The 72,089-nt window shown below is 33.1% G+C and overlaps 2 protein-coding genes across 2 annotated transcripts; both read left to right on the top strand.

Moving 5' to 3' along the window:
* The first annotated feature begins 15,381 nt into the window (after positions 1–15,381).
* LOC18100405 (DNA mismatch repair protein MSH7) lies at positions 15,382–29,322 on the top strand. Its single transcript, XM_006381646.3, has 17 exons — positions 15,382–15,791; positions 16,338–16,875; positions 17,789–17,884; positions 17,990–18,045; positions 18,490–18,556; positions 18,790–18,885; positions 19,397–19,528; positions 19,619–19,652; positions 19,746–19,793; positions 20,754–20,953; positions 21,066–21,192; positions 21,309–21,586; positions 21,733–21,927; positions 22,476–22,886; positions 23,003–23,099; positions 23,864–23,991; positions 28,723–29,322. Exons 1-17 carry the CDS (start codon positions 15,466–15,468, stop codon positions 29,209–29,211), a joined length of 3,318 nt encoding a protein of 1,105 aa, XP_006381708.2. The 5' UTR covers positions 15,382–15,465; the 3' UTR covers positions 29,212–29,322.
* A 6,855-nt stretch (positions 29,323–36,177) lies between these two features.
* On the top strand, positions 36,178–37,208 carry LOC112327944 (uncharacterized). The gene has a single exon (XM_024603559.2). The coding sequence runs from the start codon at positions 36,257–36,259 to the stop codon at positions 37,136–37,138; it is 882 nt and encodes a 293-aa protein (XP_024459327.1). The 5' UTR covers positions 36,178–36,256; the 3' UTR covers positions 37,139–37,208.
* Positions 37,209–72,089: the final 34,881 nt, after the last annotated feature.

Here is a 72,089-nt window from a genome sequence, read left to right as displayed (position 1 = left end):
AACTGCCACTAAAAGACATGAATAGTGGGTGAACGACACTTCGTCTAGGTTAAATCCCTAGAAATTAGGGTTTTTAATTTGGGATCTGACATATTTTATTTTAGTCCATGTTCTTCCAATTGTTTTTAATTGCATCTGTAATTGTCTTCCAAACTCTTAATTTCATGCAATTTCACCATTGCTAAACTCAATCATCAACCCCAGATTTTAGCTCCATTTTCATATTCATTCTTGGCTTTTGATTTATGCATTTGGACCCTTAATTGACCATTAAACTTTTATTTTTTTTTCAATTTGGCCCTTGATTTGATCAATTTCATCCCTTGAAGTCTCGTATATTTTAGGATTTGGTTCTTGGTTTTGAATTTCTTCAATCAAACCCCTAATTAGCTATCAAATTTTAATTTTTTTCACAAGTAAGCCACTGATTTGACCAATTAAACTTTTCAAAGTTCAATTTCAATCCCCAAACTTCAAATTCTTTCAATTAACACTCGAATTGGCTTAAAAAAACTAATTTTCCTTGCAATCAAGTCCATAATAAATTATTTAAACCTTCCAAAATCCTTATTGAGTCCATACTCATTCAAATTTGTATTTTTTTACCCTAAATAAAATATTTTCACCGAATAGGTCTTTTATCAATTCAAATTGGGTCGCTAATTTTGTCAATCTTGTACATTGTAGTTCTCCAACTTTTCCATTTGCCATTTTAGTCCTTCACCATCATCTTAGACAATCTTCTGGGCTTTCTTCATGTGTATCCTCTTATATTTTGGATTTTCTTTATCTTTTCTTCTCTCTTTTCTTTATTTTTTTTGTGGGGTAAAAAACGAGTAACAAAAATCCTCATCCCTCCATGAATGTTGTTAGTAGTCATTAGGTAAGCAAAATTAAAATATAAGCTGATGGTAATGTTGAGTGTTATAAAGCTTGTTTGGTTGCTAGAGATTTTACTCAGCATGAGAGAATTGATTAGTTAAAAACATTTTAGTCTTGTGGTTAAAGCCACTACAGTTTGGTTAGTACTTACTGTTGCTGTTTCTCGAGATGAGAAGATCAATCAACTAGATGTTCATAATACCTTCTTGAATAAGATCCTTTAAAAAAAGGTTTATATGGAGTAACGACCTAGCTTTACTCATCATACTCTAGCATCTCATATGTGTCGTCTACATAAATCATTATATGATTTGAAACAAGTTCTTTGGGCTTGGTATAATCAAATGAGTGACTATATGTTATCCATAGGATCTTGTGTCTTTGAGGTTGATACGTCTTTATTTATCCTATTTATGGTTGGTGATACTGTCTATCTGCTTGTGTATATCTTTATTTATCCTATTCATCTTGCTTATAGGCAGTAACTCAACTTTACTTGCCAAACTAATTTTGTTACTAAGCTTAAAGCTCAAGCTTCAGGACCTCAAATCCATCCATTATTTTTTGGGCATTGAAGTTAAACCAATATCTATGGGACTTATTCTAAGCCAACATAAACATGCTCTTGATATTCTTTACAGAGCATATATGTTTTCCTGTAAGCCTATTGATACTTCAGTATCTCCTTTTTCTTCAAAGTTGGCCATGTTATCTGGTGGTTTGTACTCTGGCTCTACACGCTATAAACAAATTGTTGGTGTTTTTTAGTGTCTTACCTTCACAAGGCTTGATTTGTGCTATGTTGTAAATAAAGTGTGTTAGTTTATGTATTCCCCCACTAAATCTCATTGGGTTATCGTCAAGCATATTTTGCGCTATTTAGAGGCCATGGTTTCCTATGTCCTACACATCACTTATAGTTTATCTCTATCTCTTCATGGTTTCACTAATACTGATTGGGCTGTCAATATTGATGATCAGAAATTTACATATGGGTATCTTGTGTTTCTTGGCACTACTCTTATCTCATGAAAATCAAGAAAACAATAAATTGTTGCTCATTCTTCTACTAAAGTTGAATATAAGGCCTTAGTTGATGGTATTGCTGAAATTTTATGGATTCGCTCTCTGCTTTAGAGCTTTGGTTTCCTAGTGTTTCTATAACTAGACTATGGTGTGATAACTTCGGTGCTGCTTAATCTATAAGTCAATCAAGTTTTTCATGCTCACACTAGCATGTGAGGAAGACTATCATTTTGTTCATAATAGAGTTGCCAAGCAGAAGATTCAAGTTCATTTCATTCCTTCTAAGAATCAATTTGCTGTTGTTCTTACTAAATTGCTTTCTTCTGCTATCTTTACTCATTTTTTATCCAAGCTTCGTGTGAAAGCTCCATCTTTAGTTAGAGGGGGTATATTATATAAAATACTCTATTGAATTATAAGATACAAATATAGAAAATTATGTTTACCTTGTATAGGTTATAGCACAAATCATGTGTAGGGTATTACACTCTTAATATTATACACAACTCTAATTATATAAATATATAGAGAGGATGACTAATACAATTGTTAAGCCTCCAAACACTTCTTATATCTGAACTCTTAAGTCTTAACTGATAGGAGGACTTAATTAAACATGTTGTGGTAGTATAGGGACGAAATGGAATCGATAACCCAATTTTTGGTTGATAAGGTTTATTATGGAATAGAATTTACCAAAGCAAAGCAGAGAGTGTAAACCTACTGAATTAAACTTATCGTGTCTTCTATACGATGCCACATTAAAAAAATATCTGGATCCCCATCGTCAACTTGATGACAAGATTCGATTAATTATTCTTTTGCAAGAAAGCCGTTCCTTTTCAAGTTCCCTTTACCAGGTTCCTAACTTTTCTTCTTGAATAAAAAAAGAAGAAAGTTCTGGTGTTACATAATGTCAAATGGAGACAAACGAAGAAAAATACGAGAGATTTAGAGACTGGTTATCAAAAATGAACCCTCAACGGATTCCATTTTCATGTTTCTCTGTTGCTTCTCTTACGACAACGAAACCCAGTTCGAAACTGGAGCGGTTGATGAAAACGAAATTCATTAGAAACAAGCGGTAAACACTTTAAATTCTCTTTCACAGTTTATACGCTTACATCATACCTTTTCAAGGAGTTGCTTCTTTCTTGTTATTCTCCCACTCCACACATAATCAGAACGGTGGTGCCTGCACCTGAAGGATCCCGGGTGCCTTGTGGGTGAACACAAACACTTGTTTATCGATCTAGAAATAGCACTTCCGCCACCAGCAGCCACCTCTGTTCGTGCATGTGAAGTTTCTGTCTCAACTGCTTGCAAAACGAGCCTTCTCTGATACACCACCAAGTTCCTTTGGCTAACCGAAAGCACACCAGGGTGACACATTTTTCCTTGTAACCTTTCTTCTGGTTAAGATTGTAGTAGGTATTTTTATTGTGAAGACAGAGCTTGATCAAAAGAAAAGGAAAGAATCCGTGGTGTGTGAGATTTTATAAGAAGTAAAGAAAGGGAAGCCTGAATAAAAGGTGTAAAGGAGTTGTAGCATTACCAGAAATTCGTTTAATACTAACGCTATCATTATTAATGAAATAATTCTATTAGTAATTTGTGGTAATAATTAATAATGAAATTTTTTCTGTTGATAATTCAGTTGATATATACTGAAAGAATATTTTTATCAGTGTATACCAACAGAATTAAAAACGAAAAATTCAGAATTATCCATTCGTGGGTTATCACTAACCTGAGTAAGGTATTTGCTTTGGCTCATGAAACCACACCACCTTCACTGATCAAAAAACAAACGGCCTATTACAAGATAACGTAGCCGCAAATGCAAAAGGGAAGCGGCCAAAAACTATTCACCAGAAAAGTCAGGAGCTTCTAGCTGAAACGTGGCATAAAGATGCCATGTGGCTATGTATGATGAGCCCGATTCATGCATGCCGCTTGTTGTGTCTCAAGTGGAAGGGTCCAATTCGAGCCAATGGTTTGTACTTTGTTTTTTCTTTAGAAATTTGCAAGGTTTTGATTGGCAAAGAAAATTGTTTGTTTCGATAATATGGTATGGTTAGCTTTGTGGCTGGAGTTTGGGATTAGGCTGAGGTTTTGTATGAAATTGGACAATGCGGATGCTTGCATAGTTGTCAGATTCTTTAACCATTGAAAAACTGTGAGACGGTGCCATTATCCACGATTCCATATTTGAGAACAAAAGGAGTGAAACCCAAAAGGGCCTCATCAAATTCGAGGAAGCAAACAACTTACTCTGGCTCTGCCCTTTCTAGGACCAACTCTTGACCTTTATCAGATAAAATATGGAAGTGGGCATTTTCTGTGTTTTTCTTTTCATTGAAATTCATTTTCAGGATTGGAAAAATTACATGATTGTTATTTTAGTGTATAAGCTCTATATTCAATTAGTTGATTATATTTGATATGAACTTTATTTATATAAAAACACACATATTTTTTTTTATTTATAAGTCTAGAGTAAAAAAAAATATTTGGAACAAAAAAGATTTGCAAAGAAAATCATAAAATGTTTATAATTATGAGGGTTGCTATTGTATCAAAATATTATTTCTAAATATTCTTATTCGATACTCTATTAAGATTGAAAATTAATTAACGTAATTGAAATTGGTATATAATATGTATTTTTTTATGAAAGGAAACAATTATTTTATTTAGCTCAGGTATGAAGGATATGTAGAACTAAAATGTAAGTTCTTGTAAGTAATAAGTACATTGAACTAATTTGCATGAAGATTCTATATGAAGATATCACTCGTGTTTATGAAAATCTCATGTAAAAGTTGTGTAAATAATCTTTAGACTTGAGATCACTAAGTTATCTTATATAAAGAATGCTATTTTTTTTTTTATCTTAATTACACGTTGTCTTAATCAAGGATAACAAATGAACAAATATTATATATAATATGAACTATATACAGATATTTGAGTAATCAATAGATGATTTATCACCCTAAGTGATTTAGAAAAAAAATATCTTACACGTTCTTAAATAGTATTGATTGTGAGATACTTGTGCAAGTTGGAATAAAAATTGAAAAGGTGTTTCAAATCTCATTCAAATAATCAATTACTATAATGTTGAGAACAAATATGATTTAACAGAGCAAACACACTTAATGCTCAAATGTCTAAATCAAAAGATTCTCAATGAAGGGATTGTTAATGTATATATTGTTGAGTTTCTCGAAACACATACATGCAGTGAAAACTGTAAATTTAAATATTTTTTTAGAGTTCCAAGGATCCTATTAGACAGATATAAAGTTGTTTAGGATTTTTATAAAGATTACCTGAAGATCAGATGTTCTTTTCGGCTTTAAATAATTTCTTCAAAGCTAGGTTGTTGCAAATTATAAGTTGTCCAAGTTTTTGACTTCTAACGGTAATCCACACAAACCATAAGCGGGGGAAGAAGAATTACTTATCTGCTTCAGACGTTGTTTGAAGATGAAGACTCGAGGTGGTGCTGGATTGGGCAATGCTCCTTCCTCTGTTTTTGTTTTGTCTGTTTCTCTCTAATCATCCTTCTCTCTGGTTTTGGGTTTGCTTCTGCTCTCTAGATCTTCTCTGACTCTCTCTCTGTTCCTTTGGTTTTTTTTTTCTGTGGTTGGGTCAACAATCTGCTATAAGAGAAGGTTAAGGGTCTCTTTGGCTTCTCTATTTTCTTTTCTTGTGTTTTTTCTTCTATCTTTTTTTTCATCCTCCAGTCTCTTTGCGTCCTCTGCTTTTAGAGGCCACCTTAAGAGAAACTCAATCCTTATCTTCTTAGGATTGTGATCTTGTGTGAAGATAAAAATTGGCCCCGAGTTTGATGGGATTAGGACACCAACAGTCTTGCCATTGTTGGCATGTTGGTGATGGCTTTTCTTGACACCAGAGACGTATTGTAGGGGCACAATGAGTTAAGTCAATTGAGGATTTATAGTGGACCATTTGGTCTGCATTCTGGCTTGCATTTGGTGAGATGATGGGGTCTAGCAGAGGCCATTGGTGTTTTTTTTTTTTTTTTTTTTTGCAGGTGGGTTCCTCTGTTCCAAGAAGGAAAAGGATGAACAATGGATTCCAAAACGACGTCGTTCTCTTGACTCAATTTGCCCCATGAAGTTCTGAAATTTTGCAATTGGGCTTTTATTCATGGAAATCTTCTTCTTCTTTTTTTAATTTTGCCCCTGGATTTTAGCATTATTTACAAAATAGTCCTTAGTTTCTAGTTTAATCAATTCAGACCTTAATTGAGAACTTTTAATTATTTCAAAATAACCCCTGAAAATCAATTAATCCCCATATAATATCAACGCCTATTCACTTCGGTCCTTGGAATTTAATTTCTTGCAATTTTGACCCAAATTGACCAAAAACTTTGATATTTCTTTAATTAAGCCTCTTATTTCATTAATTAAACTAATTTCAAAGTTTAATTAAGTCCTTAAACTCATCAATTCTTTCAAGTTTTAGCTAAATTGACTTCCAACTTTATAATTTCCTCTTTATTAGTCCTCAAACTTTAAATTTGTGTTGTCTTGATCCAATTCTCAAATTTATTTTTAATTTACCCTTTTTTATTAATATATATTTTTTTGAAAATTAAAAAATTGGATTATGACAATTGTTACTCCTAAATGAGATATACCAGAAACTACTAAGCATCGAGTATGTAGCTCTCGACCCCTTGGTGTCTCTGCAACCACCTTACTCTAACTAGTACAAGTCAGACCTTAGCTGTGAGTACCATTCTGGTGTTGCAGGACATATCATGCAGCTGTTATGTCCCCGCGACGGAAAAAATATTCTCTCTAGAAATATGATGTCATTTCATCTGGGCTACTCTTCAAATGTTTCTTTGAAAGTAGGGATTTATAGACTGTTTACTTTCTCTTGAAGTGAGAGACTCATATTTCTAATTTGTTATAAATCTCGTTTTAATTAACAGATGTTATTACTGAAGTTAGCTTTTGATTAGGGATTATTATTTTCAGTTCGATTCAGTTTTTACCTATAAAAACAACCAAACTGAAATTTTATAAAAAATAGATAAATAAACCGAAATCGATTACAACCGACCGGTTTTAGTTTGATTTGGTTTTGTATATCAAAAATCAAAAAAACCTATACACGATTATTGTGTATGATGAATATGTAGTCAAATTCAAGTAAAACGAGTGCCTCCAATCCACTTATGTTGAACAACAATAATCAGAGTTCCATATCCAAGAAGAAAATGATAATAATCATTATGATGATGATCATCAAGAACAATAATCATAGAACAATAATAAGAGAAACAAGAGTATCAACAACATCAACAACAACGATCATAAGAAGAAATCTAATTGGCTTAGATATGTCCAGTTGTGGAATCAATCCCCAGATACACCTAAAAAACAGGTAATATAATGACTACCTGTCCACCACCCTTTTGAGTTTGGAGAATGATAAGAAAAAAAAGAAGAGGGTTTGTGTGTTTGATTCTTGCAGGATTTGCCAAGAAAGGCAATGATAACAGAAGTGAAAAGAAATAAGGCTGGAGGTGCATTCCAGCTATTTCACATAGAGAAAAGTGTTGGGAAGAATACAATTGTACCAGAGAGGCTAGGCAAGGGGGGTCAGAGCAGGGGGCTTTTTTTTACTTGCTATTGAACGTAAAAGAATAAGCCTAGGGTTAGAGACTCTATAGGGAGGGGCGGCTGCTAGGGTTATTAGAATAGAAAGTTTTTTATTTATTTATAATATCTTTTCTTTTAATCTGAACCGATTCGGTTTGGTTGGAGTTTATAAGTTTCAGCATTATGAAACCGAAACCGAACTGAATTGGAAGTTTTTCTAAATATTCTAATCGGTTTAATCAAGTTTTTTTCATGGTTCGGTTTTTTTTATTTTCTCAGTTTAATCAGTTTTTCAATTTTTTTGCTCACCTATACTTCTAACGATAGTTTTTGGTTTCAGTTTATTTGTTTGTTTTCTTCGTATCATTTCTTTAATTCAACATTTGTTTTTTTTTAAAGGACCGAGAAAAAAATGGTATCATTATTTTTTAATGAATAAATAAATAATTTTTAATATTTCTTCAAAAGTGATTTATATAAATAAATAGTTTTTTACTAATTTTTTTATACATTGATGCATTACCCATTTACTTTAAATGGTAAAATATGGATCCAATGTATTTTAAGTGATTTACTCTTTATTAAAACAATATCTGGCATGTATGTTTGTATAAAAAGTTTGTTTGACTAATTTTACTCCAATAAAATAAATATAAACCTTGTCATCTAGTTAAATGACAATAAAAAATATACGCTACTACAAAAACAACTAGATAAAGTTTTTTTTTTTAAATAATGATGGGCTATAAAAATTTTTTTTGGTATTATTATAAAAAGATTGATATATTCTTATTTGAAAATAAAGTAAAAATTGAATGGTATTTTTTTTAAGTGTGTGGGCCTAAATTAAATTAAAAAGCCCATGCGCGCCTGTGTTTTTTTTCCTAAAGCGTCAATGGCATGTTATCCATTTTTTGTTATTTTAATTAAGCCAACAACAAGTCACTTCAAGTGGTAGATGAGCTGTCACTTATTAGTGACTCGAATCTTGACACCATTGTGGTGGCTAAAAAATCAAATGATAAGTTTTTTGGCCTAAAATTTTATTTTTTAAGCAATTTTCACCCAAAAACACAATAACATCATAAAATCATTATAAACCACCCAACAAACCTCAAAATTATCTATAAACAAAATCAAACAACTAAATTCCAAACATAAAAAATAAACTCGATTTTTCATTCCTGTTATGTTTAGAGGAAAAAACCATCACCATCAAACTCCATCAAATAGAACCCTTTAACACAAGCTAAGCCATTTTGGTTGTTGAAAATTGTGACAATTTACAACTTGTTTCCTCTTTCACTATTTTTCCAATGACTTTCTCTATCATCTTTCAAACCTAAAGATTAAGAATGAGCAAAATAAACTTTTGGACCAAAATAAAAATTATTATGAATTTGGAGTGAGTCATGTATTTTCTTAGTGTTTTACTTTTCAATCCTCTATATTTTAATTTGGTATTTTTTTCCATAATTTAAAGTATAACTCTATCTAATTAGGTTATAAATGTATTTAATTGCAAGGGGAAAAAGTTTGAAAATTGAAAAAAAAAACCTCCAACTACTTCACTGTTCATATGAACAATGAACATAACTGGGATTATACCCTAGATATTTTAGTATATTAGTTAATCTAGAGGGAAAAAATACCACCACCATCAAACTCATCTCGTCAAATAGAACTCTAACACCAAGCTTGGCCATTTTAGTTGTTGAAATAGTGACAATCAACAACTTTCTTTTTCTTTCGCTATTTTTCAACAAAACTAAAATTAAGGAAAAGCTGGTAACTCACGATGTGAGATTACCCACGTAAAAACTGAAAGTAACACGTACAAAACAATAAGCATAACAACTATAACAAACTGAAATAAAAGTGACAGAAAAATCACAACTGCAGAGGACTCAGTCCTGTAGGTAACCCACTCCTCAGCACAATTTTGAACTCTCTTCTGCATACCTGCGTGCCCATATATATATATATATATATATATATATATATATATATATATATATATATATATATATATTGTTCACGTTCCAATCTTGTTGCATGACACTTGCAGCTAACATTCCACGTTCCAATCTTCCTGTATGGCATATGCAGCTAATATTTCACGTTCACTTCAACTCATATATTTGGGATTTGGCCTAAGGGTACTTGCCGATTCGACGTGGCTTAACAAGGTCTAAGAGGAAACCTTCTGCTGCTCACGATGGCAGCTTGCTGAGAAGAGGATTTCTACTGCTCACAGTGGCAGCTTGTTGAGAGGAGCTGCTAGCATTTGTTGCTGATGGTGTGACTGAAACTCAAGTTGTTGAAACCAGTGTTGCTGCTATATTAGAGGAGAGGAAGTTGTTGTTGCTTGGCTGGGGCTGCTAGAGTTCACGGTTCTTTTTGCTTCCAGGTGCTACTGCTCATGGCTGACGGCTAGTGAGGAGGAGATGAACCATAGTGGCAGCTTGTCGTAGAGGGGAGTTAATTATTTCGGTGATTTCTCCTTGAGAGGTCACGAGTTTTTGTGTGTGGGAATGTGGGAAACATTTTTTTATGCTATGTTTTCTTCTTCACAAGCTCCTTTTTCTAGCTACTTGGGATAAGGTTTTATAGGGTTTTTAAAGGAGAAGTGAAAAGGTTTGGAGGCTTATATGTTAATGAGATCTCGATACTTAATATTGAAGAATAAATTCTAGCCATTTATTGGATTTATTGGAGTTAAGAACAAAAATTTGTCCTATGCTGACGGCTGGTGAGGAGGAGATGAACCATAGTGGCAGCTTGTCGTGGAGGGGAATTAATTATTTCGGTGATTTCTCCTTGAGAGGTCACGGGTTTTTATATGTGGGAATGTGGGAAACATTTTTTTTTTATATGCTATGTTTACTTCTTCACAAGCTCCTTCTTTTTCTAACTACTTGGGATAAGGTTTTATAGGTTTTTACATGAGAAATGAAAAGGTTTGGAGGCTTACATGTTAATGAGATCTCGATTCTTAATATTGAAGAAAAACTTCTAGCCAGTTATTGGAGTTAAGAACAAAAATTTGTCCTACTTTATAACTAATAAAGAAAAGATCAATGCTATTTTTGTATGCATAATAGTGTTGGGTGATGTTTTTTTCAAAAGAATCTACAAGTGTTTTTGGTGTCATTAGAGCTAAAATTTTAGCTTGGAGTGAAATATAAATATCATTATGGATTGATATAATATTTGTGATATTAAGGCCTAGCTAAAGGTGGATACTTTGTCATCCTTTTCTATTATTTTAATAGGAATAAGATAATAAATAGCGAAATTATGGTATTTTTTAAATTTAGTCCTTAAACTTTTAGAACTTTGTAATAGAACTCCTAAGCAGCCCTCATATTTTAGATCCCTTGCAATTTCACCTTGAACTTCTTTGATTGGACCCTGAGGTTTTTACAAAGTGGTCATTGATTTTGTAATTCTTCAATTTGATCTTTAAACTTTTAATTTCTTGTAATTTTATCCTTGATGTCATCCAATTGGGCATAAAAAATTAAATTTGGTCCTTAAAATTTTCAATCTTCTCGATTAAGCTCAAATTAGGCTTTCAAACTTAATTTTTCAACAATTAAATCCCCAATAAAATTAATTTGATCCATTAAAAGTCTAATTAAATCCTTGCACTTAATTAATTCTTTTAATTTAACCTAATTAATTAACTCTTAAACTTAATTAAACCTTTATTTGGGCCCATGATTAAATCAAATTGGCTTATTAAAAGTCTATTAAGTCATCAGACTTAACTTTTATGCAAATTCATTCGAAAATCATTTAATTTAACCTTAAATCTACATTGTCTTTCAATCTTAGGTACAATAGGTACAATTGGGCTCCCAATTTTGTCCAAAATTCTAGCTTAATTCCTCTATGCATTTGAAACCCTTCTCAACTTGCTCTTACCTAGTTGCTAGTTTTTTTATTTTTTATTTTTTTTATTTTTTGTTGCTTTTCATTTTTTGTTTTTAAAAGAAATTTTTTTTTTAAAAGGAAACTCAAAATTAGGTTATGACAGTTGCCTCCCTCTTTACAATACTTACGATAACAAGTACTTTAGATAGAAAACTTGTAAAGAAAAAAAAAAAGAAAGGTTGTGGATTTACTAGATCAAGAAATGATCAATCTTTTCAAAAGTGTCAGAAGTGAGGGCTTGAAAACGCACTTAGAAAGAAATAGATAGGGTATAAAAGCAGATTATCTGAAAGGTGATGGCTGGAAAACACACTCAGAAGAAAAAAAAATAGGGTTAAAAAGAGTGATATTTAGTAGGTGAGGGCTAGAAAGCACACTTAAAAGGAAAAAAATAAGGTTAAAAAGCGCACTATCTGAAAGATGAGGGCTGGAAAATGCACTCAAAAGAAAAAAAAAATATGGCTAGGAAGCGCATTATCTAGTAGGTGAGGGTTGGAAAGTGCACTTATGAGGAAATCGATAGGGCATAAAGGCACATTATCGGAAAGGTGAGGGCTAGAAAGTATACTTTGAAGAAAAAAGATAAGGCTAGAAAGCGCACTATTTTAAAACTTAGGGATGGAAAACGCATTCAAAAGAAAAGAGATATGGGCTTAAAAGGTACTGAAAAATAAATAATGCCAAAAGCATTATCTAAAAGAGTTAAAAAAATGGAGATTTTCTAATGACATAGTTGAATTTGAGATTCCTAATTACATGGTTAAATTTCAAGGTTTTTCATTATTGCAGGGTTAGCACCTATCATGCTTGATGGCAGGATTAAATTCTCATTTCCTAATGGTAGGATTGAAATTTGGGATTCCTTGTAACAAGGTGAAGTTTCATAATATTTCATGATTATAGGATTGATACATATTCTTCCTGATTGCAGGGTTAAATTTTCATTTCATTATTGCAGGGTTAGCACCTATCATGCTTGATGGCAGGGTTAAATTCTCATTTCCTAATGGTAGGATTGGAATATGGGATTCCTTGTAACAAGGTGAAGTTTCATAGTATTTCATGATTATAGGATTGATACATATTCTTCCTGATTGCAGGGTTAAATTTTCATTTCCTAATGGTAGGGTTCGGATGGAGGATTCCTGATAACAAGGTTAAAATGGAAGGTTCCTAATGACATGGTTAAATTTCCCGGTGTTTCCTGATTGCAAGGTTACCACATGTCTTTCCTAATGGCAAGCTTGGACTTCTTAATGGTAGGGTTCAAATTTTGGTAAAACATATATAGATTTTTTCACGAATGGTTTATGTTTGGATGACCTGTATTTTCTGAAGTAGACCATCTTTTGATTTTTCTTTGGATTATCTATGTTAGACGTCTTGTTATCAGTTAAAGCCGTCTCAGTACCTTACTGGGTTCTCATTTGTTGGAGTTTTGCTTGAATCTTCTTTTGCTAAAACCTTAATGGGTTTTGAAAATCAAATTGAGCCTTGCTAGACTTAGAACTTTGATAGGTCTTTTTTGCCGAAATCTTGTTGGGCTATTTCTTTTTCAAGACCTTACCGATTTTTAATAGTTAGGAGCCTTGTTAGGTTTAGAATCTTGCTAGGTCCTTTTTGTTGGAGTTTTATCTGACTCTTTCTTTGTCAAAACCTTGTTGGTTAAATCGTTGGAGCCTTGCTAGGTTTAGAACCTTGCTAGGTCCTTTTTAGTGGACTCTTGTTGGACTTTTTCTTTGTCAAAACCTTATTGATTTTCAATCATCGGAGCCTTGCTAGGTCCTTTTTGCTAGAGTCTTGCCAAACTTTTTCTTTGTAAAAAACTTGCCAGTTTTTAATCGTTGGGAGCCCTTTTGAGCTCAAAATCTTGCTGAGTCTTTTTTGTTGGAGTCTTGAATCGTTGAGAGCCTTATTAGGTTCTTTTTGCTAGAGTCTTGCCAGAATCTTTCTATATCAAAACCTTGCTGGGTTTTTAATCAATGAGAACCTTCTTTGGCTCAAAACCTTGTTGAGTCTTTTTTGTTGGAGCTTTGCCGAACTCTTTCTCTGTCAAAACCTTGCTGAGTTTTTAATTATTGAGGGCTTTGCTGGGTTCAAAACCTTACTGGGTCCATTTTGTTGGAGTTTTGTTAGACTTTTTCTTTTTCAAAACCTTGCCAGGTTTTTAATCAATAAAGCCTTGCTAGACTCAGAACCTTACTAGGTCTTTTTTGTCGGGAACTCTTTCTTGCTAAACCTTGCTGAGTTTAAGATTGTCTTAAGCCTTGTTGGGCTTTAGAACTTTGTTGGATTTCTTCTTTCTCGAAACCTTGTTAGACTTTGAAAATTAAATTAAGTCTTGCTAGGCTTTGAAAATCAAATTCAGCCCTGTTAGGCTTAGAATTTTACTAGGTTTCTGTTTGCTGAAGTCTTGCTAGACTTCATTGAGGATTATATCTTGTGCAATTTTTATGTAAAAAATTGTATAATGTTTTTAAATATTATACATGTATCTTTACATGGTTTTGATATACAGCCACCTTCTCACAAATCATCTTTTAATTGGTGGAAAAGTTTGTTGCTATCGAACCAGTCTTTTGACTGCTCAACTTAAATCTTTAGCTCACTTAAATTTTGTAATGAATTGTGTTTGGTTGTTTTTTCATAGCATCAACCTGTTCCTGTTTTGTTTATGTGATTAATTGTGCTTGATTGCCTTTTTGTTGTACAGTCTACATCTCTAGAAAATAAATGAAGTTATGCTTGGTTAAGTATTTTTTAAGAAGAGATTATATTACCCCTCAATTTATGATATTCTAATATATTTCTCTTTATTTCACCGATTGTGATGATTTGGCTCATCGTTATTGGCTATCTTTGCTGATCGTAAGTTTTCATGTTCTCGTATTCTATGACATGGTTGAATGTCATTGCTCAAGTCTGTCGATTTGAGATGTATGCTTTTTCCACGTCATTAATCTTAATTGGTGCTACTTGCATCAACATCTCGTTCTTGTTTTGTTAAACTATTTTTCTCGCATGCTATTTTATATTAATCTTTCATACGAAAATAAAAATAAAAATGAGATTGATCTAATTTTTAGAAGTCTGCAATATTTTAAAACTTATTTTTCTTAATTAGTGGTTAGTTAAAATTTATGTATTACTATTATATTATATTATAATGTTAGTATTAAATATAAATAAATAAATAAATTTTGTTAAAGAATTTGTGATTTTATATAGAATTATAGATAACACGACCCGTGCTGCACTTTTTTTTTTTTTTTTTTTGTAAAATGTAAAAAATAAAATAAGTTGAAAGATACAAGTTAAAGAAAGTTATAAAAATAAACATCCACCAATATTCTAAAATGTCTAAAATTTGTATATAATTATTATTAATAAATCAACTCTCCAATGCTTCATGATTTTTTTTAAATCAAAATAAACCATAATTTAGTGGTTGAAGTCCTACAATAAAATAATTTGAGAGTGTTAATTTTAAATAGTTTTTTTTATACTAAGATTGAATTTTTAAGCATGTGTTTTGCGTGGTTATATTTTAAGAAAAATATTTTTAATTGTAATTTTAAAAAATATTTATTTAATTAAAACTATTATAAAATTAATTTTTAAACGCAAAACAAAATAAATATAGATCTGAATAAAAAATAAAATTTAAAATGCAGATATATGTTTACTTGTACTATTTAATTAATCAAACAAAGTTAACACAATACCATATTAATCCTTTAAAAGGTAAAAAATAGGACCGTATTAGAAGAAGCGATGAAAATCAGATCAACAATAACCACCCAGTGAAATCTAAAATCAGGGCGTCATTTTCTCCTTTGAAAATTTTGAGAGCCGAAAGGGGCAGATTTTGGCGCCAATTGTTTTCTACTGTATAGAGTCATAGACTCCATATATTTTAATAAAAATTTCACATCTCTAAAAGTTGATTCTCTCTAGGAGTACGAAAATGCCGCGCCAAAAATCGATACTCTCGTTCTTCCAAAAACCCTCGCAGCCCAGTCAGAGCTCCGACGCCGGAGAAAGGACCGATGGTCGGCAAGCTCCTCTGTTCTCGGCGAAGCAACATAATCAAAACGTGTCTCAACCTGCGATTCATGGACCGGTGGACTCGTCTATTGAAATTAGAGGAACTGACACGCCACCAGAAAAGGTGCCACGTCAGATATTACCGGTGAACATCAAGGAGAACGAGGAGGCCAAAGTTGCTTCGCTTTTCTCGAGCATAATGCATAAGTTCGTTAAGGTCGATGACAGAGAAAAACCTAATGGGAGGTAACATTTTTTTTTCGAATATTAATTAAAATCTTTGAATTGTTGTTTATCTATGTAATTATGAAGGGAATATTTTTTTTAAAAAATAATTCAATATTTTATAATTAGTCTTCTTGTTGAAGCTGAACTGAAGCCGTTCATTTGTTAATTTTAATATTTCAAGAATACTCCCAGCAAATGGAAATCCTAAAAGAGTGCGGATCACGAGAGGAGATTTTAGAAATGATTGTTGAAATTTGAAGTAAATTTTGGAGTTGCAAGTTATTAAGTGAAGCGAGTTTGTGGAGTCTATGAGGACAAATATGTTTTAAGGGCATTTCTTAAATACAATGAGTTTCTATCTTGTGATTGATTTTGTGTTGTGAACATTTATGAAATAGTTTCAGGATTTAGTGTTCGAACCCTAATGTGATAGGCTTCCTTTTTTGACTAATTTCTGTTTGTTTTGATGATCGCTAATAGTATATGAGTGATAAATATGTGTCCTTGTACCTTGCTGGCTCAAATTTCTCTCATAGTGGGTGTAACTGATGCAAATTGATGCAGGAACCAGGTTCATTCTGCTAATGTTTGCTCTACATCTGTTACATTTACTATCCCAAAAGAATTGCCTCAGCATGGAATGGATACACTGTACTCTGAGAAAGACAATGGTTTTAGTTCCAGTGGCATGGTTGATCAAACGAGTGTCTTGAATATTGAAAGTGTAAATGATGTTCCTGGGCCACATACACCAGGCATGCGACCCCTAGTTCCTCGTCTGAAGAGAATTCTAGAGGACGTTCCTAAGTTTGAGGATAAGAATGGTTGTTCCTTCCTAAACTCTAGCAAAAGAGTGAAACCACTACAGGACCCAGCTTCCTTGATCAAAAATCATGAGGAAATATCTAATTCAACAAGCAAGTTTGAATGGCTTGACCCTGCCCAAATCAGGGATGCTAATAGGAGAAGGCCCAATGATCCTCTCTATGACAAAAAGACGCTGTACTTACCACCTGATGCATTGAAGAAAATGTCAGCTTCTCAAAAGCAATACTGGACTGTCAAATCTCAGTACATGGATGTTCTACTTTTCTTTAAAGTGGTTAGTAGTATTGCTGCAGTTTCTGATACTTTTGAAGTTGCTGAAACTTTTTGACATCATAAGGTTACATTAAAGCATGACCCAGCTATTCATTCTATTTTTTCTGAAAAGTTTCTGTTTTCTTATGCAATAAGCATCATCAGCAAGCAGTTCATTCTTATTTTTCTGAAAAATTTCTGTTTCCTTGCTAAATGGTTGGACTTGCAATAAACATCATCAGCAACCAATTCAATTCAAAAGAATGATGTAATGCTAATCATGCATCGTTTTCTTCTTAAATTTCTGCTTTCTCATTAATAGTGGAGCATATACCACGTGTATCTTGGCTGTATGATCCAATAGGGAAAAAGAGGTATTGCCACTGCAAAACTAACATCATGCAGCCAATGTTGGCATGCGGTGCTTGAACTGTAACTTGTATTTTAACTCTCTCTCTCTCTCTCTCTCTCACACACACACACACACACACATTTCTGTTAACTGAGATTTATATTTACAAATTTATTAATGTGTGGCATGGTGGAAAGTTAGAACTTTCTTCTAGTGACTTCTGAAGTTTTGGGTAATGATTTAATGCTAATCATGCATCATTTTCTTCTGAAATTTCTGCTTTCTCATTAATAGTGGATGTGCATCTTGGCTGTATGATCCAATAGGAAAAAAGAGGCATTGCCACCGCAATCATGCAGCCAATGTTGGCATGCGGTGCTTGAACTGTAACTTGTATTTTAACTCTCTCTCTCTCTCTCACTCACTCACTCATTCACACACACACATTTCTGTTGACTGAGATTTATATTTACAAATTTATTAATGTGTGTCATGGTTGAAAATTAGAACTTTCTTTTAGTGTCTTCTGAAGTTTTGGGTTCTTAAATCAGACCAATATGTTTTTGTGACTGATGAAACACAGGGAAAATTCTATGAGCTCTATGAACTGGATGCTGAAATTGGTCACAAAGAGCTTGATTGGAAAATGACATTAAGCGGTGTGGGGAAATGTCGGCAGGTGACTTCAAAGATAAATTTGTCTAATTTAAAAGCCAATTTTAATTGCTACAATTACAGTTCTATGCATATGTGTTTTATTTAATAGCATCTGCCTTGTGATCAGGTTGGTATATCTGAAAGTGGGATTGACGATGCTGTTGAAAAGCTGGTAGCTCGTGGGTAGGGGAGCAGCAGACCTTGTCTCTGAACCATAATTTCCTTTTTTCTCATTGTTATGTCATGCCTTCAAGATGAATGAAAGATTTCATTGTTACTAGTTTTATATCTCTATTTATGTAGTTAATATTATTCTTAAATACAGCAAAATGTTATGCAAAAATTGTAAGAAGCCAGCATGTAGACCAGACTGGCCATCTGTCATGGAAATTTTTTTATTTCCTTCATTTCTTCCTGTATCTAAGAAGCACAATGAAAAGAAAAGCATTTTTCAACTTGCATTATGCATCGTTTATGCTAATCATATATTGGCTGAAGATATGAAACAAGATCTTTTCACTCAAATCGTAGTAGTTAGCTGAGATTTAGCCAATCCCATGTTCTCTTTCCACATTTTTTGTCCGGAACATTTGCAGTTCACTTATTGCTTTTGTGCTCTTTGTCAAGATATAAAGTTGGAAGAGTGGAGCAATTGGAAACATCTGATCAAGCAAAATCTAGGGGTGCAAATTCTGTGAGTTTTCCGTGCAGCTTTAAAGGAGACATGTTTCTGATAGATTTTTGTTTTTCAATTATTCTTGTTGATTCAACCATTCAGACAGATATGACATCTCTTATAGATTATGTTCTCAACACCATGCATCATTTGTGGTTTTCATTAATTCAATGAAACTGAAATAGTAAATCAATGCCATGATGTGGGTAACTATCTGAGTTCCTTGTTTTATCATTGATGTTGAATTTCAGGTAATCCAAAGAAAATTGGTACAAGTTGTCACCCCATCAACCACAACTGGACATAATATGGGGCCTGATGCTGTTCACCTTCTTGCCATAAAAGAGGTTTGTAATGATTACCTTCTTACAATTTTCTGCAGCAACATTTTTCGTGTTGAACTCTCTCAAATTGTTGCAATTTGCCCATCTTCAATTTCAAAATATTGCTAAAATAATCTTGTGCGAGCTTATTCTGTGATCGCATCATTTAACTGGAGGACAATTTTTTTGTTAAAAACTCACATTTTCCTGATATCAGGCTATTATTGATAAATCATGAGTTAGAAGAGCGAATTGCTGAATTGTTATGATGCAATTTTTCTTCTTTATCACTACTTAAAATGAACAGTCTGTTTAAAATGTTTTGATTACTTTGTGTCCACGTAGTATGTTAGATATGCAGTTGACTTTATTATTTTCTACCATTTCTTGTTCTTATAAACTTGCCCAGCGTGGAGAATTAGAAATTTGGTTTCATTTGTTATTCTATTCATTTAAATGGTCCTTGTTATTTATGCATTTCTTGAAAGTTTATTGTGCTATCCTATCTGGTTATTCCTTTGGGTGATAACTTTAGGGAAACTATGGGGTGGATAATGGTGCAACTGCTTATGGGTTTGCTTTTGTTGATTGTGCTGCTCTACGAGTTTGGGTTGGATCAATCAATGATGATGCGTCACATGCTGCTTTGGGGGCATTATTGATGCAAGTATGCTCCTTTATCTTTCTTGTTTGTTTAATGATTCTGTGTGCTCTCAAGTACTTAACCTTTGAATATCTTACTGTGATTTGATTATAGATTTCACCTAAGGAAGTCATATATGAAAATAGAGGTACATGCCTTTTCTTGTTTTTGTTCTCTTGCTCTTGGATTGTTTTTTTTTTTTTTTTGCCTAGCTTAAAGCTTGAGGATTTCTATGTTGCAGAGCTTTCCAGAGGCGCTCAGAAAGAACTTAGGAAGTACTCATTAATAGGTAAGTTTATACCGACCTTTTTCATATGACAAGATATATCATATACATTTAAGATTAAGGATTGCACTTGCAAATATATTAACTGGTATTTCTTGATAAGAAGGGAAGACTTTGTACACCTGCCTTGGATGAGTACATGCCTTCTGAACTTTCCATTTGCCAGAATGTATTTTGTTATTTTGCACATTTTTTTCCTAGATTAGCTTGATCTTCCTTCTTATCTTTCCTTATTTCCTGTGTCATTATTGTCTTTTCACTATAATTTGTTTGTAAAAATCTTCTAGAAAATGAAAGACAGTTGTCTGGACCAACTTGAAACTTGCTGGATATTTGTTGGATGTATAAAATATGCTCGATGATTAGTATGTGATTTGTTTAGTCTTTGTAGCCTTGTGTAAAGATAGTAACTCATGTCCTATTTTTTAGTAATTTCAGGTTTAGCTATTTTATACTCTGTGCACTTTCTCTATGCATGAAGGCCTTTAGGCAGTCTTACTAGATAACAAGTTGCATTTATGTATTTCGATGGGATGCTGTTCCTGCATGCATATTATTATCTTGGGTGTTTTGCTCAAATCAATGTGAATTCCTTTGCTGCAACTTCTCCAGCAAGGTTATGAATAAATGTTTGACAGTCTCCTTTGTTTGCTTTGATGCACAAGTTAGTTGATCAATGTGAGGTCCAACTGTGGTAGCCAGCTAACATACTCCTGGTTGGTGAACGTAGTCTAACCATACTCCAATTATACATCTCATGACTTATTTTAAATTTACATGTCTCCTTTCTAAAGTGATCCTGTTTAATAATTTGCCACCTTCATTATTGATCTCTTAAATAAGTCTTTCTACATTTGGTTTATTGCTGAAGAATCTGTCATTAAAAGGATATGTAAGTTATGATCCAAGCTATCATGAGGAGCACAACCTCACCTTTTCATTTCCCTCACCCATTCCTTGCAGGTTCTACAGCACTGCAATTGTCACCAGTGCTGCCAGGCACTGATTTTGTGGATGCTTCTGAAGTTAAAAATTTGATTCAATCGAAGGATTACTTTAAATGGTCTACAAATCCATGGAACCATGCACTTGACAGTATAATGCACCAGGATATATCTCTATGTGCTCTTGGCGGGCTTATTGGTCATCTATCCAGATTGATGGTATGCTTGCCTGTCAACCTCCTCCGTTCCCTTCTCTGGTTGGCCTTTTAACTGTTAAGATCCCTGATTATTTGTTGCTTATAAAGATTTCTGTGCCTTTTCTTTTGTGCAGTTTGATGATGTTTTAAGGAATGCAGATATTCTACCCTACCAAGTTTATAAGGGTTGCCTTAGAATGGATGGGCAGACTCTAGTAAATCTGGAGGTTTTTAGTAACAGTGCTGATGGTGGTTCATCAGGCCAGTGTGTTCATTCCTTGATCTCCCATGAAATTATCATCATCCTCAAATCTATGGTTTTGATTTTTAAGAGTTTTAAATTAAGTATTGAAAGCCTTTTCTCTTCGTGATTTCAGGTACTTTGTTTAACTATCTTGATAACTGCGTGACATCATCTGGTAAGCGGCTTTTGAGGAATTGGATCTGCCATCCACTGAAACATGTTGAAGGCATTAATAATAGGCTTGATGTAATTGAAAATCTAATGGCTCGTTCAGAAATTATGTTAGTTATTGCTCAATATCTTCGCAAGCTTCCAGATTTAGAAAGAATGCTTGGACGAGTTAAGGTTAGCTTTCAGGCATCAGGTTCTCTTGCACTGCCCTTGATTAGCAAAAAAATGTTGAAACAACGAGTAAGTTGTCTTATTTGATTTCAAATCTTTACTTGTAAAAATCTCTTTGAGTGCACATGTACGATGATTTTCATAGGGTGTCACAATTCAGCAAGTCTCTAGTTAGTCCTGAACCTTCTACTGAAGTGGCAGTAAGTGTTGTGTAGGTGAAAGTGTTCGGGTCTCTGGTGAAAGGGCTTCGGAATGGAATGGATTTGTTATTGCTATTACTGAAGGAAGAGCAACTAATTTCATCATTATCAAAAAATTTTAAACTTCCAGAGCTTCTTGGTAGTAATGGGCTTGAAAAATTCCTTGTGCAATTTGAAGCAGCTGTAGATAGTGAATTCCCAAACTACCAGGTCTGCTTCTTTCTGGTTTGTGTTTTGGATATATCAACCAATGTTTTTCCCTTTCTCCCCATTTGGATCCTTGTGTTTCTAATTGAGATGATGCAGATGTATTCTTTTGTATGAAATTATATTAATTGTTATATACTAATTTATTTATTCGAGGCTACTATTAAAATTATAGTTATGCATGTGTACATGCAATGTGGTGTGTAGCTGCTGCTGCTTTCTTTTTCACAGTTCAACATTCGGTCTTGATTTCTTCCCCCCTCAGATTATTACGTTCTGCAGTAATAAAGGACTTTTGGCATCCTTGATAACTGAGCATGCATCTCTGTGGAATTCTGTATTTCTCTGTTAGAAAATGTCTCTCTCTTTGTCTCTCTCTCACACCACACACACCACACATTGGCTTATATTGACTGTTTAACAATATGGCCATTCCTTTTTGGAACATCTGTACTTTCTTGTAAGTGTTTATTTTCTTTATGTGGGTGATGATATTGCATTCTGTTTTTATGCCTACTTTTGCACATTACTAATACTGTATTTGGTATCAGAATCGTGATGTGACAGATTCAGAGGCTGGAATGCTTTCTGTGCTGATTGAGTTATTTATTGAGAAAGCTGCACAGTGGGGTGAAGTCATTCATGCAATCAATTGTATTGATGTGCTTAGATCTTTCACAGTCACAGCAAGCATGTCATGTGGAGCTATGTGTAGACCTGTTATTTTGCCTGATTCAAAATCCATTTCTTTCTGTGAGGGGGAAGGGGGGCCTGTACTTAAGATTAAAGGGTTATGGCACCCATTTGCTCTCGGAGAGAATGGATTGCCTGTCCCAAATGATGTGTTCCTTGGTGAGGATTCAGATAGCCAACATCCCCGCACTGTGTTGCTGACTGGACCAAATATGGGTGGAAAATCAACACTTCTGCGTGCCACATGTCTAGCTGTTATACTAGCACAGGTTTGACTTTAGACCTAGCTTGAAAAAATTACTTCTGTGCTTCCTACATCCCTAGAAAATTCATTTCTTTGGCATATTTTAACCATATAGTTTTTAATTCTATGGCAATTTTGCAGCTTGGTTGTTTTGTTCCCGGTGAGAAGTGTGTTCTCTCACTTGCTGACATAATTTTTACACGGCTTGGTGCCACTGATCGAATAATGACAGGCGAGAGTAAGTTGTAGCAAGATAACAGTTTACTGGTTTCACTTGGAAGTTTGCTTCTCTTTATGTGATCTAAATTCACTTTCTTGATGTAAATTTATATTTTTTAGTTTATGCACTTTTGTGGTCCAAATCATGATTATCATGTTGCAAGAATAAATTCTGGTAAGTGTTGACTGTTTTATTTGAAATCCTGCTTTTCATCTGAAGGTCATAAATGGCTTCTTGATGGTAAAATACAGTGTTATGGATTTGTTTAGTGTTTTTTTTTTAAAAAATTAAAATTGTTTAAATCTATGTCATAGTTGGCTTGCTCTAAATTTCTCCTCGATTTAAGTTATTAGAAAGGATTCATAATGCCTATAAATACAGCAGTGGTGAATCTAAGGTTGATAGAGTTTTGTGCAGTGGTTGTTTTACTCTGGTTGTAATTCTACTATAGATTTGATGTAAATGGTTGTGTTCTAATGGATCTTGTCCATCTAAATCTTCAAAATCTCTTCAAGGCAATTTAAAATAGGATATATCATATGATTTCAAAAATGCTTAAAGTAGAAGAAAGGAAACCGTTGTGGAATGTAAGGCACCCACATACTAACTTGGCCTATAATCCCGGATGTCTCACTCTCACTTCTGGACCCCAGAGTCCTTTAAATGTTGAAAGTGAGGATTATGCAAATAGATGTGACCCAATCACATGCATTAATGAGTGTTTGCTTATGTGCTTCTTAATTCCGGAGTTTGATAATAGAAACGAGCTTGTCATTTTCTAGGTACATTCTTCATTGAGTGCACAGAAACAGCTTCGGTGCTTCAAAATGCCACTCAAGATTCCCTTGTCCTTCTTGATGAACTGGGTCGAGGAACAAGCACTTATGATGGATACGCCATTGCATATGCTGTGAGATTTCTTTTTATTGATCTATTATTCCTTGATTTACCTGCCCTTTTTATTCCATTACTAAGAACACGTATTCTATATCAAACTCCTTAAGGATATAAATTATTATTTCTCATCTCTATGGATGTTCGCATCCTTGGTTCTAGTCAAGTTATACTTTTCTAGGTTATCCACTTGAGATGGGTAGGTAACTGGTACATAATAATGCAAATATATTTCTTGCATATTGGAGCATTTTTTGGTCATTATGGTCATAGATTTGTGTGTTTTGGCCTTAGACAAACTTGTGTTGCATGTACAACTCTAGTTTCTATACACATCGACATGTGCTGATACAAATAATTTGTAACGTTAGAAATGTTGTGGCTAGGAAATGCTGTCTTCTGCATCCACCCACTTGGACACCTACCTCACTTTTTGGGTGACCGAAAAAGTCTTCCTCTATTCTATGAACTGAGAGATCTATTTGAAGACATCAGTTTATTGATTTAATTCACAAGGTTTCTATTTAAAAGAGAATACAAGACATTAGAACCAAATCAAATCATATATCCTAATTAGAAGTGATCTTTAATTTAAGGAGTTGATTAATACCAAATTTATTTTTTAATTTATAAACAACCAAATATAGAATTTTCTATTTTACAACATTCCTCCTGAAGCTAGCCTGAAGATATTTTCCATTATTAGCTTGCTGATTAATTAGTTAAATTTTTGTGAAGTTCCTTTGTAAGTATATTAGCAACTTGCTCGGTGGTTGGAACATATAGTATACAAATCATTCCATTATTAATCTTTTCTTTGATAAAGTGTTCATCAACTTTCACGTGCTTTATTTTATCATGAAGAACTGGATTATGAGCAATTGAGATAGTTGTCTTATTGTCATAATATACCTTTGTGGGTGAGGAGTTAAGAATCTTCTAGTCTTGTAAAAGCCTTTTAATCCACACAACTTCACAAATCCTATGTGCAATTGCTCTCGATTCACCACCTTAGTTTTAGCAGGTTGGAGCTTCAAATCTTTGATCTTAAAATCTTCAACAAGTTTCTTCTTAAGTCTTTCCATCTCGAAATTGTTATCACTTATCAAGATTATGTCATCTACATAAATAATCAAGATAGCAATTTTACCTTCTTTGAATGTTTATAGAACATGGTATGATCTGCTTGACTTAGACATTAACTATGACGTCTTACAACCTTTCCAAAGTGTTCAAACCATCAGTAGGAGTTTGTTTAAGGCCATATAAAGATTTTTTTAGTCTGTAGGCTTTATGTTAGTCAATTCTCTCTTCATACCCAAGTGGTATGTCTATAAAGACTTTCTCTTCCAAGTCTTTATTTAGAAAAATATTTTTAACATTCAATTGATGTAAGGGACAGCTAAAGTTCATCGGTGAAGATAACACCTGAATTGAGTTTATTTTGGCTAGGTTGAACAAATGTATCATGATAGTCAATGTATGTTTGTGTGAAGTGTTTTGCCACTAGCCTTACCTTGTGCCTTTCTATGCTCCCATCAGCTTTGCATTTAATTGTAAACACTAAATTGCACCCTACTTTCTTCATTTGCCTTGGCAAGTCAACTACTCAAAGTGCTATTTTTGTTTAGAGCATTCATTTCTTCCATAACCACTAACTTTCAATTTGGATTGTCTAGAGCATTCATTGGCAAGTCAACTACCTCTAAGAAGTTTTTAGAATAAACAATTGAGATATCATAAAGGTAAAACTTTATGATTATTAGAAAGTTTTTGGTAAGAGAAATATTTAGTAATAGGATAACTGGTACAGGATCAAACACCTTTTCTAGTAGCTATAGGAATGTCTAGGTCTATAAGCTCATTATTAAAAGGAACAATAGAAGTAAGAATACATGGAATATTCTCAGGACCATCTCTCAGAGAATTTGGTTGATCTTGTGTTGGGATGATATGCAAGTCTTTACCTTTCGTATGAGTTCTTATAGTATAAACTTGAAGCTCGGTATATGGATAAGTTTGATCCTTTTGTAATACTTCCCCTGTTTGCAATACACTTGCACATAACAATGATTGACTAGATTTTCCATTTATTTCAATATCATGAACATCCTTTTCCTGGGATTGTGATGCTGAGAAAATCGTATTGTTCATAATTGTAATAGGTAATTGAACATATATGTTTAAAAAACCATCATCTTTTCTTTTTTTCTCCCCTGAAGATGATTTTTGGTAAAATAAGGTTGATTTTCTATAAAAGAAACATCCATACGTACATGAATTTTCATAGTTTAAGGATTATAAGATTTGCAGTCATTTTTGTTTGAGGCATATTAGATGAAAACATATTTTTCAGCTTTAGGATCAAGTTTAGATTGGAATTTACTTAGTATGTGACAAAGACTACAACTAAAAACTTTTATTAATCAAATAAGATGTCGTCAAACCAGCTTTACCCCATAAGTATTTTGGAATATTCACAAGCTACTTCAAGTAAATGTTTGTTTTTTCTCTCAACAATTTCATTTTGCTTAAGAGTGTCACGACATGTAGACCGATGTTGAATCCTTTTTGCTTTCAAAAAATTTCCCAAATAAATAAAGTATGATAATTCTTGTCTTATATTGGTTTTCTATCATTTGATTTAAATCTTTAAACAATGTTACTACCTCAAATTTTTCACTCATCAAATAAACCTAATATAATCTTGTTTGATAATCTATGAATGTAACAAACCATTTTTTTTCTAGATACAATAGTGAATTTTGAAGGATCTCACACATCACTATGAATTAAATAAAAAGATTATGAAGCATGTAGGGTTTTGAAATATACGGAACACGGTGATTTTTTGATAAATGACAACTTTCACATTGAAAAGATAAACAATCCAAATGTTTAAACAACTCAGGAACTAAATGTTTAAGATTAGAGAAAACTACGATGTCCTAGTTCTCTTTCAGCAATAAATAATGTCAAAGCATTATTTGTTCACAAACAAACATTGAATTTATACTATTAAAGCCTTGAGATTTTTTTTTTTATTATTATTGAAGTTGTTATCAAGGTAGTAAAAACCGTCTATCATCCTAGCACTACCAATCACATTCCTTGAGTTCTGGTCTTGAAATATACAGATAGAATAATAAAAAATAACATGAAAATTACAATCCTTGGTTAGTTTAGGAACATGGAGGACAAATTTAAGAATTATGCTCTAAAAAATTATTATTAACCTTTTTCTTGTAATAGATGAGAAATTATCATCTGTAATTTTGATTTTCTCATTATCAGGATATGATGAATAGTTTGTAAATGGATGAGAATGACTAGTCATATGATCGGCTGAATCAATAATCCAAGAAGCAGAATCTGAACAACAAGATATAAGGCACAAGATGGCTATTTATTTTAGCCAAGGAAACACTAGGAATACTAGATGATGATTGGAATGTAACAATTGTAGAATTTGGTATATCTACTCTACTAAAAAGGCTTTTCTCAACTTTATTTATGGAGGAACCACACGTTGGGTTCATCACCAGGTCTGCTACTTTTCCAAATAGATGGCTTTCCATGGAGCTTCCAACAAGTTTTGTTGTGTATGATGTGGCTTGTAACAATAGTCACACATGTGAGATTTTTAATCCACCTAACAGTGATTTGCAATAATCCTACTCACATTTGCATTAGCATAGCCAATGTAGAGTTCTCAATAGGACTTCCAGTTGCTTGTTTTCCAAGCATGACTCCTCATGACTCTCCTATTTTTTTAGCTTTTGAAAATACCTTGCTAATTGGAGTTATGAGTTTGTTACCTATTATTCTCCCTTTTAACTTCATCAAACTCAACATCGAGTCCAGCGAGGAATTCGTAAATTTGAAAGTCCTTCGTTTTCTTGCAGTGGTTGTAGTCATATGTAGATTTCCATTTATAATCATTGAAAAAGTTAAGGTCTTTCCACAATTGTCTTAGTGTGTTGAAGTATTTGGTGACATTGTTTTCTCCTTGCCGGATATCACCAAGTTTCAAAGTCAAGTCATATACCTGGGATTGATTACCCAGATCAGAATACATCTGGTAAACATTATCCCAAAGTTTCTCTGTTGTTGAATAACACATAGTTGGAGTTGATATCTTCATCCATGGAGTTCACAAGCCACGTCATAACATGGAGTTTTTAGCATCCTAGGTAGCATATGTTGGATCCTTCCTTGTTGGTTGTTTTTACTGGTCAAATAACCTATTCCCTCTTGCCTCTAAATATACATGCGCACAAATTGAGACCAATGCAAGTTATCACCATTAAGACAGATGGTGGTGATTTGGACTAAGTGTGGCTTGTTATTGGAGGCTTGGGTAGCAACGGGTTTTGTTTCAGACATGATGAACAAAAACAAAGCAATATTAAAATGAATAATACTTTGTAAAGTGGTGAAAATTAAAAGCAACACATCTTTTAGTGTTTTGTTAATAATCCAAATACTTGTAGTTATGTGACTAGTTGCACGCAGTGATAATTAAAGTATGTTGTGATTGTAGTGTTGTGTGGTATATTTGAAATAGTTTCAACTTTTTTATGGAAGTGTAATGTTAACAGCCTAATATAAAATCTTCTATTTTACGACACTATTACCTGTAATAATATCAAGCTTCATATATCTGTTGTGTTTCAAAACTTTATTCGCCTATTATAATTGAAGTGGTTTCGTTAGCAAATTATACTGCTTCTGATCATTCATGCAGGTATTCCGCCATCTTGTTGAGAAGATAAACTGTCGATTGCTTTTTGCAACACACTATCACCCGCTCACAAAAGAATTTGCTTCTCATCCACATGTTTCATTACAATACATGGCTTGTGCATTCAAGTCAAAACCTGAAAGCTATTCTAAAAGCGACCGGGACCTTGTCTTCTTGTACCGGCTTGCATCTGGAGCATGCCCAGGGAGCTACGGATTGCAAGTGGCAACTATGGCTGGCATTCCAGAGCATGTTGTTGAAGCTGCTTCACATGCTGGTCAACTGATGAAAAATTCAACTGGAGAAAGTTTCAAGTCAAGTGAGTGGAGGTCTGAGTTCTCAACTCTCCATGAAGAGTGGTTGAAGACCCTGGTAAATGTCTCACGAATCAGAGATTGTAATTTTGATGATGATGATGTTTATGACACATTGTTTTGCTTGTGGCATGAGTTGAAGAGCTCGTATGAATCTTGTAGCTCAAAGAGTAGATAGAATCTGCATAATGTATTGTAGGAATCCTAATCTGAGGATGATTTTTTTCCCCATAATAGTTATCATGTTCTGAAATGACAGGGAAGAGCAGTATACCTTGTATTTGGTGTTCATCGGTTGCTCTTGTTTCCAGTTTCCCTCCTGTTATACAAAGCACGAACTGGTATATTTTCTCCCCATTGATTTTGTCTTGAATTTGACCTTCAAAAGTCGGTCTATCGGAAGTCTGGTGAGCTTATCAAGCTATTAACCGTTACCTTGATGCTTGAATAGGGTCTCAGTTCTCTTCAACACATTGATTGATGTTGCACGCATGCAGGCTTCCTTGATGAAAGGTTGGGATAATTCCTGTTATCGTGGCGAATGTTCGGACATCTATTTAAAATCCTTTCAACAATTAGTCTTTCAACATGATTAGAGCTAATCTACGATTATAGCATGAGTGCTGGCCCAATCGATTCGGTTACTATAGGCATCTTCTCTAAACAAAGCTCGAAAGAACTAGGAGATACTAGTCTAAATGCCCGAGTTAATTTTTTGGGTGGGATGATGAAATAATTTAAACTTGATAGATACTGACTCAAGATATATTTCTTATGAATTTTTGTCAAAATTGTCCTTTGGCTAAAACTCATTTTCCTTGTTTGTGCATTTCCTTTTCTTTTTCTTCACAAAAACATATCTTTTTCATTCATAACATTTTTTTTTTTAATAAAAGCTTACAATGATTTGAAAAGCAAGTTTTGACAATTAAAACAATTACATCTGAATAATTTTTATGTGATTGTTTGAAAAAACAAAGGAATAAATTAATTTAAGCAACTTCCATAAAAAAATTCACAATTAAAAAATAAATATTTTATTTTCATTGAATATTCATGATATTTTCCTTGTTAAAAAAATACCCTTATTAAGTTTCTATATAATTATTCATAAAGAATTGCTAACATTATTGTAAAAGCCATAATTTTATATGAAAAGTATTATATAATCATTTGATTTTTAAAATATCATTTTAATTATTTTATTTGAAAAAAAAATATTTTAGAATATAAAAAATATAATCATTAAATAAAAAATAAAATTGAGAAAGAGCCAAGAGAGCCCAAGCATTGGACATAGATCATGTGAACCAAAAACCTATTAGCAAGTGAGAGCACTTTCCAACCAATTCTTAAAAGATATCAATTTGTATTTACATTCAAACCGGGAAGTAATCCATTTTCAATCTAAAAACATACTCTAATTAGTCTAAAAGATATCAAAAACACATCTAATAAAACTTCATAAATCCATTTTCAATCTAAAAACATACTCTAATTAGTCTAAAAGTTCAAAATTAAATCAAATCAAAACACATTCTTTGGATTCTAATATATTTTTTTTCCTAGTATGATTTAAGTATTAAACTATCTTTATTGAACACATTTTTTCAAGGTGAATTCAATGACATTATGATTGACGTTTTTATTTTATGGCCGATTGAATTTTCTTCTCTCATTCCCTCTTTAACATCTTTTTTTTCCCCTCAACTATCAAGGATTGAAATTTGATACAAATGAAGTTGCATGCATGACCGAAACCTAAAATTTGAGAATTACAAAATATCAAAGTGTAAAAAAGCACTCCCAATAAACAACGCAATGAATAATGATTTGTGAGTAGGCAGGAGTGTTGTGAACGATATAAAAGCTCCAGATCTTTTAATTAATTATTATTTTTTGTTAATTATTAATCATTAATACGCTGTAGAGATCTTCAACACCCCGGTAGAAGGGGTAGTGACAGCGAGGTTCTGTTGGGGAATTGGTAATTGCCATTTATTCGGCAAACATTCACAAATTCCTGACATTTTGGCCTTCCTTCCACGATTATTTGCTAGTAGTTGCTCCTCTTTTTCTCCTATCCCATTTGCTGAAAAGGCAATCTTAGGACTTTTCGAGGTATGTCTGAAGCTCCTTTCTTCATCCAGAGCTGATAAATTCTCAGAGGCATAAATTTGATGTGGAAGCCCGATAGAGAAATTCTTGACACATGTTGTGAGTCCATAACAAATACAATAAGCAAGTTTCTTGTTGGATACCGACAAAATTTACAAACCCATCTTGGCTGGATATCATCAGCACTTCATTTGTTATCTGTTTCTGGCCGACACTCCGAAGCTTACGAGCAAGGTGTTGAGACATTGATCACCATGATGTCTGACCCTAAACATGTTTAACGTATAAATTATGTCTACTGACTACTGTATTGATTGTGAATTTGAATTTGTTGCACTCTAGAACAGTCCGCTGGAGAAGAACCTGAAGATTCTAGACCTTCAAACAGATTCTGTGATTTTACTTATCCATGGGTACATAGATTACTCTGATCCAGGAACTAATCATAGCGCATGGTAAGCAATGAGAGCAATTCGTCTTTACAGGACAACATAAAGGTTTCTGGTAACTATACCATGAATCTATTTGTCAAACTTGGTGAAGCATTTAGGAAAACAAGAGATGAGAAACCACACAATTTTCTCCCTTCAGAAAAGTTTTACTTTGTCTGAGGAGCTTGATTTCTCACCAATCAACTGTATCAATTGTTTTAACTTGGTGATATTTGCAATGGTAGATGACTTGCATGAAAAGATGGGGGAATATTCAAGGCGTGAGAATGCAGAGAGGGCGATGAGAAGTATGGAAGGGACTCTTAAGACTTGCAATGGAGCTCCTTACAGATGTTTACATAAGCAGATAGCAGCCAGCCCTGGGTTCAGCACTTTGTGGCTGGGAGCTATGAGAAGAATGGATACATGCATGAAGGCTGATTTGGGAGTATTTGGAGAGACAAAATTGCAACAGGCGGTACCAGACTTATCGAGGAAGATGATCACGAAAATGAAAGAAAAAGAAATTTTATTGCAAAAAAAGGTGAGATGATCTTTGGGATATTACCTGCATTCAAATACAGTGGATTGAGGACCTGTTTCCTAATGAAGAACTATGTAAGTGCACAGGCTACATGCCTACTTGTGTTGCATCTTTAAGTGAATATACAATGTCGCAATTATGTAAAACATATTTATTGTTGATAAATATTTATTTTATTTTTAATATTTATTTATATTTGATTAATGAATCTAATATTTAATTAAAAAATCTAGTAAAGATAAAGTTTATGAGATAAAAATCTTTGCAAAATAAATTATAAAATTGTTATAGTTATGAGATTCTTATTGCATCAAAACATCATTCTTAAATGTTATTGGTCAATATTCTATTAGGAATTGATATTAATTAGAAGTGTTGAGATTGATACATATTATGTTCATTCATTTATGAAAGGAAACAAGTGTTAACATAAATTGAGGTATGAGAAATAACTGGAACTAATATGTGGTGCTTATTAAATGATATGTACATCGAACTAACCTGCAAGATAATTACATATAGCAAGATCACCTATTTGATAGGTTCCTGAATGTCATACATGCATAAAAAACAATAAAACAAAATTATTCGAGAGTCCCTAGGATCTCGTTAGACAAATATAAAGTTGATTAGTGATTTATTACCTAAAGATCTGATATTATTCGGTTTTGAATAATTCTTTAAAGACTGAGTTGTCGCAAATCACAAGCCGTCCAATTATCCAGCTACCAACGGTAATTCACAAGAACCATTAGTGAAAAATTTCCTAAATCCCTATTCAGAAGAGAAATATTGCTATACTTAGAGTGCTAGTTCTTTATTCTGTGACTTATGTAGTTTTTTCAGAGTGCGTAGCTTACTATTTATATGAAAATCTGAAAAACCCCATAAATTGATAAAATATCAATTTTCCCATTGAATAATATCCATATATTTATTCAGGAAAATTTTAAAAATTAACTCAATCAAGTCCTTACTTGATTTTGTAGGTCTAGAAATATAATCCTTGTATTAATTATATTATAGTCCTTAATTTCTAAAATATATTTTTAATCAAGTCATACTTAATTAAATCATCCCCGTTTAATTTCTAATTAATGGTTCTTAATGTATGTGACCCATTAGGTTTCTAATGTAATGACTCAAATATAACTTATAATTATAATTAAATAGAATTAAATAAATTAAATAATTTAATTCATTCTCAATTCAACAATAGATTAATTTATATTTGAAGTTCAGGTGCATCGTTTAACAATGTGTCATGATCCCCCAAATATTAGAAAAGTCATTAGTGGTTTGACTTAATCTTTTAGTGGCCGGTTTCTCAGTGTAATTAATATATTTTCATCAATATTGTTTCGATTTCATATTAAAGCATGGAGTATGTCTGTTATGCTAAATCTTTTATGTTCTTTATATAATAGTCATTGATCGTTTGAATAAGATTCAAAACTCTTTTTAAACCTCATTCCATATTAGTCGAGGATTTCTTAATCAATACTATTTGAGAAAAAATAAAACATTTTTCCTAATTCACTTAGGGTAATGAATCATCTCTTGATCACGTAAGTACCTTCATATAGTTTATGTTATACCAAATATTTACCATTTTTGTTACTTTGATTAAGTAATCAAGAGATGATTCATCATCTTAAGTGAATTAGAATTATTATTTTTTAATTTGTTCTCAAATAACATTGATTATGAAATCTTTAGCCAAGATGGAATGAGTTTTGAGAAGATTTTCTAAATCTTATTTAAATAATCAATGACTATGATGTTTAGAACTAATATGATTTAATAAAACAAACATACTCCATGCTATTATATTCTATACTAAAAGAGATAGATTTGCACAATGAATGTTTGATTTTACCCTTAGTGGGTAATCTTAGGTTTAGGGGTAAGAAGGTCTTTTTAATGGGACCTATTAGTAATTACATTAAAGAAGAGAGTTCATCAGTATTTTGACATTTTTTCCCATAGTGTAATTACTAAATGACCCTTAGAAATTTTTTTTCCCTTGGTTTCAGGGGCTTTTCAGGTTTTTCATCTTTTTTTGTACAACTCAATCACTTAAATGCCCTTAAAAAATAATCTTCCTCAAAAATATTATTTTTATAATTTTCATATGGGTTCAGGGGTAATTGGGTCTTTTAATATATATAAATTATTATTTTAATTCATGGTTGGTGCCTGCTAGGCACTTGTTAGCAAGTAGGTGTTATCTATGCCATTCAGGTGACGTGTGCAGCGTCGAAACAACACTGAACACAACCTTTCAGGGCCCATCGCGGTGGTGAGGAGCGTGTTCGCATCTGGCTTGCAGCAGAGCTCCGACCACAAGTTTTTCCATCCCTCTTTCTTTCCTCTCTTCCCTCCTAGAAAAACATGTTGACTATTGCAAAAAAAAAAAAAAAAGTTGGGCAATTTGTTTGTTATGTTAAATTAGGTCTTCATTCTTTTGATTACAATATATTTGATCTCGAATCATTTATTGAGTTAATTTTTTTTTTCAATTTCATCATTTGACACTTGATTTTTATATTAGATTTGATCCTCATTCTTTTAATTACAATGTATTTGGTCTTTAATTAATCATTTATTGAGTTAATTTTCTCTTTAATGTCATCCTTTATACTTGATTTTTATATTAGATTTTGTCCTCATTCTTTTAATTGTGATGTTTTTGGTCTTGAATCCTTTATTGAATTAGATTTGGTCATTCCTTTTAATTTCATCATTTGACATTTGATTTTTATATTAGATATGATCCTTATTTTTTTATTGTTATTTTTAATTGTTCTTATCATTTTCTTAATTGAAATTGTTTTTCAATTTCATCCCTTATAATTTTTTTTTATTTTCTTTTTGTGTCAAATCCGGTTCTCTTTAAGGAACCTAATGGGTCACATATATAAAAATCATTTGTTAGAAATTAAAATGGAATGATTAATCAATTGTGACTTGATTATAAATAAATTTTAGAAATTAAGGAATAGAATATAATTAATACATGAGATTACAATTGTAGACCTAGAAAAAATCAAGTAGGGACATGATTAAATAAATTTTTAAAATTATCCTAAAATAATATATGTGATATTATTTAAGAGGCAAATTGATATTTTGTTATTTATAAAAATTTTCAGGTTTTCTTATAAATAAAATGCTATGCCTCTTATTTCTTAAGGTGAGAAGAGTATAATATAGAAACAACTAAAACATAAAAGAAAAGAGTTAGCACTCTAAGTTATAACAATCTCCCTCTTTTAAAAGGGTTTAGAAGATTTTTCACTGGTGATTTGTGTGGATTACTATTAAAGGCTGAACATTTAAACGACTTGTGGTTTGCGACAACTCATCCTTGAAGCGAATATTTAAAGTTGAAAAGAACATTTAATCTTCGGACAATCTTTATATAAACCCTAAAAAACTTTACATCTATTTAACACGATTCTTGAAACTCCTGACAAATTTTAAATCTATAATTTCCACTTGTATACGCATTTCAATAAACCCAACACCATCATCTATAGCAGAAATGTAATGAGCTCAGGAAAAAACTCTTAGTTGCACAATCGTATTTCTTGGTTGCACAAAACCATGTCATCCCATTCAAGCCCATCATTATTTATACATGTGTATTCAACCTTAAATACCCTCACGGAACAATCATTTCTTAGTTGATCTCTGCTTTTTTTTTTTTTTTTTTTTAGGGGGGGTGAATTAAGTAAATAATAGCCACTTGCTGTTCTGAAACTTGGAAATATCTGAAAAGTATAAATTGGATGCACAAACAACCCAAGTAATTCAATTAATGTTTTGCCTTTTGGTGACAATCATCATCATGGGTTAAAAAATAATAATAATAAAGGGGACCATCCGTGAAGACACAGTTTAAAAACGAAGAAAAATCAGTGCCTTGCAAGTGTGGCAAATATTGAAAACCTTAAAAATAAAATCAAAGGCATAGAAGCAATGAAACAATTATAACCTCTTCAATGATGATAAATTAGCATAGAAGCAACCAAATTCTTTAGTTGATTAACCAGCAAACTTTCACATGCCTCTTAATTATTATATTTACATACATACCTACAGCCATTCTCGGACCTCTGAACACAATGCCCAGAAGGACAGCACAAGTGCCTAACTCTTTTTATCTGATAAACACTCTTCATATCTTCAAAGAATCCATTAGAGTTATGCTTCTACATCCTACTCATTTCCATTCAATCTCTATTTTTCTCTTCTCTCCTCTCCCAATCTCACTCTTCATCTCCCATTTTCTCACTCGCAGTTCTCCCCAGTTACCATTCTCAACAACCAGCATAACAGATCATCTACTTGAACACTATGGAGTTCTCCCTCAACTGGCCTCCAAAACCTTAATACACATCATCATTTGCTTCCCCTCCTCCATCACATTCGGGCTCCTTGGACAAGCCGCTACTGTTCAACTAGTTTCAGACAGCTACAATGGAATAAACCTCAACGGAAGACGGTTACTTGTGAGAAGCGGGGCAGCTTGGATTAAGCTTCTCCGAACTTGTTTTTGGGAGTTACTTATCCTGCTTGCTCTTTGGGTGATTTTTGTTGCTACTTTGGTGTCAGTTCCTGGTACACTGTTTGCTTATGGAATATGTTCTAGAATGCTAGGATTACGGGTAATTCTGGGGTTTCTAGGAGCACCCTTCTGTCTGGCATTTGCGCATCTTGTGGTTGTAGCAAATTTAGCCAAGGTTTTGGCAGTTTTGGAGAGTGAGTGCTGTGGGTTTAAATCATTAGTTAAGGCCAGTAATATGATGGCCGGGAGACAGCAAACAGCTCTAGTTATGGCTTTGTTGAGTAATATGGGACTTGGACTAGTTCAGTGTTTGTTTGAGTTTAAGATGAGCAAGGGCATCAGTTTTTGGGAAGGGCCCATGCTGGTATCTATGTATTCCACGGTGCTTGTTTTTGACACTGTTACTACTGTTGTATTCTATTATGCCTGTAAACCTTGAGATTATACCATCTTCGGCTACAGAAAATGATAGGTAATTTATGGGTCACTAAAGCACCCGGCTTTTTCAATCACTTTCTTATTTTCAGTATGGGCCAGAATCACATTCACAAACATGAAAAATATAATAAAAATGTAACATTTTTAGCCATTGATTCAAAGAAGCTACGCAGATTACATGATAGTGGCATCTTAAAAGCAAATATATAACAACATAAACCGACAAGATTATCATTAGCTAGTAAAACAAGAGTCTACGCTACCAATGAAATCCCAACCACGAGAAAAATGTTATGTTGGATCTTTAATACATAACCTTCATGTCCATCAAATCCTGAAAAACCTTGCAAGTCACAGCATAGTTAGACTTTCCGACAATTCTCTCTCCACACCATGATCAGACATCATCATGGTTTCGAAACTTCAAATGCCAAGAACGCGGACTTCAAAATCTCTGTTACAAGAAATACTGCAAGATTTACCATATTGTATAGGAAAGAGGTAAAACTTTATAAGATATTGCAGCACTAAATCCTAATAAAGTAGTTCCATTTCCTTGAACAGCCCAAAATATAAACCAAAATTACAATCTAGCAAACCATGCAGTTCTGGCAAGATAACAAAAAGAAAATACATCGACATCTAGAATAATCAGTTATTCAATCAACAGAGCCTTTAAATCACCTCATGAACAACCATAATAAATCGTAGCTAGCTCATAGGTTGACCCTCACATTATTACCAAGATAACTTGACAACCCTAGATAAAAAACAATTGCTAACATTCAACGAAAAAACTTCACACACAAGTTTGTCAAATAACAATCTCAACCTAAAAACTTAAGCTATTAAACTATTTTATATTATTCTTAACATACCCCAAAGTAAATGCATTTTTGAACTTGAAACTTATATATATCCATTACTACCTTGCAATTAATTTATTAATTTAATTAGATGGAATGAGAGTTGTTGTTACTTATTTTTGACCCCACAAAACTCAAGAAAAGAAAAAAAAATAAAAAAAAAATACAAGAGGATACACATGAAGAAAACTTAAAAGATTGCCCATGTTGGTGGTGAAAGACTAAAATGATAAGTGGAAAAGTTGAAGGACCAGAATATATAAGATTGACAAAATTAGATATCCAATCTTGATTGATGAAAGACCCATTCAGTGAAAATATCTTGATTTGGGGTAAAGAGATACAATTTGGATGAGTAAGGACTTTATAAAGATTTTAGAAGGCTTAATCAATTTTATTGAGGACATGATTTCAAGGAAAATCAATTTTTTAAAGTCAATTTGGGTTTTAATTGAAAGAAATTGAAGTTTGAGGATTGAAATTGGACTCTAAAAAGTTTAATTGGTCAAATCACGGGTTTAATTGTAAAAAAAATTAAAGTTTAATAGCCAATTAGTGGTTTGATTAAAGAAATTCAAAACTAAAGACCAAATTGTAAAAGACAGAAAATTAGGGGTCAAATTGAAGAAAATTAAAATTTTAATAGTCAATTAAGAATCCAAATGCATAAATAAGAAAGAAAGAACCAAGATGAAATGGTCGCTAAACTTTGGGGTTGATGATTGAGTTTGACATAAATGAAATTGCATGAAATTAAAAGTTTGATAGACAATTAAAAGCAATTAGAAGAACAAGAACTAAAATAAAATATTTTAGATCCCAAATTAAAAACCCTAATTTCTAGGGACTTAACCAAGACAATGCATCGTTCAGCCTCTGTTCCATCTTCTTCCTTGGCAATTCGCGAGGATTAGGTTAACATCTTCTAAAAACTCACCATGGAGTTCTAGACCACCAAATGACATGTGGTTTTTCGCAAATGGAAGAGGAACATCCCCTCTACAACCCTCTTTCCATGAAATTAGATGTTTACATCCCAATTCTTCCATAGAAGTCCCTAACATCTTGTCCTTAATCAGCCATTACTCAATTTTCATATTCTACTGATCGTGTTGGAACCTTCAAGTGAGTGAATGTAGAGCTACAAACCTCCAAATTAAACAAGGTTGGATCCAAATAAAATATGTACACCCCCTCTACTAACTTCAGGTGGTCTTCAACAATGATGACGTCAGTATTGCTTTGACGAGGCCTTGAAAGTGGCCATCGTAGTTAATCTTGACTGAGATACCCATTTGCACAAAACCATTCAACTTTTTCATATGTTCACACTTAAAAATTCCCAGAGGGTTCTTATCAGAGGGGTTGTTGCAGGTTGGGCTACAGTCGGTTTTGGGGGAGAGAAAAAGTCATCTCCTTTTCCTCTCTTGTATTTATACCCCTCTTAAATGAGATGGAGGTGTTTGGGTGATGGTCATGCTTAATCTTATCTCTCTTTTGGGTTATCTTAAGGTTAGTTACCTCTCCTACAATTCCCACCTAGAGTAGGCCGGTTTGTTTCCTTTAATTCTTTTCTAGTATAGGCCGGTGTAATACTAATTTTTTTTTAGGTTTTACACAAAACTTGTGTTCTTCTTCTCTTCCTTCGAGTAACAAGGGAGAAATCACCATCTAAAGGGATCTCAAGAGAGATTATGGGTGATACTTTCTTGTAAATAGTGCAATGAGTCAATTCCAAATAGCTTTGTTGAGATGGCCCAACATGGCTCTCTTTTGATACTGGTAATGCTTAAGAACCAACATCTTTATCATGGCTAAATTGTCGAGCTGTTGTCAATCATACCTTCTGAGGGGCTTGTGGCTCCTTAACAATTGGTGGAATAATTTGAGTATGACCACTATTTTTCTTTAGAGGTGATGTAGTTGGGACTGGTTATGCACTTTTCCCTAAATCTTTTGTTTTAATTTATTTTTTAAAATTTCATCATTTACTATTTATTTTATTCGAGATTGAACTATATAATATATTTTGATATGATTTTTATGGAATTATCTCGATTTTATGACCTAGATCACGAGTTTAATTGGTTAACACAAATTAAAAGAGAAAGTGAATTCACCACTCACTTTTTTATTACAAGGCATTGTTCATTAGTGTCACATGTTTATGGCGATCATCCATCCATATCAAAATTTTGGTGTTAAGTGGAAAGAATAAGGGATTCTTGTCATTTTTATCGTTAAAAAGGTTTGGAGTTGCCACCAAATATTTTTGGTCACTAGGGACCCAAATTGATTTTTAAAGTCTGGATAAAGAGACTAGTTATGTATCACCCTTAGTGTAATATCCCACATCGGCGGGTGAGAATTTGGGGGAGGGCCTTACATGAGCATGCTCACCTTGACTAGTAAGACGCGTTTTGGGACCATGCGTGGTTGCCAAAAACAAATCCATGAGGCCCGTGGGCAAAAGCAAACAATATCTTGTTAGTGGGGTGGGGTTTTATAGTTGGTATCAGAGCTCGACTCACTGGTTGTCCTGTGGTGCCGACGGGGTCGTCGGGCTCCTTAAGGGGGTGGATTGTAATATCCCACATCGGTGAATAAGGACTTGGGAGAAGGTCTTATATAAGCATGCTCACCTTGACTAGTAAGATGCGTTATTGGGCCATGAGTGGCTACCAAGAACAAATCCGTGAGGCCCGTGGGCCAAAGCAGACAATATCTTGCTAATGGGGTGGGGTGTTACACCTAGTATAAAGATAAGTGGTATTGTTTATTTGTCTAAATATTATTAAGCACTCTTGTGTTTTTCGCATTGGTTTGTTTTAGTTATAGAAGGTCCACCCCAACAAGGTGGACCATGACTTTATAGGTCATACCTAGGCATTCTAAAAGCAAAACATATTTTTTTGCATTTATTTCTTTTAATATCGGAAATACATATTACATATAAGTTCGTAATCTTTGGTATTAAAAATAAACAAATAGATTTTTTGGTGTTTTAAAAATTTAGGCCAAATCCTTATAGCTTTAATAAAGTTGTTATTAAATCCATGATACATGCAAAATCTGATTTTTTTTGGTATTTTTAAGAGATGCTAAATCATGCAAATATTTTTTTTTTAGTTTTTTTTTTTTATCTTTTTCTTTTTTTTATATATATTATAGAAAATGCAAATATTATTGTTTTGAAAAAACTTGGTCGTATGCAATTTAAAACATAAATGTATATTTTTTAAAAGAAAGATTATATATATATATATATATATATATTGGAAAAAACTGGTTTATTTAATATTGGAAAAATATCTTACATATAAGTTCACAATCTCAAATAAACAAAAGGTAAACTGGTATAAAAGACATAAAATTAATTGCAAAATGATCCTTCAAAAAACTAAAAATTAATTAAAATTAAACTAAGGCGTGTTTTGCAAAACACAAAAAAAAAAAAAGGTTGTGAAAAATATGATAGGTTATGTTTTTCAAACACCCCCTTAGCTGAAAAACACTGGTTTAAAATTTTTCTTAAAAGCGTGTTTGCCAAACATGTCTTAAAAACCTAAAAATGCATTTTTCTTTAATATATTTTGGCTTTGACAAATGGGACATTAGGCCTTAAAAGGCTCAGCCTATTTGCCCAAAACCAATGAGGGTCGTATCCAAGTAAATCATCTTGGCTTAAGGAAACAAACATGGGCCTTGTCAAGTGATTATGCATCAAAAGTGTCTTTAAATATTTTATTTTACATATGTATTTATTGTTTTTATTTGGGTTTTACATAACAATTGGTGTGCCGTTTGGTAAGTTTTACATTGTCACCATTTTTTTTATTGAACTTTATGAATAACTTCATTAAAACCTTGATTTATTCTTCATTTGTTTTGGGATTGTCGCACGGGTGCGATGATCATCCTTTCATATTAGTATCGTCGGGAATGATATGGGTGAAAAGGACAATGAATTCTTGTCCTTTGTCAGTAGAAAAAGAGAATGAAAGTCGTCACCACGTATTCTGGTCATTAGGGACCCTAAATGATCTTAGAGTTTAGGTAAGGGAACTGATTGCGTTAAGGGAAGGTATTAGCACCCCTAATACGCCTTACCTGAGATAAGTGCATTGTTTATTTGTCTGATATAAACTATGAAAATATTATGTTTTCTAATCGTTTCAATATCTAGGGTTTAAGAAAAGTCTTTCTCAATAAGGAGGTCTTTATCTTATCAAGTTTAAAACCTAATCGTTCTAATGCCAATATAAAAAATAAAATAAATTGTCTTTTTGTTTAATATCAAAAATATATCTTACATATAAGTTCATAATCCTGTATATTAAAAGAAACAAAAAAAATAGTTTTGGTATTTTTGAAATATAGGCCAAAATCCTTTGAAATTTTACAAACTTGTAAAATCCATGCGGTATTTTTTAAAAAACATGCAAAAATATTTTAAATTTTCTTTGAAAAAGATGCTCAAAATAATTTAGAATTTTTGGCCATAATCAAGAAAAAAAATTATTAATTTTTTATTTTTTAGGCTTTGTATGGCAAAAACTCATTTTATTTTTTGCAATAAATCTACCCAAAATAAGCCAAAAGGGTGTTTGCTAAACATGCCTTTAAACCTAAAAACCCTTAACAAAAATGGCAAACCAAACAGGGTATAAGACCTTTAGACCCAATTGTTTTTTACCCGACCTGATCGAGTTGACCTGAAATTTTTTGTTCCACCATAAACCGAACAAAAAATCTTGGTTTAACCCGAAAACAACCTAAAAACAAAAAAAAAAGATTAAACACAAAAAAAAACATAAAAACTAAAAAGATTCTTCAACAAAACGAATCGAATACCAAAAAAAATAAAGAACACTTGAAACTGAACCCAACAATGTGAGTCTAATCACACTACGTTTGGTCATAACAAATGCACATACATGTTGGAAATCATGTAAGGATCAATAATCTATCATCTATTCACTCCAATTATCAATGAATCATCATGATTTGGCCAAAATGAGTTTCAGTTTAAAACCGAAACCCTAAGATTAAAAACCGTTTAAACACATTATTGATGTGAATAACACTAGATATTTTTGTTAATCATGCATAAGGAAGGTTTATGTGCAAAGAAATAGACAAAAATTGGTCCATATCTAAGGGCTAAGACAATATTCTCCCCAAAAACACGAAGAACATTGCCAAAACCTAGAAAAAAAATTACCTAGTTATGCCCAGAAATGGAAGCCACTACCAAGCCCAACAAATGGGCATTTTTGGCTTATAAAACATCCCTTTTTTTATCCTAAAAAGTCACAATATCATACACAAGCATGTTTAAATTTAAAAAACTAACAAAAAACATCAAAAAATTCAAAATCAAACAAGAGATACCAAATCCAAAATTGGTTTTCTGAACCCATTTTGTGCATGAACAAATCTAGCAAACCCATGGTAAAACATCATTTCTTTAACATGCGTAGCTTAAGTTAAACAAAAACTAAAATAACATTTTATATCAAAAACAAACTTAAACAACAACTTTAATGTATCAAAAACATATAAAAAAAAAACTTCAAAATAAACATCATTAAAGAAAAACACAGCAACAAATAGGTGAATACATCATTACTTGTTGATCATTCAAACCTCTTTTCTATACTTATAAACATAAACATAAAAAAAAAGTAAATAAGAAAAATATCAAGAACAGGCCATAAAAGACCTACTTTTGGATCAGAAAAATATATCTAGAACAACTACTCTCTTTGTTTTCTTTTAGACATTTTTGCCTCTCATAAACTTACAAAGCTAAAAAAAATCTTTTTTTTAAGCTCTTGGACCTCTACACTTGTGTTTCTTATTGATATTTCTCTTTTTCTTATCTTTTCTTTTATTTTTCCCCTCCCCTCTCTTTGCCCCTCTTTTTGTTTCTTTAAACTTGGGGGGGTATTTATAGGGGTTTCTTAGGGTTTTCAATTCATTTGTGACCTCTTGATCTTGAAAGAAAGGTTGTAAACACTTAATAAGAACCCATTGAGAAGGCTTTGTATGTGAACACATGAAAAGAAAATTGGTTTTTGCATGAAAGTTGCACTGTTAGGGCTGACTAGGTTGCCCACTTTTAAGGCCTCATCAGATCAATTCTAACTTCATCGTCGTCTACTATAACCTGAAGTTGGTAAAGAGAATGCACACCTTTCATTTAAATCCAACATTGTTTAATTTGGAGGTCTGTAGCTCCATATTCATTCGTTTGAAGTTGCCAGCTCGATCAGTCAAAACTATAAAAAACAGAGACCAATCGACTAAACGACATGTCACTCACCTTCTCTTCTTTCAGTCTGAATGACGCGTCATTGAGGGTTTTTTATTTGGGATCGGTAAATTTTAATTGAGCCTCTACTCTTTTAATGTCTTTTAATTGCACCTATAATTGCCTTCAAACTTTTAATTTCATGCAAATTTATCCCTGTCAAACTTAATTATCAGCCCCTTAGTTGGTTATCTTTTTTATTTTAGTCTTTGGTTTAAATTTGTGCATCTTGACCCTCAATTGATTAACAAACTTTTAATTTCTTCAATTTGGCCCATGATTTGGTTAATTTCAACCTCTATATTCACACGACTTTTCTAGTTTGATCTTTGGTTTTGGATTTCTTCAAGCATGTCCCTAATTGCCTATCAAACTTCAATATTTATCCAATTACACCCCTGATTTGAACAAATTAACTCCTAAAAATTACAATTTAACCCCATACTTTAATTTCTTCCAATTAAAGACTGAATTGACTTTAAAGATCAATATTTTTGGCAATTAAACCCTCAATAAATTCAAATAAACCTTGAAAAATTCTAATTGAGTCCTTAAACATCAAATTTTGAATTTCCCTCCTTAAATTGAATTTGTTTTGCTAATAAGGCCTTCATTAGTCGAAAATACAATGTCAATTTTTTGTTAATAAGTGTACCTTTTTGGTCTTACTATTGTTTTAAAGCTAAAAGATTGTTTATTTGAAAGTAACATGGAAAACTAATTCAAAATTGATCAAATCTGAGACATGTTATGCGAATGTTAAGAGGGAATGTTTATTTTTAAAACTCAAAATGTCCTTCTCCACCCAAAATAAACCATAAAAAAAGTGAGGTTTTGCTTCCAACATTCTTTTTAACCTCTATAATTACCTTCGCCACATTCAATAAGCATTAAAAAGAAAAATCTTGTTAAAAATAAGTCCAAAATAGAACCAAATGATTTAATGACATAAATGTTGATGCATACTATGCATTTGGGTCATGACCCCACCACCTATTTTTTAAGGTTAGCCTCATGGTTTTGCTGATTAACGATGCTCTTTGAATAGGGCTAAATTTAACAAAATGAATATTTGGATTTGAGATGAAGAAAAGTCTTTTTTGATATATCCTTCACAAATAAAAATATCTCATATCTTCCCTTATAAGCCTTAAATATTTCTTGGATAATAACCTAAATTAGAATCAACCTTCACACTAGGACATTTTTTAGAATTTTTAAATGATTGATGAAATTCTCTAAATACAAAAAATATGAAAGGGATAAAAATGTTACAAAAAAAAAAAGCAAGAAAATGGAAAACAAAATGGAAAGCTCTCCAAGGCGTCCCTATTAATGGTGCACAATCCATATTTAAAGAAACAATGTCACAACAAAGCATGAGGTAGAACTCAAAGGTTTGAGATTAAAGTGAGATCAATTGTTGAAATGTCAAAATCGAGGTGGCAAGCCAAAACAATTTCCACATATACACAAGTGATCCTATGTTAATTGACCCTTCAACACCTTTTATACCTAGCCATTTTGATGTATTTAGATTTTTAATGCGTCCATTTTGTATTTCTTGATTGGTTTGCTTATCAAATTGATGTTATCATTGTTTTTTTTTAAACCAAAATAAAAAATAGAAAGCAAAATGGACAAGTGGGCTAAAGTGCAAAACAAAAAAAAAGGATCAAAATAAAATTGAGTTACATGGGGACCAAGTAACTAAAAGAAGATGACAAAAAGCTTTGGATATAAATAAATTGAGTTACATGGCTTATAATTACCTACCATCTAGTTTTAAGATATCATACATAACTCTTAATCTGATAGTTGGATCAGGTTGAAATTTTACTAACAGTCTCTTAATATATTGTTCTATGTTGGGTTGCAATTTCAGGTCAATGGAGTTTGAAAAGACCTTGCGAGAGTGTCGTTAAACAGAAAAAAATACAAAAAAAAATAACACATGGATTAATGATATTGTTGTAATATGGAGCAAACCCCTCCATTTTTTTAAAAAAAAAACAAGAATCAGCTAATTAAAGTTGAATTTAAAGCTTGGAAACTATAGAATTTGGAGTTGAAGTTTTAGGAAAATTTTAGATATGGATAAGTCTAAACTGACAAAACTCTTGATAGATTTTGAATGCTGCTATGATTATTGATTTTGAACTTTACAACAATGAAATTTGGAGTTGGTTTCTTTATAAAAGGTCTATGAATGTTAAATATTAAATGAAATTGGTCTTGATTAATTTGAAGTTATATAACTTTAGATATAAACTAAAGACCGAGGAAAGATCCAAACCAATATAATATTGAACAAATTTATTATGCTCTTGTAATGGGTGATTTTAGAATGGAAAACCTTGGTGTTTATTTATTCATGAAAGTTGTAGCTATAAGTTTTAGCTTTCCATTGAGACAAACCACACCCAAAACTGAGTTTTACAGCTTCAGTTGTGATTAAAACACTAGATAATGTTCTAGGTTGGCTAAGCTAAATCGACCAGAATTAGACAATTTTAATCTTTCATTGGAATTGCTCTTGAGTGAGGGTTTTAAAATTTAAATTTATAAGAATGAATATGAACATGAAAATTTATAAGGATATGGAATTTGAATGATTTTTCTTGTCATTGGCTTGAAAGTAATAGTTGAATGAGAATTGAAATGAAGTTGTGATGCTGGTTATATTAATTATGATAATTGAATCACATATGGTACAAGGGAGGCTATGAACACTGAACAATAGCAAGGAGCAGTAGCATGTACATAGACTCTAGGTAAGTGCCCTGCTCATTTTCCTACTTAGATAGTTTCTTAAGAATTTAGAACTATGAATTCTTTAAATGTGTGTGTATTTATATAAATGTTAATATTAAGAAAAGGTTGATTTGACTAGTTGTCCTGAGTGGAGCTAATAACATCGACATGACTAGTTCATCGGATTATTAATGGATCATTTAGGGGTGAAACCTGATAGTTGCTACATGGAATTGGGATTGTGCATTTATGTATAAGGTGTAGATTTTGATTAACAAAGTGAACTTGTTGTATATGTAAGTGATAAGTATTTGTTAAAATGTATATGTCATAGAAAAATTAATTTAACTAGTTACCTTGAGAGGAGCTAGCGGCATCAATGTGACTGATAACTGAGATATTTGTTAGACTAACTGCCTTAAATGGAGCTAGTGGTGTCAATGCAACTGGTTTGTTGAGTTATTGATGGTTCATTTGGGGGTGAATACTGATGGTTGCTACATGGAAATGGCATTATGCATTTATGTATAAGATGTAGATTTTGATCAACAAAGTGAACTTGTTGTATATGTATTTGATAAGATTAATTTGACTAGTTGCCCTAAGAGGAGGTAGTGGCATCAATGTGACTGATGACCAGGATATGATTAGACTAATTATCTCAAAAGAGCTAGTGACATTAGTGTAATTGATGACCATGATATTTGTTAAACTAGTTATCCAAAAAGAGCTAGTGGCATCAATGCATTGATAACCAGGATATTTGTTAGACTAGCTATTCAAAAGGAGTTAGTGGCATCAATGAAACTGATGATCAAAATGATTAGATTGATTAGTTTACCTAGAAGGAAATAATGGTGTAAATATAATTGATTGTCAGGATATTTATTAACCAGTGGTCACAATAGAAGCTAGAAGCGTCAGTACTCTGACTTGTTGAGATCATTGGTGGACTAGTTGAAAGAAACCAAATAAGATGGTATGAGGAAAAAAAAAAGATAGCCTTGATGATAAACATCCATGAGGAATGGTCAAAACTGAGATGACCATTAGGATGATGATGATATGGTTGATTGAATTGTTGAAATGAAGGCATTGATGATTTTGGTAACGGAGTTAGATATGATTTAAGGTTGTTTTGAAAGCATGTGTGAGTGTAAAAGAAAAGATCATTTCAATTGACTATCAAATGAGTTCCAAGACTATCTATGAAATAATACTAGGGCATGTTTTTAAAAGCTATTTCAATAGTGTAATGTCTAAAGTTTAAAGTTGTCTTTGGTGTCATAACCTAATTTTTGAATTTTCAAAAAAATAAAAAAAAAATACATTTGAAATTAGGTTAAGAAAACACAAATTGAAAGTTTAAGGATGAAATTATTAAATTTAGGAGTCAATTTGGTCAAAATTGCAAGAAATTATAGTCCATGGACCAAAGTGAAACGGTAGGGGATACTATAGGGCATTTAATTGATTTTTCCAGGGATAATTTTGAAAAAATTAAAAGTTGAGGAGCCAATTAAGGATTGAATTTATTAAATTAGAAACCAAGGACCATTTTGTAAATGGCATCGAAATGCAGGGGTCCATTGCAATTTATCCAGGGGAGAAATTAAAAAAAAGATATTTCGTGAATAGGGACTTAATTGTTAAATGTCAGAAGTTCAGGGGCCAAATTGAAAATAACCATTTTAATCAAGAAAACGATGTTATTTCAAAAACTATTCATCATCTTCTTCCTCAGGAACCATTTCAGTAGTAAAGGTTGGGCTGGGCCTAGGCCTCTAGCCCAGCCGACCCAATTTATTTTGGGCCAAGGTTGTGTTTGGCAAAACACGCTCTTATATCAATCCCCTTTATTTTATTCCTTTTTGTTTTGATATCTGGCCAAACAAACCCCTTTTTTATATCAGAAATGGCAGTAAAAAGGATTCTACGATATTTAAAAGAAATTTTGAATTACATGTTATGTTACCAAGGAAAGAAAGACTTATGATTGATTGGTTACTCTAATGTTGATTGGGAAGGAGATGTCGATCAATCCAAATCAACTTCGGGATATGCTTTTTTACTTAATGATAGTGCAATACTATGGAGGAGCAATAAACAATCCTGCATAGCCTTATCTACTATAGAGGCTGTGTATGTAGCTTGTTCCGCAACATCACAAGATGTTGTTTGGTTAACTAGTGTTTTTTACCAGGGTTTGATTGATATTGACTAACTAATCCAACGACATAACATATATCAGGACATGTGCACATCATTGCATACATCAAACTACCGACGACATTAGCACAAGGTACTCTGGACATTTTGTCCTTTTCTTCTAAAGTTTTGGGACACATATCATGACTCAGACTCAAACTTTTATCAACAGGGGTGTCCATTTGTTTGCTATCTTGCATGTGATAACGCTTTAACATCTTTTTGATGTAAGTCTCTTGAGTTAAACCCAGAAGCCTTTTAGCATGATCTCTTATAATTTTCACATTAAGAACATAGTTGGCCTCACCCATGTCTTTCATTTCAAACTTTGATGATAACCACCTTTTAATAGTATCAATCATCTCTTTGCTATTTTTAGCTATTAAGATGTTGTCAACATATAAAGACAATATTATAAAACTATTTTTAGAATGTTTTAAATACACAAAATGATCTTCTTCCATCATTGTAAAACCATTCTTAAGGATAGCTTGATGAAACTTGACATTCCATTGTTTAGAAGCTTGCTTAATAGTATATATTAATCTTTTAAGCTTACAAACTTTGCACTCTTGTCCTTTAGTCTCGAATCCTAAGGCTGATTTATATAGATCTCCTCATTTAGTTCTCCATTGAGAAATGTAGTTCTAACATCCATTTGGCATAACTCTAGGTCCATATATGTGACTATAGCTAAAATGAGGTGAATTGAAGTAATCCTCATAATTGGTGAGAAAATATCTTCATAATCAATTCCCTCTTCTTGAGTGTAGCCTTTTGCTACTAATCAAGTCTTATAACGTTCTATTGACCCATCCACCTTACATTTAATTTTAAGAGCCCATTTATTTTCAATGGATCTTTGTCCTGATGGTTAATCGACCAAGTTTCAGACTTGATTAGATTTTATCGACTCCATTTTTTTTCCAAAGCTTTAATCCATTCTCTTGCTTTAGGACCAGATAGAGCATGACTGAATGTTTTAGGCTCTTTATCATCTTGTGGAGCAATCATGAATGCTTCCCCCTCAATCTCAAATCGACGACGAGGAATTGGTTCGCGAATGCTTCTACGAGGTTGAGATTGCTCATGATCTTTCTCCATGAGAGCAGGAATAAACAAAATATCACTCCCACTATTTCCAGGAGGATTAAGAGTTTCTTCTAAGTCCTTTCCTGAATAGCTTGTTGCGCCATAGTCTAGATTTTTCATTTCATATAATCAAAAATCTTTATTAACCTCACTTGTCATTGGAAAATCCTTTTCTAAGAATATAACATCACGTGATTCAATCTCTATCACTCTTCCATTAGCTTTTTCACCAATAAATACAAATCCTTTGGAATGTTCAGAATATTTTATAAAGATACACTTCTTTCCTCTAGGACTAAATTTCCCATATTTATGAGAATTATTGTGAATATAAGCTGCACAACCTCATAGATGCAAATAACCTAGATTAGGTTTATCGTTATTCCATAGTTTATATAAGGTGGATGAGACAAATTTAGATGGTGCAGTAGTTTAGTATGTAGGCAGTAGTTAATAATGCATCTCCCCCAAAAGAAATTGGTAAGTTAGCATGCATCATCATTGACCTAACCATGTCAAATAGGGTCATATTCCTCCTTTTTGCTACACAATTTTGTTGTGGAGTATAAGGAATAGTTAGTTGTATAGCTATATTCTTTTCATTATAATTTTTTTAAAATTGTTCATATAAGTATTCACGTCCTCGATCAGTTCTTAAAACTTCGATCTTGGTACTTAGTTTATTCTCTACCAGATTAGTGTATTGAATGAAGCAATCCAATGCTTTAAACTTATGTGAGATTAAATAAACATGACCAAATCATGTGAAATCATTTATAAATGTGATGAAATATTTTGCTCTATGTCTTGCCCTCACATTTATTGGGCCATAAATATCTGAATGAATAAGTTGTAATGGACTACTGGCTCTTTTCGCTTTGCCAAATGGTAATCTCGTTGCTTTTCCAGCAAGGCAATACTCACAAACAGGCAATTACTCTTTGGTACGTGATCCTAAAAGACAAGCTTTTATCAATCTATATAATAGGTCTTGCTCAATATTTCCTAATCTAACATGCCAAGTTACGATATCACTATTATTAGTAGTGTTGGCATTTTGAACAATATAAATAGAAGCATCATCATTAATGGATACATTAACGGTGTCTAACACCATAAAACCATTTAATACAAAACCAAAACCATAAAAAATATTATCCATATATATTTTTACACAACAACCAACAAACTCAATATTAAAGCCAATTGTAGTAATGCAAGGATAGACACAAGATTTCATCGAACTTCTAGAGTGTGGAGTACATTATGAAGATATAGTGTGCGACTGCCTCATAAATCCAATTTGCAGGTACCAATCCCAAGCATAGTAGCAAAAACGTTATTCCCCATGTATATGTATCTTTTTCCCTTTGGAATTCGACAAAATTCCATATAAAGGTTGTTTAATCCTTGTTATGTGGTCGGTTGCTCCTAAGTCTATAGTCCAAAAAGGAATAAATTCAACAAGCATTAAACAACTGCTGATGTATAAGTTAGAGGGATGATTGTGGTTAAACATTACCTTTGGCTAAGTGCAATCACAAGCAAAGTGACCAGGTTTACCACAATTGAAACAATTCATATTGTTTTCTTACTTATCGCCATGTTTTCCATGCTTGTGCTTATATCCATTACTACTTGCTTCTATTCCTATCTTGCCATATTTGGGACCCTTACCATTACCCTTTTCATATTTAGAGTCATATGCTCCACGCATCTTAGTCTCAGATATGAAAGCCTCATTTACAGGCTTTTCAGCGTGAAATCAACCTTCTTTAAGCTCGACGTGATGAGCAACATCATCAAATGTCTTGATATTGTCATTGTGGGTAAAGTTAACACGCATGTGCTCCTAATTGCTTGGAAAAGAGCGGATAACAGCTTGGACTTGTTGTTCATCAGTCATTTGACACGATCAAAAGATTGATGTCTTATCCCAAGTGTAGGAGTGTCGAAGTAATAAATAATCCGGTAAGACCGGGGTTAAACCACAGGGAGGTGAACTATATAAAATTATAAACAACAAATGAAAAGGAGTTGAAGAGAACTTTTGAGAAGTGATATTGATGTGAGTATTAATCAAAGATAAAAGCAATTGTCAAGGTTAGAGGATCCACTAATAGTATTAGAAATAAGTATAGTATAAACTCTTTTTATTAATCAACTGGAAACCACACACAAAGGAGATTTCAATCGGATAATTTATCCTTAATAGTTCATTATAAATTTTTAACATGATCATATTAATTATCTTATTTTAGTAACACCATACTTTTAAATATTGTCAGGAATTCATGATGTTAACTTATGTTAATAACAAATCAAGTTCCTTTCATAGCACAGGTGTCAGTTATACCATACAGTAGGCTATGAAAGTGCCAAGTATTTGTTGTACCAAGGGTTGTACAACACAAATCTAGATTAATCATTTAACAAGCAGGGTATTAAGAGTGAGTAAGATAACAAATACAAAACATGTTAGTATCAAACATTAAAGTCCATGTTGAGTTGAGTTTATATTATACTTATTCTTATACCATTAGCTTAGCTAAACATCATGAAGAAGAAAAACATAAATAAACAATAAAGAACATAAATATGATATAAGTTAACCAAGTATAGTAAAGGAAATGAAAAGTATAAATAAGAGATTAATATAACATAAAATAAAAATTAAAGATTACAAAATATAAAAAGAAAGAGTGATCTTGATCTGAACACCAAGATTTCTAAATGCATGGCAAATGCCTCCTTTTATAGGCTAAAATTTAGAACTATTGATTTCATGACTAATTATTGAGTGGGTTGCCACCTCTTGACTTAGTGACAACCATTATCTTCTTGTCTGAACAAAACGTCATTGCTAACATCAGAATTTGAATAGATAGTCCTCATAACAGTTCTGGGCATTTTTCTCTGCTTTCCAACAAAATAAGAATAAGCTCATTTGGACTTCTAGAACTCGAGATATTGGTTGAATACTAAACAATGTCTAGGCTGGAGGACAGATTCTGACTTCTCTTTTGTTGCTACAATTTGAACTTGAAAACGACCCTTTTGAATTTTGGACTCTTCATGAAAGTTTTAGGCCTATGTCTTAGCTATATATCCATATAAACCAAACCTAAATCCAAGTTCTACAGCTCTAGTTATGATCCAATAACCAAATGGTGTTCTAATTTGAATTGAACCAACATCTCTTCTTTAAACTTAGCCCTCTCTTTGTCTTTTCACTTTCAATAGTTAAACACATCAATCAATCCTTTAAATTGTGAGATATGCTTGCATTTAAAATGAGTATTTACCATAAATTAAAGATATCTTATGTTATCAGACTTGTTATTATAAAACATGCTTAAGTTAGGGAATTTAATGATACTTTAAGTGCACTATGATAATATAAAACCTTAATAAAAATGCACTTTTAAGTACTAATTATCATCTCATGCCCAGCACCCCCTTAATTCACTGATCATGTTAGACATGACTGTAAAATGTTGCCTCATCATCTGATTTTGGCGCTTTTGGTGACCATCAAATTTAAGGGTTAATTGACGAAGTCTCGTAATCGAGGTTCTCTCATACTCAATATTTATTGCGTCCCAAACTGATTGGGTTAAACGATGCTTTTCAAAACGCAACATTATATTATTTCTCATGTTGCTCAACATCAGAATGCGAGCTACACGATCCTTGTGCTTATAGGTTTGATATGCTTTCATATCAAGCCTATGTTGAGCAGTGTTTCCTTACTCGGGTTCAACCATCAGTTGTGTGATTGTTTCCAGCATTTCTTGCTCTTCCAAGAGATATTCAATCTTATGATGCCAAACATCATAATTCTTTTAACTTAGTTTGTCTTCATGGTTCAAATCAGCAATAATACTCTAAGATTCAGTCGTATTAAGCGTTATTGACACCAATTATAAATATTAGTAACTAGTACAATTTAAATGACATTTATTGTCATTCCATTCTAAATTAAACAAATAATAATCTAACATATACAATAGAATTGAAAAGAATGTCAAACACTTGATCAATTTTCATTTGTATAGTCTAATTATTATTGCAAATTTAAATGAGTGCAAAATTATAGTTCTTAGTTTCAACTAACAACTCCCACTGATCAAATTGCAGATATTTTCATATGCATGCATAAAATGTAATTAAAACTTAAATTACATAAAATATGCAATTCAAAATAAACAACCAATTATCTTAACAAAAAAATACTGAAATAAAAAAAAATACAAAATTAAGAATAATAAATTTCAAAATTATTTTATATTGTAGGTACATAAGTAGGGTCTCCAATTACATCATCTACTTCATCAAAGTCATCTCCTTCAAGTTCATTATGCTCAAACCATGGAATGAATTTAACAGCAACATCCAAATGAGCTGCGCTTCTTTCAGTATGTCATATACCCTTTTCGTTATACTAACGTTCCCTCTCAAACAACATTTCATCAGTGAGATTGTTCAAATCTAAGGATTCTAGCCTATAATCCAACGATAGTTGCACCGACATCCATTCCTCAGGTAGAGAATTGAGAATGATTAATATTTGATATTCCATGTAGAATTTGTAAACACCACTCATATCTAGTCTACTCATCCAATGATACATATAATCAATATGCTCTTGAATTTTGTGAACAAGATTAATGGCATAACCCAATAAATAATCAATTTGATGTTGCCTATCCACTACAATAAAATATTCCAAAAGCACATAAATATTGTAATCAATATTTAATTAAGGCATGTATCATTTTTTTTTTTGTTAAAAGCTAAATTGGCACTATAATTAAGCAATTTATATTAACAATTCATCAATATTAATTCCCTCTCTCATGTTTGTTTTTTTAAAAAAAAAAACTGCCAAATGGCAGTTAGACATCTACCAATTCTAGATTTGTTCTCATGATTATTTTTTTTCAACTGTCAAACAAGATGTGTTGTCACATTTTTTTTTTCATGACTGCCAAACAGCAGTTTCCAATTGACTACGAGGACATATTAAAATTACCCCATAGCCAGCACTATAAAATGTCAGTTACCAATTCACACGATTAATTGGTAGTTTTTTTTTAATTAATTAACAAATGACAGTTACACAACTGCCATTTATTTGGCAGAAGGGTCTTTCTAATTAATGATAGAAAAGACAAAATCCTAACCAAATTACTTCATTAAATTTGAATAACAATACATCAAATAAAGTTTTGTAAATCTAAGACTCAAAAGAAGCATTCTTTCTACACAGAATGTACATCTAGCGTTTATGTAGTAACAGATGTATTGCACAAAAACAATATTAAAACCATGCCTCTGATACCAATGTAGAAATCAAAGGAAATTCACTTGTGATGTGAGAATTTGTTTTCTTCTCCCCGAGTCAATTACTTCAATGTCACTTCAATTACTAAAATCAAAGTGATATTCCACATCACGAACGTCTTTGTAAATCTTGTCAAGTTAATGCAGAGAGTCCAAGATGAAAGAAGAGAAAGAGAGAACTATATTCTTTCAACAAATTAAAACAACTCTTTTCATATGAGTTATGTCCCCATATATATATATATATATATATATATATATATATATATATATATATATATATATATATATCTTTTCATATGAGTTATGTTCATATATATAAAAGTAGAGAAAGTGGTTATTTCTTTTAGTAACTTCTCTAAATATTTGGATTTGACCAAGGTTGTTAAAATCGCGAGATTGGATTTATGAGTTAACAAGTATCTAACGTGCTAAATTGGACTAAAAACTTGAAACCAGTCAAATCAGACTTAACTCCTGCAAAATGGTAAACTCGGTCCGATTGTACGAGTTTACTAAATTTATGATATGAACCAAGTCAAATCCAAATGTGGCCTTAAAATATCTGCTGACTAATTTTGCGAGATTGAGCATATCTTTCAAACCGTATATTGGATAATGCTAAAATTTTACAGGAAAATATTAGATACATGAAAATATATTGTGGTAAATTTTCAGGTCAAATAGAGTTAAAGAACGTAATATTTCAGAGGGTCAAAGTTAGTTAACTAATATTGTCAAATATATCAAACAAGACCTTCGTGTACTGTTTGGGAAATATCTAGAGCTACTGGTGAAATGTTGCTTCGATTAAAGTTGGGATAGAAATTAGACATCTGGAACTTTTCAACTATATATCATAAGCCCAATAATTCATCCAAATAAGAGAGAACGACATGTTTGAAATCATAACTCAAATCTACAAGGAATATACAAAAATTGAATATTCAGGCTACATAGAAGAATTTTAACATGAAGACTTTTTTTATTATTCTATTTTTTTTATTTATTTAATTTTAAATAATAATTTTTAATTTGAATTTTTTCTAGCGCATTAAACATTGTTTAGGGGTTTATTTCATTATTAAATTTATGTTAGTTAATTACTAATTTAAACTCACACTCATGGTTGTTAAAAATGCGTTTTAACTCGTAAAATCGTTCGATTTTACGAGTCAAAACACATAAAACGTGTGAAATCGGGGTTAAAACTCAAAAACCAGTAAAATCGATCAAACCCGGTCAAACTCGCTTAAAAACAAGTCAACTCGTAAAAAACATTAAAAACGTAACGTTTTCACGAGTTAACCAAAACTTTTAACAAATGCAGAATTTTGAAATGCCCTCTGTCCTTTGACTCAGCACAACAGTCTCTTTCTTCCAAATTTCCAATCTTCCATCCTCTTGAAACGCTCTCTCTCCTGATCTAAAGAGCTCCTACAGGCTACAGTCCTATCGATTTCGCTCTCTCCAAATTCATCTCCCCAGTGGCTCAGTCCTTCCTCCTCATTTCATCAACTTTGATTTTTGTGATTTCTTACCCGATCGATTTCATCAGGTATATTTTCAAAATATCATGTTTATTTTAGTTTTTTTTTTTGTGTTTAATGTCTGTCGATTATTATGCGTTATCCTTAATTTTTTCTTATCAAAACTGGAGTGGAGGCGTATAGGAATTAGGTTGTATTACTGAAGAGGTGTGCTTGTCTACGTGATTTTGTGCTTTTCAAACTGCGCTCTTAGAATTAATTATAAAAAATTATTATTTTGGCTGCTTTTCAACCAACTAAACCGCAGTTTAAAACGTCAAAGAGAAAGTGCGTAGAAATGGTGTGATCTGAAGAAAGCTTGCATTGAATTAGATCTCCTATAGGGAGAAATTGTGGCACAGCATGCGGAGAAATGGCTGATGGGTCATGCCTAGTCATGATCTAGACTGTGGAGCCTTTATATTTTACATCATTTTTCCTTGTTTTGTTTCTGCTTTTCTAGTTTCTCCCTTTATATTTTTTTTCTGCTTCTATTTTTCGATTAGTATTTAGAAAAATTTTATTAAGTTAAAATTTTATTTTATTTTATTTCAGTTCTTTTTTCTTAATTAATTTTTTTACTATGCTTCGATCAAGTTAAAAAACATCAGAGCTGGAAATGGAAGAGAAGTTAGAACTAAATTATCATTATTTTGAATTAACAGCCTCTGTTTCTAGGAGTGCTTATGTTGAATGGATACAAGTATATAACCATATTTCACTTGATAGTTCTTGAACTGTGAATTAAAACCAAAAAAAGGTGTGAATGGAAGAATATTTGAATACGGGAATAGAGCTTGAATTAAGAATGAGTGTGGAAAAGAGGGAGGACTTGTACAGCCTCTGTTTTTTTTTGTTCAACATATGCATTTATGCTTAATATAGAATAAAATACAGTGCTTTGTGATTCAAATTGTGCTTAATACAAATTGTGAATCTTCTGTCATGTTAAGTGTCATATTTATGGTACAGCTTCTGAGAATTTAAAATTTTAACATATGAGTTCAGGAGTTTATTTTGTGTTGTTCTTTGCCACTATATGCTTTCAGTAAAAGGTGGCTGGCAACAGTTGGAAGAGACGGTGAATTTTCTACTCCTGCATTGTGACCAAGTATGTTGAAATCCTGGCTGCATTATGAATATCTGTCAACGTTTTGTCTATGTTTACCTAAAATTTATCACCAGTTTCACCAGTTTAAGAATAGTTTTTGCTTGAACATTTTATACCACATGATGTTTAGTTTACATGACACACCTACAGATTATTTGTTTTAGGTTTGTTAACTTTTAGTTATTGAAATTATATGGACATGTATGAATTTTTATTTGAATTATGTATTTTAAGATGTTTGGATATTTGTATTGTTTATTTTACTTTTATTTGAATTATGTATTTTAAGATGTTTGGATATTTGTATTGTTTAAAATATTTTACTTGCGATTTTACGATTTTTAGTTAAAAAAATTTACTTGCGATTTTACGATTTTACGATTCGAGTTTACGAGTCGAGTTTATATTGTATGTTCCGTGTCGTGTTAAAAAAGCGTTTTTGACAACCTTGCTCACACTACACCATTAAACAGTTTTACCGACGGACTAATTCCGTCGGTGACAGGAATGAAATCCGTCGGTGAAATCATTACCGACGGCCTCACCGACGAAATACGTCCGTCGGTATACTAGTCGTCGGTAACTCCAATTTCCATCGTTAAGTCTGTCGCAAATAAAAAAAACACCCACCGATGGTCTTACAGACGGATACTCGCGCGTCAAAAAAAAGTTTCCCGCGGGAACATTACCGACGGAATAAATCCGTCTGTAATTTCAACGGTAATTACCGACGGCATATCCGTCGGTAATTATGGCATGGCTGGTAATTGTTTGCCAACCCTCTGTGAAATACCGACGGATATTATCCGTCGGTAAATCCGTCTGTATTGAATCATCGACGGATAGATTCCGTCGGTAATTATGGCATGGCTGGTAATTGTTTGGCAACTCTCTGTGAAATACAGACGGAAATTATCCGTCGGTAAAGCCGTTGGTATGTATTTAAAATATATAAAAAAAATAATTTATTAATAGTAAAAAACATTAATAAACAAATAAAAATGGATTAAACATTAAAAATATAAAAGTAATGTTAAATAATATTCATTACAAATTTAATGTGTTTAAAAAACAAAATTAAACTAGAATAGCGGCGGAGCTGGAGGAGGAGGAGGAGGAGGAGGCTGGTTGTTTCCGGGACCATACGGCCAAAACGAAGCTGCACAAGTATCGTCATCCATCTTTGATCTCATCTCCATGACTATTTGACGGAGCTCATCATAATTCGTCGAGAGTTGTTGATATTGTTGTTTCAACGCAATGAACTCCTCAAACTGGGTGTTCGATACTGATGGAGAGCTTCCAATAGTTGAGACACTACGAGTCGAACGCAAGTTTTCAGCCGTAGTGTTGGAGAGCCCGTAGACCCGATTTTTATCGGGTCCACCAAACGATCCCGCCTTGATCCACAAATCTGGATCGAAATCTGGATGGGTCGACGGATTGTCCCCATATCTCTCCCTCAACCGGCTATTATAGGTCTCCTGAAAATTCCGTCGGTAAAAAAATCATCAAATGCAATTCAAGAAAATAATAACTTACAAAATAAAATGAATGAACGAACATACCACGAAGTGCTGAGCACGGTTGTCCACGAACTGCTGCACCCCCTTTTGGCGGTCTTGACTCCGCACATGCGTCTCTACAAACAGCTCCATTGGACTCGGTTCACGTCCAAGAGACGCGGCCTGTAAGGAAAAAATTGGTTGAAAGTTAAATATATTATAAGGAACGACAAATTAATTAACGATATATTTCATTAAAATTAATCTTACCACCCGCTTTGCATGTGTACTGAATGGGACGGATCCGCCAGTGTGCGTGGTCACCGAACCATGAATTTTTCGGTTCCGGTTGTCGGCGCCGGACTGTGAGCGCCGTGAGAACCGCTCTGAGGTCACGTGCTCAATATATGTCGTCCATATTTCCCCCGAGATGAATGGCGGTTTGAATTCCTGCCAAACCACCACCTCATTCCATCCTTCAAGACCGTTATCCCTCGCATGTCTTTTTGATTTTTTTTGGGTGTCATACCAAAAATCACGCAACCTACTTCCATAGTAACAAATTAGAATTTAGAACATAAAATTATAAAACAAAAATAAATATTATTTTCGATGTTACCTAGTTGCCACGTGATTCTCTCATACCCTCCTCACAACATTGTTGTCCGCCCTATCCTACTCAAATTTGTTCTGTGTGTATAAATAATTCATATAAAATAAAAATAGTACAAGATATAAAATTATAAAAATAATTTATTAAAAATAAACTGGAAATTAAAAATTAACACCGACCTGAAATCGCTTAAACCATGCATCAATATTAGGTTTCCACTCAGGATGTCTGGAAACCTGGCTCCATTGAAACAATGGAATCTCCATCGACGATTTAAATGCCAATGTTATAGTCCTTGCAGCCTCAATGTTTGTGAACCTGAAATTAAATAAAAGTAGTAATATTAATTAATTGTTCATAAATTATGTTATAAGTATATAACAAAAAAACTAAAACCTAAACAAACTTACATTGAGAGGTCATCCTTCCATTGTGCCTGGTACTTGCGGGTGAATTGACCCCACTGTGAAGGCACACCGCTTCTGCGCTGTGCAACCGCGCTAGAAGAGGCAACATCACAAGTTGGCGTAGATTCCTCGCCGTGATCAGCACCTAAGGATACGTCCTCCTCGCTGCTAGAAGAACTAGCTGCAACCGTCTTATGACGACGTGCTGTAGATTTCATTCTACGCATCTACATAAATTTATACGAATAATTACATAATTAACTTCGATTATTTTAAAAAAAATTCGACAGAGTCTCCCCTATACTAGGGGGTCCCAAATTATCGACAAAATCATATTACACTTTCAATTTTATTTCACATCCCGATCCAATCATCCTGGATCTCAACCCAACTCATCATCATCAACACAACATTTTATTCAATAACATCATATAATGATATTCAAGTAAAAGAATCAATTTCAACTATGAACATTCATTAGATTAAAGTCATACATTCAAATTTACGGATTAATATTACATTTCATGTTTTAGGAAACAAGACTCTTAATTTATAAATAATTACATGGTCAAAAGCAAAAGGTAACTAAATCAATATCATTCCTAACACGATCGACCCTAATGGACCTCAAAATAGAAATTAACGTATACACATAAATAAAAAAATGTAATAACAAGCAATAACAATGACATGTAAACAATAATATCCTAAATTAAGATAAACTAATTAAATGTAATTCTATATATATAAATTAACATTTTTAACATAAATTCAACAATAACAATTATAGCAATACAAACAATAATATCCTAAATTAAGATAAACTAATTAAATGTAATTCTATATATATAAATTAACATTTTTAACATAAATTCAACAATAACAATTATAGCAATACAAACAATAATATCATAAAATTAATAAATAAAACTAAAAAACTAAAAAACACTAGACAAAACAACATAAACACAAAACAAACAATACACAAAACTAAAAAATACTATATCAATTCAAAATAAAATTGGGAATAAAAAATGCTTACCTTAATAGTGTGTTGAATTTAAGATTTTATCTACAAACAATACACAAAACAAAGAACACCAAAAAAAAAAATCATAATCAAAATAAAAAAAATACAAAGATAAAGAAAAAAGAATACATACCTTTTAAAACTACCACCAAAACAGTAAAATCCCTTCTAAAAGCTAAATATAAACCGAGAGGAGAAGAGAAATGGAGAAGAAGAGAAACGGAAGCAGAGAAGAAAATGAACCAAGTGGGGGGATGGGGGGGTTATATATAGCAATTTTTTCGACGGTATTACCGACGGAAATTAATTGTTATCGGTGGAATTAAATTTCGTCGGTAATACCGTCAGAAATTAATTGAAATGCGCACCAAAAAAAGTTCGAAAATCCCGCCAGACTTTTCGATCCGTCGGAAACTCCGTCGGTATTTGTGCAGACGGACACATGTCAGACATGTGTGCGCTTCGGGATGTGCGTAAATTCGTCGGTAAAGCCGTCGGTATTTGTGCAGACGGACACGTGTCAGACATGCGTGCGCTTCGGGATGTGCGTAAATCCATCGGTATGGTACGTCGGTAAAGCCGTCGGTATACCCATCGGTGATTGTGGCACAATCCCGTAATTTTTTTACAACTCTTTGTGAAATACCGACGGGTTATTTTCTGTCGGTATACCCGTCGGTGATTGTGGCACATTCCCGTAATTTTTTTGCAACTCTCTGTGAAATACCGACGGGTTATTTTCCGTCGGTATACCCGTCGGTGATTGTGGCACATTCCCGTAATTTTTTTGCAACTCTCTGTGAAATACCGACGGGTTATTTTCCGTCGGTATACCCGTCGGTGATTATGGCACAACCCCGTAAGTTTTTTGCAAGTCTCTGTGAAATACCGACGGGTTATAGTCCGTCGGTATACCCGTCGGTGAAACCGTAAATTTTTCTTATTTTTTTTTATGTAACCCTGTCACAAAATCTTGAATTGTAATCTTACAGCACACACAACACAATAACAACGGCTAACCATTAAAGAAGAATAAATATTTCATGTTTCAAATTATTACATTATAAAATAAGGCTTTATAACATGTTTAGTTAGTCAGAATTTTCATCTTCGTCCTCTATTGAATTGTTATCATCAGTTTCATCGTACTCTTCAATTTCGTTATCATCTTCTTCAACAACATTCAACTCCTCTGCGTCAACATCAACAAGACAATCGTTGAAAACACGAAAATTCAAATTTTCTTCTAAGTCAATCGATGGAGCAACTCGGTATGGTTCAACCAACTCACTAGCTTGAAAGACTTCATCTATCACACTTATGTCTTCGTTCTCATCCTGAACAACCTCGACATGACCATTGGGTTTTGTTTTTAAAACGGATAACCAATCAACTCTTGATCGGTCCTTTCTAAAGGAAGGGGTGTATGTGTAATAAACTTGTTGGCATTGCTTTGCGAAAACAAAGACGTCGTTTACGTTGCGGTGTCTAGCTTTTGAGTTGATTTCAACGAGACCATAGTGAGGATCTACTCTGATTCCTCTGTCAGTTGTGTCATACCAATAGCATTTGAATAAAAACACTCTATTTTGCTCGCTATGATATTGAAGTTCGATGACCTCTTCCAATCTACCGTAGTAGTCAACTTCAAACTCACTAGAAGTCGATCCCTTAATACAAACACCGTTGTTGTATGTCTTTCTTCCATGCCCGTATTCTTCAGTATGAAAGACATATCCATTGACAAAATACCCGTTATAGCACTTGACTTTTCTTTCAGGGCCCAGACATAGTAAAGACAGTGAAATAGCAGCACTACCTCCCATTTGATAAACCTAGCTTGTAAATTAAATACAACAATAATCAATAAACGGATATTATGTAACATTGACTACAATTAATTACATTGTAAGAGATAATGAGTTTGTGATAGGACTTACATGTGTTCTAAACCATGTGGCAAATTGTTCATCTTGTAATTGAAAGATCTGGGATTCGGTCAGCTGTGAGTTATTGGACAGTAAGTATCGTCGATGTTGCCTACAAGGTTGTTTCAAATTATATGAGTGTATGGTATCACAAAACATAAATAGTACACTCTTGACAAAGTTTAAGTCGAACATCTACTTACTTAATAAAAAGTCTCAGCTCATCACAGTTAAATAGGACATAATTGTGTGCTTGTCTGAACTCTATTTCAGACAAATATCTTCCCCTCACGACATTTTTAGGTGTGGGTCGTCCAGGATTGGAGAATACTGACAAGTTCCCACTTGAATGCACTTCACCACCATCATCATGTTGTGGAACACGGTTTATCCTCGTTCTCAAATGAGGTTCGAAATAGTATGAGATAAATGTTGAGATCTCCTCAACAATATATGCCTCACATATTGACGCCTCAACATGCGCCTTGTTCTTAACCTTTTTTTTAAGATTGAACAAATACCTGCATATATATATATAATTATCAATTAAAAACATTAAAATAAAAATAAAAACATTTAATTATAAATGTCATAGCAACTGTAATATCTAACCTCTCGAATGGATACATCTATCTGTACTAGACCGGTCCTCCAACTTTTACCTCAAACGGTAAATGTGCGGGTAGATGCTCCATTGAGTCAAAAAATGATGGAGGGAATATCATCTCAAGTTTGCATATTGTCTCGATGATATTCTTTTCAAGCCTTTCAATGTGATCAACATTCAACTTGCTGGAGCATATATCTCTGAAGAAATGACTAATCTCCGTTAGTGCATCCCATATCCCCTTTGACAACAAATCACGAAAAGCTAATGGGATGAGTGTTTGCATAAACACATGGCAGTCATGACTCTTCATTCCATATAATCTGCATTCCTCCGTATTAACCAGCCTTGATATGTTCGAGGCATGTCCATCGAGGAAACGCAGACTCTTAAGCCATTTGTAGACTAGTAGTTGTGCGATTTTCTCTAGCACGAAGCTTGCTCTTGGTTTTGTGACCCGTGACCCATCACAAACCAACTCCATATTTTTACAGTTACAGAACAGCGCTACATCCAATCTAGCCTTGATGTTGTCTTTTGTCTTCCCCTTCACATCCATGACGGTGTTGAAAATGTTCTCAAACACGTTCTTTTCAATGTGCATGACGTCAAGGTTATGGCGGAGAAGATTGGTCTTCCAATAAGAAAGCTCCCAAAACATACTTCGCTTCACCCAATTATGGGTCAAACCAAAACCAGGAAATTTCTGCTTACCTGATTGGAGACTAAACACAATTTCACCGTACTCTAACACAACATCAAACAATTCTTCACCGGAAAGACACTGGGGTGCAACATCATTTTCAACTCTGCTAACAAAGAAATCCTTTCTGTTCTTTCTGTACCTGTGGTTATGTGGAAAGAAACGACGGTGACAGTCAAAAAAAGAAGCTTTACCCTCGTTTGTTAGCGTGAATGCCTTGTTGTTCTCCATACAGTATGGACATGCTAGCTTTCCATGCTTGCTCCAACCAGAAACCATTCCATAAGCTGGGAAATCATTGATAGTCCACATCAAAGCCGCTCTCATAACAAAATTTTGTTTCCTCGAGATGTCATAAGTCAAAGCTCCAGAGGACCACAACTGCGTCAACTCATCAATCAACGGACGAAGACAAACATCTATATTCCGACCCGGACTGCTCGGACCTGGTATGACCATAGATAAAAACATGAACTCCGGCCTCATACACATCCCCGGTGGCAAGTTATAAATCGTTAGTATGACCGGCCAACAAGAATAAGGAGCAGCAAATGACCCGAATGGGTTGAATCCTTTTGTACACAACCCAAGACGCACGTTCCTTGATTCAGCTGAAAGTGAGGATGCATACTGTTAAAGTGTTTCCAGGCTTCACCGTCAGAAGGATGAACCATCACTCCATCAACCACATGGTGTGATTGGTGTCATATCATGTGCTCAGCAGTCCTTGGTGACATGAATAACCTCTGCAGTCTAGGTGTGATTGGGAAGTATATCAATTTTCTAGTATCCTAAACCGAGGGGTTTCATCATGGACTTGGCAGCATAGAAGTTCTCTTTCATCCTGTTCCCTTCAGGTAAAATGCTTCTCGCCCATTCGATAATCTTGTCATAACCGGCCTCACTCAACCCGTGATCTGACTTGATGGTGAACACCTGTGCTACGGCTGATAATTTACTGTGGTTCGTGCAGCCATCCCATAATGGTTCATCAGAATCTCTCAACAAATCAAAAAACCTTGTTGCATCTGCATTAAGTTCTTCTTCTACGATTGGACATTCCCTGACATTACCTTCACTCATTCTCATTGCATCCATAACCATATTCCTGTAAGGATTACTGTTCCCAACTTCATGCATGTTGCTAGCACAACCACCTGTTCTTCTATGCTCTCATCAGGAACAAATAGTTCTCCGTGAGCATACCAACACAGGTAATCTTCCATGAACCCTTTGGTTAGAAGATGCATCGTTACAACATCTTGATGCAGAAACTTTAAATTTTTACATTTCCTGCATGGACACCTAATACCGCCATCAGTAAAATTCCTCGAAATAGATGTTGCAAAATTAATAAAACCCTGGACACCGTTACAATAATCCATCCTCCGCAATCTTTGGGGTGAGTCCCGATACATCCATGAACGATTATTCATGACTTCTATTGAACCTCTATAAAACATAACAAAAATATTGGTTTTCCCCGACATTATCCAACAAACTAAAACAACACTTATGTTAAATATTCATTATCAATTATCAACTATCAACGTTCATACATACAAATTTATACATATATAAATTTACAGAAATCACAACTTCGAAATAGAATTGATAACAATTAAACAAGACTCGTTAAACAAGCTATTAATTATTTATTTCATCACAATGACACATTTAATTCGGTGTAATTCAAACAAAATTTCAACAATTTACAAACAAATATAATTTGACAAAATCTAAAACAAACTATAACAACTACAAAATTATACATTCATACTACTAGTTTCTTTGAAAAATAAAAATTAAACAAGTACAAATGTTAACAAAATACATATACTACAACAATAAAATTCACAATTAAATATTAAAACTAAAAAGGATAGATTTACTTATAAAAAAATGATAAAATCTACAAGAAACGGATATTGTGACCACATACAAGATATAAGAAATTAACTTGAGTGCTCGTGTTGAGAATAGTGGAGAGTTGGGATGGGAGGGAGGTTGGCTGCAGCTTGGGAGGGGAGAGGTGGGATGGGAAAGAAGAAGAAGGAGAAACAAGGGAAGAGAGTGTCGGCAGATGGGTGGGTATATAATGGTTTTTTCCGATGGAATCACCGACGGATTCATTCCGTCGGTGCTTCCGTCTGTGAAAGTGTCACGTCACTGTACGGCTATCTCAGTTTGAATCCCTCAGTAATTCCGTCGGTAAAATCGTCTGACGTCACCAAGTCGTTGCATATTTCCAAACAAACTGTATACCCCGTCGGCGAAACGGTCAGTATATACCGACCGTTTCGCCGACGGATGGAGGCCGTCAGTATATACCGACAGATTTTGAGATGGAATTATGTCCGTTGGTAATTTCGTTGGTTTTCTCCGGTTTTCTGGTAGTGTCATTAGTTTGCAACCAAAAAGGGGTCTATCAAGACTTATTATGATGGGAACAACCAGGTTGTCACTAGATTTATGTGTGATTCTTACCTTTCAGTGATTCTTCTACATTGAAAAATTTTGTTCTGAGACATTTTATTTTTCCATGTCATTAATTTATTGATTCATACTATCTATCTCTCTCATTTTATTTAGATCACTCATTGATTATAATATTGTTGACTTATTTTATCAGATTTTAATTTAATTTAATTTATTGACTAGAATTATCAATATATAATTAGTTACAAAAAATTACTTATGATTTTACGATTTTACAATCCGAGTTTACGATCTAAGTTTATATTATATTTTTTGTGTCGTGTCAAAAAAATATTTTTAACAACCTTGAATTTGACCTATCTCTTATAAACGGATTAGAATTAACCAAATAACCAACACAACATATAACTGAAAAACATATATTTATATACAGAAATCACTTCCCATATAAATAAAAGAAAAAAACTGTGCACTGTTCATTGTGTGCATTGAATTCATACATATATGTTTTTGTTTTTTAGTTTATAGGATAATAATAAAAATATCAAATTTAGTCCTTGGAAACACCAGTTCTACTGTTCTCATATCTGGTTTCGGGAGTGCCAACAAAAGTGTGATAGTGGTCGTGGTGGCAGAATCTTACACATCAATATCTGTTGTTTGTAATTAGCTAATGGATGCCACCTGTGTTTTCCATTTAAAGAATAAATCTGACTTTAACAGTCAAATTTTTAACCTTTCTTCAAAATTATTTTTGGGTGCGCTTGACTTGCCTTCTGTTATGCTAAATTTGTATAGTAGAAGCACAGAGTGGTTGGACTTAAGGCTAGCTTATTATAAAAATAAATAAATAAATAATTCTTGGTGGTGCGAGGAACGAATAATAGTGGAGATATCCCTGATTAAAGTAACGGTTAACTACGTAAATGCTTTTTATTAATTATTTTAATTAAGATACGTGTAAGATAATCTGAATATTTATATTAATCAACGAAACAATTATCCTTCAGTAATTGTATCTATAAATTCCACCCTAATGTTGTCTAAGGTTTTCAATTTTATCTTTTCGTTCATTTTCCATCTAAATCCATTAAACACATCCAAGGGGAGGTTGTAGAATATGCAGATTAATTAAATCTTATTGTTTAAAAATGAAAGGTTAATTTAAACAAAACTTTTTTTAAAAAAAAATTGAGTCCATTTAGAATAAAAATTAAAAAAAAATAAAGTCAGAAGTTCAGAATAAATTAAAGGAGAATTTTGAATCCTATTTAAGCTCAATTTTTAAATATAAAAAATTGAAATCTTCAGGTCTTCAATTTTTTGTTAAATTTCCCTTACTATCAATTGTATATTTTCCACTCTAAATTATGGATTTTTCATGTAGGTTTTTAACAGAATGTGTAAACTTATTTGAATGAAAAATAGATGGAACGGTTCAAGCGTTTATGAAAGATAATATTAACAACGGCACTGTAGGTGAAGAGTATTTTTGTAATTAACAAAGGCAAGTAGGATTAAATATATTTTGGACCGACCAAAACCCCTTGTCTTGCCTTGTTAGGTGATGTACAATCCTAGTCCATTAAGCAAGTTTTATTGTGTGATTGGAAATGTGATTGCGATTATTTTTTAAAATATTTTTTATTAAGAAGTGTATTAAAATAATATTTTTTAAAAATTTATTTTTAATATCAGCATATCAAAATGATTTAAAAATACCAAAAAAATATTAATTTAAAGTAAAAAAAAATCAATTTTTTTTAAAATACTTTTAAAACATAAAAACAAACCGGGCTTAGCTTCGATAACAAAAACATATTTAATTTATACAGAGATCAGTATTGATCCATCAAAATAAACGTCGGCGATCGTTCCCTCATTCGCGGTGATGGGAGGGATATATATATATATATATATATATATGTTGTTGTAAACAAATCTGGATTTAACCTATTTAAGACCTCCCAAAGAGAATTTTTGTACTTTAGCATGTAAAAAAAAGATAAAATAATATAGCACCAAAAATATTTAGGAAAGTAGTATAGTTTAGAGAGTTACAAATGATATATGCGATTCGAGAGTAGTCACAAAAATGGCATAGTTTAGAGAATCACAAATAACATATGTGACTCATGAGAAGTCGTTGATGTCATCTGCGACTCTCTTCAATGCTAAAAATAACTTGACATAATTTACAATAGAGAGAGATGAGAAGGAGAGAGAGAAAAAAAAACAAGGAAAGAAAAAAAGCTCTGCAGACACACTGAAACTCCGATAACAACACCACTGATAACGTTGGAAAGATATTGACAAGACAAATCTAATGATACCGAAGAAGGTCATGAATGATGATCAGAGTAGGCCACACGAGCCGTCTAAATGTGTCAAGGCTCATTTCGCTTTCAACGGTTTGTGTGGCACACTGTCATCGTTGGTGATCTTCCTTAATGTCATTAGATTTGTCAAGATCTTTTCAACGGTACTTACAGGGTCGTCACTAGAGCTTCAATGTGCCCTCGTGACCTTTTTATTGTTTTTTTGATTTTTTTTTCTCTTCTCTATTTGCACAAATTACAAGGAAAGAGAAAAAACAAAGAAACAAAAAACAAAATATCGGAGGCACATCGAGGCTCTAATAATAATACCACTAATAAAGATATCGACAAGACGAATCTAATAACATCAAGGAAGGTCACCAATGGTGATCAAAGAATGCCATATAAGCCATCCGAAGACAAATGAGCTCTGACACATTTGAACAGCTTGTGTGGCCCACGTTGATGACCTTTTTAATGTCATTGGATTCGTTTCGTTGATATCTTTCTAATGATATTGGTTGTGTCGTAATTAGAGTTTTGGTGAATCTACGAAGTTTTTTTCTTTCATTGTTTTTCTCGATATAGTCTTTTTTTTATTATAAATTATGTCATCTTAGAATTTGAGAAAGTCAAGGATGACACTTGTGAGTCGCAGTGTCATTTATGATTTTTTAAATTATGTTATTTTTTAAAATATTTTTTTGTACTGTGTTGTTTTATTGATAAGTTCAACAAATATTTAACAAGTATTTGCTGAGAACTGTTTGTTTCTCTTCGGGTGAGAAAGAACCACAATTATTTTAATATCAAATTTTCTGCCTCTTCATAATTCTTGGCTGCTTTAAATAAGCAAAGCCAGTACAGAGAACTCTAAAATTAAGGAAAAGTTGGTAACTCACGATGTGAGTTTACCCATGAACAAACTGAAAATAACACGTACTGAATATTAACTGCAACAACTTTAACAAATTAAAATAAAAGCAACTGATAAATCGCAACTATACAAGACCCAGTCTTGTATTGAAACCGCTCCTCCTCAACACACTCTTTATCTCTTCTGTATATCTGCATGTCCATGTTAACACTGTTCACGTTCAACTATTGCTGCATGGCACATGCAACTATTATTTCACGTTTGATATATTCCCGCATGCCACATGCAATTACGTTCACTTCATCATACATACTTGGAATTTGGCCTAATGGCTCTGGTTGATCTGTGTGGCTTATCAATACCTCCCCCATCACGTGCAACCTTGTCCTCAAGGTTGACATCTGGAAACAGTTCCAGTAGCTGTTTGGTAGATACCCATGTGGCCTCCTCGACGGGTAAATATTTCTAGTGAATTAAACTTTCTTCGACAATTTGGGCGCCTTGTTTTATCCAGCGATGATCAATAACAGCTTGTGGTATTAGCAGAACTTCCCCATCATCATTGAAGGACATTATCTCTGTGCTGTGGTTGTTAACCTCTGAGTTGGTGTTGTACTGTTTAAGCAGAGAGACATGGAATATTGGATGAATGCGTGACTCTGCTGGTAAATGAAGTTTGTAAGCGACGGGTCCAATTTTCTCCAGAATTTCATAGGGTCCATAGAAGCGACTAGCAAGTTTCTGGTATGCCCGCTTAAAAACCGTATGCTGTCGATATGGATGGAGTTTCAGAAGGACTAAATCACCAACATCAAATAAGACATCTCTTCTCTTTTTATCTGCGATTTATTTCATCTTATTAATCGAGCGTGCCAAGTTGATTTTGAGCTGCTGAAGTAACTCATCTCGGTCTTGCAACTGCTGATCCACTTCATGCACCAGCGATAGACCTTCATTGTATGATGGAATAGTTGGTGGAAGCCGACCATATAGTGCCTGAAAAGGAGTCATTCCGGTTGAGATGTGGTATGTTGTATTATACCAATATTCTGCCCATGGTAAGTAGAGGCTCCATTTTGTTGGCCATTGGTGAACAAAACATCGCAAATACTGTTCAGCGCAGCGATTGACAACCTCGGTTTGGCCATCCTTTTGTGGGTGATACGCGGAGCTAAGCTGCAATTTTGTACCTGACATCTTGAAGAACTCCTGCCAGAAATGGCTCACAAAAACTGGATCCCGATCGCTGACTATAGACCTTGGCATGCCATGTAGCTTAATAACACCTGCCACAAATTTCTCT

This window comes from Populus trichocarpa, chromosome 6 (assembly GCF_000002775.5).
Source record: "Populus trichocarpa isolate Nisqually-1 chromosome 6, P.trichocarpa_v4.1, whole genome shotgun sequence".
NCBI classification, from domain to species: domain Eukaryota; kingdom Viridiplantae; phylum Streptophyta; class Magnoliopsida; order Malpighiales; family Salicaceae; genus Populus; species Populus trichocarpa.
Note: the sequence above shows the minus strand (reverse complement) of the source record. Positions and strands in the feature narration are given on the sequence as shown.

Bases quoted from the DNA above. Each gene is read 5' to 3' on its own strand.
- LOC18100405 (XM_006381646.3), top strand. From the start codon at position 15,466: ATGCCGCGCCAAAAATCGATACTCTCGTTCTTCCAAAAACCCTCGCAG. The intron at 19,529-19,618 runs GTATGCTCCTTT...ATTTGATTATAG, and splicing joins TGGGGGCATTATTGATGCAA to ATTTCACCTAAGGAAGTCAT. The intron at 19,653-19,745 runs GTACATGCCTTT...TCTATGTTGCAG, and splicing joins AGTCATATATGAAAATAGAG to AGCTTTCCAGAGGCGCTCAG.
- LOC112327944 (XM_024603559.2), top strand. From the start codon at position 36,257: ATGCCCAGAAGGACAGCACAAGTGCCTAACTCTTTTTATCTGATAAAC.